The 70,525-nt window shown below is 39.3% G+C and overlaps 4 protein-coding genes and 1 long non-coding RNA gene across 13 annotated transcripts in view; 1 reads left to right on the top strand and 4 right to left on the bottom strand.

Annotated features, from left to right (window-relative positions):
* The window catches only part of rps6kc1 (ribosomal protein S6 kinase polypeptide 1), a 22,955-nt gene extending 6,979 nt beyond the window's left edge, over positions 1 to 15,976 (bottom strand). Inside the window, exons 1-14 of one of the 2 annotated variants that reach the window (XM_067571863.1) lie at positions 15,789 to 15,976; positions 14,688 to 14,723; positions 13,685 to 13,805; positions 12,957 to 13,072; positions 12,780 to 12,873; positions 12,623 to 12,676; positions 12,102 to 12,509; positions 11,186 to 11,310; positions 10,649 to 10,747; positions 8,295 to 8,342; positions 7,535 to 7,667; positions 3,787 to 5,439; positions 2,591 to 2,680; positions 587 to 2,191 (exon numbers count right to left, since the gene is read on the bottom strand). In XM_067571863.1, coding sequence (XP_067427964.1) covers positions 2,181 to 2,191; positions 2,591 to 2,680; positions 3,787 to 5,439; positions 7,535 to 7,667; positions 8,295 to 8,342; positions 10,649 to 10,747; positions 11,186 to 11,310; positions 12,102 to 12,509; positions 12,623 to 12,676; positions 12,780 to 12,873; positions 12,957 to 13,072; positions 13,685 to 13,805; positions 14,688 to 14,723; positions 15,789 to 15,890 — 3,090 coding nt within the window. In that variant the 5' untranslated portion in view covers positions 15,891 to 15,976 and the 3' untranslated portion in view covers positions 587 to 2,180. Of the gene's footprint in view, positions 1 to 586; positions 2,192 to 2,590; positions 2,681 to 3,786; positions 5,440 to 7,534; positions 7,668 to 8,294; positions 8,343 to 10,648; positions 10,748 to 11,185; positions 11,311 to 12,101; positions 12,510 to 12,622; positions 12,677 to 12,779; positions 12,874 to 12,956; positions 13,073 to 13,684; positions 13,806 to 14,687; positions 14,724 to 15,788 lie in introns of those variants that run through there. The other variant, XM_067571862.1, reaches the window with a different exon arrangement.
* A 134-nt stretch (positions 15,977 to 16,110) lies between these two features.
* Positions 16,111 to 22,811, bottom strand: moxd1l (monooxygenase, DBH-like 1, like). Its single transcript, XM_067572124.1, has 13 exons — positions 22,028 to 22,811; positions 21,697 to 21,843; positions 20,766 to 20,918; positions 20,489 to 20,572; positions 20,029 to 20,184; positions 19,775 to 19,877; positions 19,116 to 19,288; positions 18,906 to 18,994; positions 18,672 to 18,768; positions 18,219 to 18,278; positions 17,598 to 17,719; positions 17,418 to 17,481; positions 16,111 to 16,789 (listed from the first exon to the last, which is right to left on the bottom strand). Exons 1-13 carry the CDS (start codon positions 22,295 to 22,297, stop codon positions 16,631 to 16,633), a joined length of 1,677 nt encoding a protein of 558 aa, XP_067428225.1. The 5' UTR covers positions 22,298 to 22,811; the 3' UTR covers positions 16,111 to 16,630.
* A 2,563-nt stretch (positions 22,812 to 25,374) lies between these two features.
* On the top strand, positions 25,375 to 41,243 carry snx9b (sorting nexin 9b). Of its 5 annotated transcripts, XM_067573220.1 has the most exons (21): positions 25,375 to 25,492; positions 25,597 to 25,701; positions 27,462 to 27,548; positions 28,788 to 28,862; positions 29,905 to 30,039; positions 30,726 to 30,803; positions 31,949 to 32,114; positions 33,336 to 33,371; positions 34,697 to 34,835; positions 35,245 to 35,329; positions 35,642 to 35,767; positions 35,981 to 36,098; positions 36,208 to 36,338; positions 36,570 to 36,673; positions 36,821 to 36,924; positions 37,110 to 37,187; positions 37,486 to 37,562; positions 38,735 to 38,824; positions 39,333 to 39,447; positions 39,540 to 39,631; positions 39,804 to 41,243. In XM_067573220.1, exons 2-21 carry the CDS (start codon positions 25,690 to 25,692, stop codon positions 39,849 to 39,851), a joined length of 1,896 nt encoding a protein of 631 aa, XP_067429321.1. In that variant the 5' UTR covers positions 25,375 to 25,492; positions 25,597 to 25,689; the 3' UTR covers positions 39,852 to 41,243. The 5 variants fall into 5 exon arrangements, with proteins under 5 accessions (XP_067429321.1, XP_067429320.1, XP_067429323.1 ...); XM_067573219.1 differs by having other exon boundaries at positions 25,375 to 25,701; XM_067573222.1 differs by lacking the exon at positions 30,726 to 30,803 and having other exon boundaries at positions 25,376 to 25,701.
* Positions 41,244 to 41,713: 470 nt separating this feature from the next.
* si:ch211-203k16.3 (angiopoietin-related protein 7) lies at positions 41,714 to 61,526 on the bottom strand. 3 transcript variants are annotated; one of them, XM_067573224.1, is made up of 12 exons: positions 61,482 to 61,526; positions 49,822 to 50,384; positions 48,302 to 49,649; positions 47,617 to 47,835; positions 46,862 to 47,102; positions 45,462 to 45,677; positions 44,159 to 44,278; positions 43,934 to 44,048; positions 43,684 to 43,821; positions 43,298 to 43,514; positions 42,984 to 43,179; positions 41,714 to 42,910 (listed from the first exon to the last, which is right to left on the bottom strand). In XM_067573224.1, exons 5-12 carry the CDS (start codon positions 47,009 to 47,011, stop codon positions 42,764 to 42,766), a joined length of 1,299 nt encoding a protein of 432 aa, XP_067429325.1. In that variant the 5' UTR covers positions 47,012 to 47,102; positions 47,617 to 47,835; positions 48,302 to 49,649; positions 49,822 to 50,384; positions 61,482 to 61,526; the 3' UTR covers positions 41,714 to 42,763. The 3 variants fall into 3 exon arrangements, with proteins under 3 accessions (XP_067429325.1, XP_067429327.1, XP_067429326.1); XM_067573226.1 differs by having other exon boundaries at positions 49,452 to 49,649; XM_067573225.1 differs by lacking the exon at positions 61,482 to 61,526 and having other exon boundaries at positions 49,822 to 50,599.
* Positions 61,527 to 61,595: 69 nt separating this feature from the next.
* On the bottom strand, positions 61,596 to 70,325 carry LOC137169831 (uncharacterized). Of its 2 annotated transcripts, XR_010924547.1 has the most exons (4): positions 70,226 to 70,325; positions 69,950 to 70,006; positions 64,839 to 64,937; positions 61,596 to 61,798 (listed from the first exon to the last, which is right to left on the bottom strand). It is a non-coding gene; the product is annotated as an uncharacterized lncRNA (long non-coding RNA). The 2 variants fall into 2 exon arrangements; XR_010924548.1 differs by lacking the exon at positions 64,839 to 64,937.
* Positions 70,326 to 70,525: the final 200 nt, after the last annotated feature.

Below are 70,525 nucleotides of genomic sequence, written 5' to 3'. Positions count from 1 at the left end.
TGTGGGCGCTTTGAAAACATGTTTCCCTCCTTCTCACACACACACACACACACACACATATATATACACACACACACATGCACATACGGTCACAGCAGGCCCCCCGCTAGCTTTCTGGCAAACAGTCATAAATCTGTCATCGGGAATGAAGCTATCGCTAGAGCTGACCCTGTCTGGATAAACAGCAATACATAAAAAGGGCAGAAGAGACACACATTCACTAACCTCTGTTTGTGTGTGTTAACAGGCACATACATCAGATATACGCATGTACCAACTGTAGGGGTCTGCAGGTATGGAATAAATATAAGCAAGCAAAATAGATAACAGCCGTTCCTTTGTAATATGCTTATACCCAAATTTAACAATAACAACGAAAAGATGGCCCGTAAAAGACGGATGAGAAAAAAGAGAGAAAGTTGCATGTGTTTGAGTAGGACAATCAATAGATGTGGAAGTGGTCTTTATGCTCAACAGCAGCATAACACACCCCCTGCTGGCTAGTGATATGTATTTCATTCATTGATCCACATGAGATCAACACTCGTTTAACTAACAAGACCTTTCACACCTGGGCTGAGGTCACTTTCATTCCACTTCAGTTCACTGAAGAGCTGACATTCATATTTTTTACTGGGCATCTTTGGTTGTAAAAATATTCTCAAATCAGTTCTGTTCATAATAAGATTTGAGTGAGCTGAATGTGGACACAAACTACATGTGATTCAAACAGTACCGATGACATGACATTTAATGTGTCAAGAGCAGGATGTTGGTGCATTCGCATTCATTTGATTACACCAAAGTTTCTTTTTTCCAACCATACTCCCCATCCCCCAGACACTGTGACCAACTTGGATTTTTCCCATGTTAGTCATCGTACTAAAAACGGCATCAAAATTTATAGTCATTATAAATAAATTGTGAATTAACCAATGTATAATTAATTACTCAAAGACAATTTTGACCATTGATTAAATGTTGAAGTCTGGTATCAAGTGAAAACACCAAATGTTGAAAAAATGCTCATGGCTTCTTAAACATTATGATTTGACCAATTTTCTTTTTTTTACCCCCACATCATTTCACAGTAATTTGAATGCCTTTGGTAAGAAGAAAAAAAAGGTAATCTGAACACATACATTTGAATTGACTCATGAAAAATAAATTTATAGATTATCTGATGATGAAAATAGTCATTAGTTGCAAGTTACTTCAGTTGATTTGCAACTAATGACTAAAACATAAAATATATGGATAATAAACTAAAAGTTAATTGTATATTTTGTCAAAATCCAGCTATTCATTAATATATTTGATCACCTATTCCAATATTTTTACCGAGGTACCTGCCAAACTACCACCCCCACATTTTCACTTGTGTAAAAATCACTCTTTGCTAATATTGATAATAACAGGAACATTAATTACACAATGACTTAAATGGAAATATGTCTCGGTGTAGCACTTAGATTTTAAGCTGCATTATGCATACAGGTTCTTGTGCTGAGCTTTACTCCTGTATCTTTAGGTCATCTACTGCTGGCCACTGGAACATATGTCTATGTGCTTTTATTTCCATTAGTAGGCTTTTAAACACACTGTTGCTAAGGGAATAAAAATGCACACTTTGGATATTAAATAGAGCATTTTTTTGCTTTCAGATTTATTACAACAGTGGCATACTGTACATTCTAGACACAAGGAGGATTTAAATCTGAAGTGACCTTCCTGGCTTGAGAGAGAGAGAGGATGAATAGCTTAATACAAGTGCGTGGGAGGGTGAATGCGTGTGAGGGTCATTGTATACGTCTCAGAGTGCGTCTAGTGTTTTCAGCTAATGTTTTTCTTTTAATCCTGCATAGTTAAGAAAGACGTAATTAAACACATCACACATTAGCTACCCAACAGCCCGAGTGTGAAGCCATACACTTAAAGCAGGAGCATATTGCAAAAGGTATCCACCCATAGATGTCAAATGTGTGTGTGTGTGTGTGTTTATGTGTGCACACACACACACCCTCCACACACAGAAGTGCTAAGTAGGGACATGGTGTTGTAGTCTAGCAGCAGTTTGTTTTAGGCAGCTTTTAAACAGCATGCCAGAGCTGCCACAAGCCTGCTGGGGGCAACACACAGGGTTACCATACCACTGGCTCACTGTTGCGCAGCAGCACACTCTACAGGACAACTAGAGAACAACAACAAGATCCAGCTTCACAAAACTGACTGCAAGACACTGAAAAAAACAGTTAGTCCCAGTTTATCCTGCAGATATTAACCAATCCATGTGTTAATCAAAATGTAAAATAACACTATCATGGTTTATACTGTGTGTGTCCTTTATATATGGTTCCTTTAATCTAAAAACAGCAACAGAACTGAAGAACAGAAAGGAAAGAGCACCTGTGCATGCAGACTTTTGTCATTCTATGAGTAAAAATCAATCACAGTGTTCATGTGTTTCTATTCTCAAGAGTAGTGTATGTTCACTTGGATAGTTTATTCATGTCTGGCTACTAACTGACAAACACACACAAAATGAGGAAGTGTAGCAGGAGTAGATAGAGGAAAGGTATGTATGTCTCACCTGGTGCACAGTACATGTTGGCAAAGGCCTCTTTGTCACAGGACTCCTCCACGTCACTCCAGCTACAGAAGTAAGTAAGTTGAACATGACCTGAGGAGAAAGAAATAGAAAGTGTTCAGCTCGGAGTTGAAGTGTGAGACACTCTTCTAACGTTCAGCCTCTAATCACTCACACAGTCGAGTGTCACTCTGACTTTCTACTTTTCAAACTGTTTGCTCACCTTTAGAGCACTTCCTTCCTCCGTTCCTTTCTGCATCCCTCCGCGAGCTTTTCAAGCACACAGCCTCAGCGATTACTCCTGTTTAGCGGCTACCCGTTAACGCTATCATTAGAACTAATGGTGTCATTAGGTAGCCGTGGCCATTAGCCTGGGCTAGCCAGACTGATGCACCACACTACTCCGTTGATGGGCCCTTTAGAACAATAATTACCACCAGGGAGACGAAAACAGCCACTCAGCTAATTAGACGCTTGTTGATAACGAGGTGCAGAGAGATGATTGTAGGACCACAAAAGAAGAAGTTGAGGGGGAATCTGTGACCTCCTGGTAAAACAACATTTTCTCTTCAGGAAGAGCCTTCATTTTGGTAAACAGATTAGATCATGGTTTGACGGAAACAGTCCTGCTCTAAGACCGGAACCGGCTTTAAGACTGGAATAAGCGGGGATGTTAACCTTCTTGAAAAAGATATTTGGTCAACAAATTTGACATAAACATGGTACAGCAGCTTCAGAGGAAAGTGATTTTATGCTTACTGTGGGAGAAATATGAGTAGATGTCAACAAGTAACTATAGGGTTTTCATTAAGTCCTTTTTGAACTATTTATGTCTGAAATACCTCCGGTTAAAATTGCGAAAGACAACCTAACAATCAGTATGTTATTGTTTCTGCCACAGCCTCCGTTCAGTGCAACTAAATTCATCATTCTTGTGTTTTTTTCAGGAGTTGAAAGTTCAATTTTTTTTCACTAGCAATGAGAAGATTAACCTCAAGTTTCCTGGTTTCTTGCTAAGTAAAGTGCAACTGTTTAATATTTAGATCTCAAGCCAATAATCATGGTCCAGCTTTAAAGAAGCTCAGTAGCTGTTAGCAGAGGTTTGCATTTTCTCAGTCCAATCAACTTTTACAGAAATCCTTGTCTATAACACTGAGAAAACATGAGAAAAGAGGCTTTGGTGAAAATGGATGTCTAACCTTGGTGGTCGAGCAGGATGTTGTTGGGGTTTAGGTCTCGACAGATGATGCCCTCTTGGTGCAGTGAATCCAGGGCTGTCACCATCTCTACAGCCCAGCACCGTACAAACGCCTCCGGGATACGTGCTTGGGATGCAGCCAACGACAGCTCGTCCAGCTCTGCAAACAGCCGCGATACTTCTTTATCAAATGCACTGCCACCTGTATTACTAATAATTCTTGATGATTCACCATCAAGATCTAATAAACTCTGAACCACTGCACAGGCCTCAGTGCCGTTTGTCGCTGGGATTGAGCCTTCACTGTTCCCACTAGAGTTTGGAACCACATCTGTGTTTATGCCTATGCTGGGCTCTAGTTTCTCAGTAACTGAGTCAGTAACTGGAATGGGGGCATCAAGCAAGAGATCGTTATTTTGGCATGAAGGATCAACCCCCATTTCCTCTGAGGCCTTTTGTCCATAAGCCAAGCTGTAGTCACCCCATAGTGAGGTCAAGGGAGAGGAAGATGCAACATTAGTGTCACAAGTTGCAGAGGCTGTGCACAAAGATGAAAGCTCCTGCTCTAGTGGCTGCTCCTCTTCTTCCTCAGGCTGGCTGTGAAGCTGTAAAACATCAGGCTGGATGAACTTTTGAGGAGAGGCTGTGGCCTCCAGGCCCACACTCACCCCTGAAGTCTCTAATTCCTCCTGTAAAGAGTCTACAGTCCCGCTCATTGCAGGCAGGTTGACCAAAAGGTCTGGTGGTTGACCCTCATCTTCCACTACTGCCTCTTTAAATGAAATGACTGGCACTGACTCATTGGAACCTTTATCACTACAGTCTAACCCCCAAAGCTCCGAGCTGTGGCTCTTGACCTCCTGAGCCAGCTCTGGAAGATCCTCAGTGACATCTGAGCCCAGGTCAGATGTAGAAAAGATGGGGACCTGTTTATGTGAGGTGCGCTGCTCTCCCAAGTCGAGGCAGGTCACCTCGCTTGCACTGTCTTTGCTGTCAATACGAAAAAACTCCATTGGTGTGTGCTTGGACTGATCCAAAGACAGAGGCACAGCAGGCGAGGACAATGGACTAAAGACGTCGCCGTGGTCCTGTTCTGTGCCATGGTATTGCTCATTGTCATGGTTGGGTCCGCTTTTGTCTGACGATTCGGTGAAAAAGCCAAGTTCCTGAGAGCTGATAGGTGAAGAGAGGCTGTCGTTGCTGAGTAGTGAGCGGCTACGTGAGGAAGTAATTGGCACTTCCAGTGACAACATTTCTTGTTCACTCTTCTCTTCCTCCTCCTCTAGTGTATCTGGTTCTACTTTCTCTTGTTCGTACTCATTGCACAGTGTTAAATAACTGTTGGTGCACTCTTCCTCAGAGGTGGCTCCAGAGTCTGATTGGGCTCCAATTTGTTTGATAATTTTGGGAGGGAGAACGCTTTTATGAGGGGACGTGATGAGGTCCTTCCCTTCATTCTGCAGCCCTGAGACAGGATCAGAATCAGTAAGAGGCCCTGAGCCAGAACTGGCTGAATCTACACCCAGCTGTGGTACAGCATGTTGTGGAGAGTGTACAGCTGCTGTGTGGCTCTTTTGGATGAAAGGAATGTCAAAGCTCTCCTCTGGGCTGGAATTGCGCAGATACTTTCCAATGTGAGACCACAGCTTTCCACCTGAGGATGAAGGAACAGGGCATTAGAAAAAATAAAGAAGGGTGTCTCCAATAACATGGATAAACAGAGAAGGAAAGGAAGGAGAAGGAATGCGAAATAAGAAAGAAAACCAAGCTATGTCTGGGTAATTACTTTTTTTTTTTTTTTTTTTTTTTTTTTTTACACACATGATCTTTTCCAGGAACAATTTTAGAAACATAGCAACCTGTGTTTCAACTAAACCATGGTGTATATTTGGGTCTCGGGTCCTACTCTCTGTCTCCAAAAAAGTCACTGCTCTGGGGGTAGCAGCACTGGTCAAAGAAAAGCATTCATTCACACAGTAGGCGATCACTGGGTGCAAGCAGTAGCAACATTGGGTTAGGGATGGTTTATTGATGTTTAAACAAAGTTATATAACGAGTAGACGTCTAGACCACTCTTAAAGTAGTTTCAATGTGGTTACATGCTAGCTGTGGGTCCCCACTGAGCCCCCACATACACATCCCCCCCAACCCATTTTGCCCCATAAACCAACCAGTATTTCTAGGCTAGAATACAACCTGTTTACTGTATGTCAGTTAGTTTTTGATTAATTTAATATAATACAAATATGTATAGATTTTAAAAAATATGCAACATGTTAGTATAATACCAACTGAAATATTAAAATTGTTAAATCTAGATTTTGACACAGGGCCCCTCTATAAGACAGGACCTCAAGATTGGAGAAAAGTGAAGGAGCCATCTCATGGCCCTTACCATTTCAAGTTTTAGTGGTTCATTTTTCCAAACTCATTTGTAATTAATCAAAGTACCACAAAGTACTGCCACATAGACAACTCGGGCCCCTCAGAGTCTGGAGATTGCTGCACAGTTGCTTTGCCCAGTTGGTAATCAAGCCTCGAGCAGAAAAATAACCAGACGTTATTCTGGTGGGTTCAGTCTCCTTGCCAATATCTGTAGGTCTCTTCAAGTATCAGAGTTGCAAAGCAGTAAATTACAAATGCACATGAAAAACACTGCGCATAAAAAAGGACAGCTAACAGTCTACCTAATATCTGTTTACCTAATTTTCACAGTTCTTCAGGAAAATGCAAAATATGGCAATGCAAAAGGAAATGCACAATAGAGACTTTTAGTTCCTGACTTTGGTTTCTGGGGCTTCTTAGTTACAGGGACTATTTGGAGAAAATGCTCATTAGTTTCCACTTATGAATGAGTAACCAAGGTAAACAAAAACAATTGCAACTAATTTGGGTATATGGGGTTGGGTGTGTGTGTTTGTGTTTTAGGTTCCCAATGTAAAGTTGACATTCTAACTTGTCTCTCTCTTACATGTGCGTGCACACAGACACGCAAGCATGCACGTACACACACGTACACACACGTACACACACACACAGGGCTGTGAAAGCAAATTGGAAGCCAGCATCTGTTGTGTGTGATGAGAATGGATAGGGAGTTCACAGTGATGATAATGATAGCGGGGCAGCTCGATGGTTTAGAAAGTAAAACCATCCACATGTTGTTTTGTCCAATGTCACTCAGGTCACTGCCTCTCTGTGTCTGCCTGTCTATTCTCATTCAACCCATCAGCTACTATGTTTAAGAACAGCATCCTATAGAAGCATGAAGACCAACCCTCAGTTTTCTGAATCACAGAGCTGGGATGCAACTGTGGTGAATCTGTGTCTTTTCTTGCATTTGATTAGCTTTATTAGATCATGTCGTACAGCCCTGTATGATATTCAATATTGTCCACTAATATTAGCGCATGGTGGTAATGGAGTACACCAGATTGAATAGGTTACAGGGCATCAAAAAATATGGCTGCATTTCATTGTACGCATTCACCCACACACGAGCTACACACACAACCTAGTGTGAGTGGGATTTAAGGAGGCCCAGGTGTTGGCATAGCTAATAAAGCATGGCGCCACCTGGTATTCAGAATAATGACCTGTGACACACACCCATCTCTATCAAACATCTGTCTGGAACAAGGGCAGAGAAAGGGATGGGAGAAGAGAGAAAGAGGGATCAGGTGAAGGAGGGGAAAGGACGGTTGGAGGTAAAAAAGACAAAGGAGGGAAGCATGAGATGTGTGTCTTACCTTCAGCATACTGCAGCAAAAGGAACACAGTGTCTTCAGAGACAATGAACTTCTTCAGCTGCACCATGTGGGGCACAGAGTGAGGCATGATGGTCCTCTTAGCCCTTCCACAGTCACTGCTCTTCCTCAGACCCTGCAGGGATTAAGAGAAGAGGAGAGGCAGTGAGTAATTAAAGTGAGACACAGTGCATTTAAGGACAAGAGGAGAAAAGGAGAATTAACCCAAATGAGGAGGGCATAGATGGGAGGAGGAAGAGGAAGGTGAGCATTTAGGTTATACGAAGAATAAGGTGTATTAAAAAAAAAAAAAAAAAAAAAAAGAAAGAGAGGAAGGGAGTGTGGCAAAGGAGAAACCTCCCATTAACGAGTTGCCAGCTATGCCCCATGGCAACCCAAAGTCACTGGATTCATCAAGCCACATACAGCGCGTGACTTTAAAAGAGCCACACAAATCTATCAGTGCTGCACGTAAAGTTCACATTGGCAGCGAGCGTGTGTAGATATGCTTGTATGTGTGTGCACACGTTGTGTGTAGTCATCTGTGCCTGTGCTGTGCGTTGGCGTCTGGCACACGTCTCACACCTGAGAGCAGAGGAGCTGACAGGGACAGGCCCATTAGAATCAATTACACCGGTCACACACAGGGGCTTCTGGCACATTTCACACTAACACTTACAGTTAGGACGATGAGGATGCGGGATTTACACACACATACCCACACACACACACACACACACACACACACACATATTACACTTACTTTGAGGATGAACGTCTCTTGTGTTCTCTTGTCCATGACCAAAAGAACCTGTGATGGAAGAGTGCCATTAATTGCCAGGCATGATGAGACATACACAGTCTAAGATGATATAGTGGTTATGTCCTCCAGAGCAGTGTTTTTCAGTTACTGGGTCAGGGCCCCCTCAAGGGTCACTGCAAGATAAATGTAGGTCCCTAAATGATACTGGAAAAACTGGCATTAACACATCAGACCCTGCTGTGTTAACCAAAGTCCCATCCACAAAACACAAATGGAATTTATAGATGTCCATATACTATATCAGCCAAAAGTAGAGCTGAAATGATCAGTTGAAGGATAGAAACTTAATCAACAAAAATTTTAATAATCATTTAATTCTTAAAGTCATTTATTAAGCAAAGATAGCAAACTTTTAAAATTGGTAATACTGCAATATTGCAGTGTAAACTTAATTTTTTTTCCTTCATTTTCATTTTATTTAATTTTTCACAAACTACCACACTGAGATACACCTATATCAATTTTCTACAATGTGACAATAGTTGCTTTTCCAGTCACGTCACTGTAAATGAAATATCTTTGGTAATATATTTGGCAATAAAATTGGTATATCACCATTTTCATTTTGATTAAATCAAATTATTTCAAAGAATAAATGACAATTAATTGATGATGAAAATAATACTTAATTGCAGCCCTAGCCAAATAGCCTATGATATCAAAAGTAGCAAAAAAAAGGAACAGCAAAAAAAGAAAAAGAAAAAGAAATCAAAAGCACATATCTTTAGAAATGCATTTAAAAAGGACATAGAAGCAATCAGCAAGACAAAGGGCTAGTCATTCAAATTTATGTTCATATTTTCAGACGCACACCTTTCTTTTCTGCATGGAAAAAAATTTTCAATTTGGGAGCAGATGTTTTACTTGAAAAATATGTCACAGTAATGGCTGCCAGTGCCGTCTCTAAATCCAGACTTTCCTTCCATCTGTACCAATATTCCGACAAAAAAAAAGGAGCTCCATCTCTCACGTCACTTCCCTTTACTTTCTCCCTCTCTCTTCTCTTCTTCCTAACATTTTCATTTCCTCCCTCCTTTAGCCCTCCTTTTCTCTCTGACATCTCCATTGCTCTTGTGCTCCATCACCGTCTCAGGGGAGAGCTTGAGCGTATGTGTGTGACCCAGTGTGTGTGTGTGTGTGTATGTGTGTTTGTGTATAGTGTGGTGCATGCGTATGTTTTGTGGGTGCGTTCTCTGCATGTGACCCTGGCTGGGACCAAACAGGTGCAGGCTAAATGGATATGAATGGAGCTGTGAGTAAACAGAGTGGCTGTGCTAGCCAGGGCGCTAATATAATTAAGACACAAACATCAGGGAAGGGGGGAGGTGGAGAGGAGGGGCGCGCGTGGGGGGGGGTAGTAGGGTGAGGAGCTCTCTCCATCTGTCCCCTCTGTCCCCATTAAAAGTGAAAGGAGGAGGAGGAGCAGGAGAAAGAGGAGAGGGAAGCTGGGCCATTTCTGGATAGCTTAGTTTCCACTTATGGTGTTTTTCTTGTTGTTTTTTTTTTTGTTGTCTGTCCACTTTGTTTCTGACATATTGTGGATTTTCCATGCACCTCTGCAGAGCAACACATGTTGGTATTGTGTCAACATTTTCCTTAGGGTTTTGTGTGTGTGTGCAGGATGAGCATCATTGATTCAATGTTGTGTGCCGCTCTCTGAGCTGCTTGCCAAGTCATTTCATGGCTGAGTGGTGAAGTTGCTTCGCCGGCAGCTGGTTGAGAGGACCAGCAACCTGAACTGACCTTGTGGTAGTCATAACTGGCGCTAAACATACACACGCTCAGCCCTTACTATACCATCCAGTAAATCTATTACGTTTTATTGCTTCAGATAAAAGAGATGGTCGAAGAAGGACACAAGGAGGAGAAATTTCAAGATGGATACCATCCACATATATTCAGGAGGGGCAATGAATAAATAAATAAATCTTTGCAATCACAGGACCCAAGTGTAATTGGGCCTAATTCTGTTAGGCCACAATTATTGTTTTGTTTTCACCGTAAGAATTATCTCCTTCCATATTACCAGTAATATGAAAGAAGATAATTCTGATCAAGTTTTTCATTCCTTCCAACATTATCGTTGCAGTGCAGCACACTGAGCAACAAGGATGTCATTACAAAGACACATACAACACTGATCACTGATCTTAACATTGTGATCCATTTATTTGTCTTTTCATGTCCCTTACTCGCTGTCTTGGGGGACAAACTGTTGATTGTGATTATGGCTGGAACAAGTCAAATCACAAAGTTTGGCTGAAAGTTCAAAGACTTGTCAATATCAAACTGACCTTATCTATGACCCCCAACACTCTGTAAGTTCTCAGCTCCTCAGATGGATTCTGCTGGCCTCCTCTGCTAGTGGAAGGGCAGCACTGTGCCCCCATCGCCTTGAGAAAAAACAACAATAACAAAAAAAAAACTTTATGGTATGCAGTTATGTCATATTGATTAGGTACCTTGACCCTCTCTTGCAAAGACTGATTTATTTCAAGTACAGCATTCTTGAGAGCAAGTTTGTTAAGAGCAAGAAGTAGATTTAATCCAAACTATTAGAGACAACAAATGTAAGATGGTAGGTTAGATAACAAAGTTGTGCACAGGAACAAAAGGCAAAGATATCCTCTGTATCTTCAGTAAGGTCAAGCAATCTCCTGATATTGTCTCCTGATACAGGGGACACTGATGTTGCCCCCTGTCATAAACCCAACCACTCTCTGATACACTGCTTCAAGAGGCGTAAGGACACTAGTGAATGCATGCATATAAAACACATTGGCATAATCTCACAGATGCACACGGGTCAGTGATATTTCCCTCCCACTCACCACTGTCTGCGTTGACCCTTGACCCATGTTGCTTCTCAGATACTGACTGGATATCTGCTCTGCACGCATCAGATACTCTGCAGTCTTCTTCTTCACTGCCTCTCGCCGCGTGGGACTGGGCTCACCTGAAAAAGGGGTGAGTGAGATCAACAGTTTTTGTTTATGAAGCAGTTTTTATAGGGCTGGGTTGAACATTTCTGTACTAGATTTATATTAACTGACAAAATGGTAGGTTATTTTTGTAACAAGCTCATGAAACCCCCCCAAAAAGTGGTGTCTTTTAGGTTTTCCTCTCCACACTTTTCGAGGTCAAGGTTGGAAGATTTCCTAGTTTCCTAGTGTTTCCTAGTTATGGAGAGTATTACTCTGTGAAAACAGTTGTATGATGTCATCATTGGCTCTGGGGGGAGCTTCATCATGTTTGAATCTGGGCTTGGAGACTACTTAACTTTTTAATAGAAACCCTACATAATAAAATGGAGACATGAAGTTTGAAAGAAGTGGGTGTTCACCAGGCAGGGAGGTTCCACTTTATTAGTTTACTCAGTAAAATAGCTGCTGCCCATAAATTTAAGTGCTGCTCTAGAGACTTTTCATCAACCTCTGGTCTCCAGTGACAGAAACTGTCATCTTCTTACACAAAAGTTGTGGCACTGCTGCACATTTATGGTAAAGTAATTAAAATTCCATATGAAGATATGGATAAAAAAACCTCCTGTATTGCTTTTAACAATAATACATCTGCACGTGAATATCTGTCCCTTCTTTCTTTGAACTTTGGATAACCAGAGTAAAGGCTTTACAAAACATGGGTCAGCTAAAAAAAAAAAAAAAAAAAAATGTTTTTATTTTTTATTCTTTGTCTTAAATGACACCCTTGTGAACACCCTAATGAACACCACTTGACCAAACTGACCTTGCACTCCTTGCAGTAGCAGGTCCACTCCACTGCGGTAGCAAGAAAAAGCTGCCTGGTAGTCCTGCACCTTCTCCTTCTCTACAGCCAAACAGATCAGCTCGCTGGCTTTGTCTAAGTAATCTGACTTCACTTCCTTGGCTTTCCTCAGACTGCCAGAGAAGAGTGGTGTTCGGCCAGGCCAGCTGACCTCTGGGTTAGGGGCTGAGGAGGCAGGAGCTGGGGCGGGAGACGGGGTGCGGCGGTCGTGCAGGGAGGGCAAGCGAGGGCTGCAGCTGCTGCTAATGTTGGTGGCTCCCCCCTGTGGCTGGTTTGGGGAGGTGCGGCCTGAGGCCATGCCATCATCCAGCTCAGCCAAAGAGTCTGTGTCCACAGCCAGGGAGGTCAGGTCGCTGTCACTGGACGGGCCTGGGAAGGTAGAGGATGTCAGAGTTAATAGACAGATACTTACATGCACACGTCATAGCAGCTCTATATATGAGCAAAAATTTGGGAAATCTAATTGATTCAAACTCCTCTACCTCCATACTCTGATGTGATGGTCAAATCCTCTGCACCGCTGATGTCTCTTTGAACTGAAAAACATGTCCACACATATCTGAGCACGTCTGAATTAAAAGTGATAGTAAATTAAGAGGAATATTGGTTTTGAGGAGGAGTTATTGTATGTAACTCTACCATCAGAGCTGCAGTCAGACAAACTGTCTGCCAGGAAGTCAGAAAAGGGCTCGGCAGGTCCAATGAGCTCTGAGCCGTCGTGGACCTCGCCTCCCTGGGAAACAATTTAAAAAAACTTTCCAGTCATAGTCTGTCTACAGTTTATGTTTGTGTTTATGCGTTTGTGTGTTCGGCTACCTTGAAGAAATCTTGGATGTGCTGACTACTGTAGAGAGCAGGGATGTTAGCAGAGAACTGTAGCAGATCCTCAGAGCACTGTCGCCTTTCCTCAATCACTGAGTCATCAAAACGACCTACACATGCATACATGGATACAAAGATACACATGAGCACACATGCAGTAATATAGCCCTTAAACAAATGATCATATCAAATAGAGTAGTGCATGCTGGCTGAGCACTAACACTAAGCTGCCTCAAGGGGGCAGAGTAATCACTACTTCCCTATTCTTCTCTGGGATTTATTGTCCTATAGCAAAGTCTGTAACTATTACAGTTTCACTTTCACCACTTTGGAGGAAATCACCATACTGAGAGGATTTTAAAAGATCTAATAAGAGAGGAAAGCTCTGCATGCTTACATCCAAGTCATACATATTAAAAAAAAGTCTTTTGGTCTTCAAACATTTACATAAACCAGTGGAAATGTTTGAGAAAAGTCACCAAAATCATTAAATGCCACCAAACAGAGCACATCTGTGTCATGTTGTGAAAGTACACATAGAAAAATGCAGGTGAACAAATCTGTAGTTTCCAAGATCCAAAACCAAAATCCCAATATTACTTAATATTATACAATAAAATCAGCTGTATACAAGTGCAGCACACAAGACACAGATTAAAATTATCTTCCTGTTGTACTGCAATGTGCTCTTACATATGACTTGATAAAATTAAATTTCTTACCGAAGACTTTGGCCTTGGCAAAGGGAGGAAACAGCTCCGACTGGCTACATACATTCCTGTGCAGCTGCCAGAGGTTTTGATGAAGTTTCCGGAAATCACTGTATCTTTTCCACACTGTTATCTACAAAAAGAGGGATAGGAGAGATATACAAGACAATCTTTATATCATGTTAAACAAGACTGAAAACATTTAAAAACATCATTTAAACCACTCTATGTTGTAAGAATAACATGAATCAGCTAAAACTTAAAATATAAAATCACAACATTCTCACACAAACCTGGTAAAAGAAAAAGGTCTTAACGCTGTAGGGTAAAGCAAAGGTTAAATGCCTAAAGTTGAAGTTCAAGTCCGGTGTGCTTAAGTTTTGGCTGGGCGGCTGGTGTGAGGCAAACTGGACTGAGCACCACTCGCAAACAGGAGCCCTGTTCAGCAGTGGAGGTATGTCCCTCTCTTGTCTTTCTCAGACTCACATGCAGTAATTGACATCATGCCTGCTGCATTAGCGCTGGTTCCAAGCTAGACTGCATTCCTCTGTGTGTGTGTTAAATAAAGATAGTATGTACCATATATGTGTCTTTTTAGTCACACCATAAGGAAGGGGAATACTTTAAAGCATCTGGAGTGTATAGATGTATAGACAGTGAGCTTGGAAGTGCACTACCATTGAATAGAAACACTGCATTTAATTATAGATACATGCAAATGAGCATTGCAATAATTCTCCTGATGTAGGCTGAAATCTTCGCTTAAATTAAACTTTGCATTATAAATTCTAATCTGCGAGGAACTGAGCCACACATGTCTAACATGTTACTACTAAGCACCTAACTCAAGTTCAACTAATATATGATGAAATTACTTGAATAAATACTAAATGATATTAACTATATATATTCTTATAAATTATATAATAAATAAATAAAACTGCAAACAGTGAAACGTGACATTATACTGGTCTTTGAAAGTCTCACATATAAAAATAATGGCTTTGTGTCTTACCTCTTGGACATCCTCTGGGTTCTTCCTGGAGATTATCTGTGTGAAAGGGGGAGAAGAGAACTTTACAAACTTCCATTTCGGTGGCTCCTAGCTAAAAGTACAGTACCAAGCTGTGAGTGCTGCTGGTTTTGCTGCAAAGACTTTCTTGTGGGGCTGCTGAAAGCATGAGCAGGGACACAGCTCTGAGTGTGACAATGGAGTGCATTATAAAGCCAGTGATGGTAGTCTTGAGTGTAAGAGGGAGACATCACCAGCATTCATAACAAGCAGAGTGGCAGGCAAGCAGAGACAAAGAAACTCAGCCATATATCAGTAAAATCATAGCACACACAGCCGAAGCCAATGATGCAAGTGCAGATAAATTAAGGGACATGTCTCTCCATTGTATCATCAGGAAACAACTTCTCCAATTACCAGCACATGACCTGTGAGTTGCTGCAGGCTGTGCACGGGCATGGGTGGGCTGTGCTTACAAATTACAGCCCGGATGCCCAAAACTGGAGTTGAATTTTTTTTCCCTAGGATCTTAAAATAATTTATACAGCAGCACCCAAAACTAGGGGACGGATATAGAGCAGCCATGGGTTAGGTTAGGTTAATAATGCTGAGACTTTCACATCTCTCCTGCCCAGCTTTAACAGTGGGACTGACTTTCTATTAAGGATACCACACAACGACAATCACTTATTTCAATGCATTTAACCTTGCCTTTAAAAATAATGACAATATGAACCAGCTATCTTATTACTGTTATGTGTTTTGAACAAAAATCCCCCTGCTTTAATGCTCGTCTACCGTAAACTAGTTAGCTATCAAGCAGTTAACACCGTTTAGGTCGGATTCAGTCATTCTGGCTAATGTTGCTAATGTAACGTTAGCAGCTATAGACAACCCACAAGGAGTAGAAACCCATATTTTAAAACATAAGCAAATCTGAATGTGTCTGTGAGTTACATCTGTGGTGTTCATAAAAGCTGTTACCACTGTCAGCTAATCACTAAGAGGTTACCACTGTTAGCTTAGCTCAAGCTAGACGGCTAACAACAGCTAGCATTTAGCCTAGCTGTCAAGAGTCCCCATCCTCTCTCTCTCTCTCCTTACCCTTGCGGTGACTTTGTACACAGTATAGCCTTTCTGGTGCTTCTTGGGGTCTGTGACAGTATAAAACCGAGCAAGTTCTCCGCTGTCCCGCTGCGATATCATTCTGATAATAACAACATTGCCAAAGCTACCAGCCGGCTAGCTGTACACATTCATTCCCTGACAGCCAAATGACAAGCAGGCAAATTAAGTGAGAGCTCCACCCCGAGGAAAGCCTATGAAACTACAGGTAGAAGTGCATAATGCACATTTTTCTAGACTGTTACACGGCAATAAAGTTTTATATATTGTTTGGGAGATTTCCTTTATTGAAAGAGTGATTAATAGTCTCTATTATATAACTAATTTACACATAAAAACATGTGGATGTGTGACAGTGCATACAGTGCATACAGTGCATATAGGCTAGTGAACACAATTACAGTGCAAGTACACACACAGCAATAAATGCAAATGTATTAGTGCTATATAATCTTTCTAATACATACATTTGGTCAAAGCGTTAATCATAGCCTTAATGAGTAATATGTAATTATGAATTCCTTTATAATTATCATCGTCGTACATAGTGAAATTAAACTACTTTTTAGTATGAATTGTCTCGAGGTGTACATGGCAAAGAATTTTGTGCTTACATTAAGACAGCAAAGAAAATCAGTCAAATCAAATCAATGATAATTAATTAAAAAAATGCTGAAGAAGATATAAACAGAGCAGACAGACAAAACATAGGAAACGATCCACACGCTGTCTTGTAAACATGATTATTCTTAATAGAAATAGGGTTGTTTAAAAGATTTAAAAGATTACGATGGATTGGATCTGTTGCTTCTTCAGTCACTTCACATTAGTGCAATCCAGACAAGTAAAAATATGATTCCTGCTGCTGGGTTCAAAATCCAGAAAGTGCCTCCGCTTGACACGTTGGTATTCTGACAAGTGACAGTCGGTGTTTTCATCATCTCCCTGACAGTGCCATTTGGGTAACTTGAGAATGTGATCTGTGAAAAAGAGAAGTTGAAAAAAAAATTAAAATATCTCTTTTATGATACTGCACCTACAAATGCTTTGTTGTCAGTGACTTAAATACCACATATAGGAAGATAATAAAGACTTTAACTTTCTATGCTCTATATGGGACAAAGAATTAAATGTAGTGGACACATTCAAAGCAGCAAAAGTCTTCAGCTGAAAGACTACTTATACAAATAAATTTGATGTGTTATTGAAAGCATAAGATATATAAATAATCAACAAAATGCTTCAAATAAAGTTAGAGGGAACAGAATGAAAGAAAGAGAATGAGAAAAAAAAACTTATAAACAATCATCAGCATTAGACAAATTGAACATTTTAAAGCCACAAAAAGATCTGAGTCATATGTGTAAAAAATAGTCAAATTTGTTAATCTAAAAATACCAGTAATGGTGATGGATTTGTAATTATTAACTATTACTAATGAATCAATTCAAGTTGGAGCCAGTTTACAAATATTTGACCACTTATGAGTGATAAAATATTAAGAGAAACTGTTTAGTTGTATTAAACATGATGAAAAACATTTCTTTCTTTATTAGAGTGGGTTTAACAAAGAAAAGACACAATAATACAATTCTGACTGATACTCACGTTATCATCAAAGACCCCCTGAATTTGTGGCAGGGTCTTCAGCAAACTCTCATACTCAGCAATTCTTAAAAAAGAGTATATCGAGAAACATATCATGAATGTAATCTGCAAAGTGATTGTAAGTCAGCACTGGAGCCAGAGTCACACAGTGAAAGTGTGAAGGACTGCATCAGGTCTTACTGGTAACTGTTGTCCATTGACAGATTTGTCACATCTGGGTGGCTAGTACATCCAGTGACACTGATGGCAGGGTAGAAGAGCAGGAAGGCCAGGCACATCTCATCGGTAGTTGCTAACCCAATCTGAAGGAAGAAAGAATTAAACGGGGCAGTCATTACAGACTTGAGATTGATTTTGTTTGTTCTTTTTATATGTGGGAATGAATTCAACACAAAGTGTAAGACAGCAGAGGTTTATGAGAGGCATGTGCTTTAATATTGTAGTATTATGTGTGTTGTATATTAATTTAATTCTCTTAATTAGTCTTCAAATTATGCTGTATTATTTTGTATTCAATATTCATTACAGCATTATTTAATCCAATTGCACTAAATGATGCAGATGCAGGTTAATGTGTGCGATTCCCAGCTTTGGAGATATAAAAGTTTTAAATGTCATTTCAATAACCAAAATTTGACTTGTACATATTTCATCATAAAATCATCATAATCTGCTAATTTGTAACCTCAAAGTGAACACAAAAGTCTTCGTGTTGGTTCTGTGATTTTATTTGGACAGCACTGACTTCATTTAAAGCACACAGTGTGTCACATTAGGTCATACAGTATTTACTCTACCCACCTTTGTGTATCCTGCACGACCTGTAGTATTGTAGGTGCACTCAACGACAATATCATCCCCCTGTAGTGTAAGACAAGTAATGTGTAAACACTGTTAATACTGTATAGTTTTCAATGGTTTAAACAACTAATAACTTACTAAAAAATACCTTTTAACATATCAATATATGGGCACAAATGCAATAGCCCTTGCACTGGCAAGGTGTGGATATCGCACCTCAGTGTAGCAGCATGTTATACCAGGATAGGTGATCTGGTATTTTTATTCCTCTACTCCTCCTTGAAAAGTACCTAAGTCAAGCACTTGTGCACATACCACTCCAAAGCCAACTAAGGAAGTTCTTATAGATTGTTCATACAACAGAACCATCATTAATGTAATTTGTTGCATCTGTGCATTCTTTACAATATCAAGTCAAAATGCTTGTTGTAAAATAGGTTTATGGAGGCTCACCGGCTTGATGGTCTTGATGTTCCCCAAACTGATAGTCTCTTGTATCTCAAAGTTGTAGTTCTCGTCCAAGGCTAAGAAATCTATCTGCTTTCCATTTCTACATAGACCAAGAAGTAATTACCAACAATTTGTTACTGAGTTTTTACATAAAGAGGCTGTTTCTAAGTTTTATTTCAAACGTATATGTCATTCTGGTATTTAATTTTTCAGTTTAGATATTGACTGACTTCTTACCTGAAATGGCCAAGTCTGACCTTCCTCCCAGCCAAGTGAGTGTGCAACAACACAGCAAACACTTGGAGGTCAGGCACAGGATTCATGAGCTAGGGTTGGAAAGCAGTAACTATCAGGAACATAGTTGTAAACAACGAAACAATCTTCCTTCTATCTTGTCTCTTAAAAACCACCCCTGCCTTTTGAAATCCACATTGAGCCACTACATACCTGAGAGAAGAGAGTGGTATTACACACACCATAGCTGTGGAATTTAGTGGCTCCGGGAGGGATGTTGTACTTAATATCTCCAAATGGCTCCAACCCTGTGGTAAGGATGCCCACATCATGCTGCCGGAGTTGGTCTGTATAATGTAGTCTCAATCCTGAGCTGTCTGTCCTGCCTGTACGGAGAGAAACGAGAAAGAGTTTTGTATGTTGTACCATAGTCATGTAATAAAGATTCATCAGAATAAAGAAATTAAGACACACCAGCACTATACTGTATGTAATATAGTATGTGTTAGTGTACACAATGCATATTCTGTAATTATGTAGACAGCAGCCAGAGCACAAGTTTTTTTGTTTTGTTTTGTTTTTAATGAAGAAGACACTATTGGCTTGACCTACTTACACTTGACCTATACTAGTGACTAAAAATCTCTGCCTCTGTCCCCTAACTTTATGAAAATGCAATATTAAATTGCTTGAATACATGAACTGTGTCGGTGGCATTTAGTGCACAGAGCAAAAAAATACCTTAAATCCTTCACAGAATGAATAAATGTCTCATCTGTAACCAAAATTTGACATATATTGTAATATCACAATTCAAGAAACAGAGTTAAAGTTAAAGTTATATATTAGACAGTAGAAAAAGGAGTATGTACCTGTTTCCTCGGTTGGGTTATTGTAATGGATTTCCAGCCTATAGAACTTATCACTGCCCTCACCTCCAGTAGGAATACCAGCATGTTCTGGGAACTCAAATGCCTGAGGTTTCAGGGATAAATTGGAGATTTATTCACACAAACACAACAATGACATGACTGACATGGATATACATTGCAGACACATAACAAAATTAATCTAAGTATTCAGAGATGGACCAGAACTAGAGAACGGATGCTTCATTCTCACTTACTCCTCCTCCCACTCCCCAGGCAGCCACCACCCCGTAGCAGTAGTCCCCTAAGTCGCCCATGAAACATGGGTTGTCAGAGGGTTGTGTCACATAGTAGGGGCAGCTGTAGAGCAGCATGTGATGAACAATGTCAGGGTTGTCAATCACTGGTTCAATCTGAGGTAAAAGTACAGTTTGGTTCAGAAGGTTTAAAGAATGATGAATAAAGGTAGAAAGGGAGATTGAATATGGAAAATCATGGTGCTTCCAGTTCATTTCTATATTTACCTTTTCACTTAATGGACTAGTTTTATATTAGGTTATGTCTGCTATACCTTGCGTGTCACTTACTGATAACATATTAAAGTTGTTTTTTTTTCTTAACTGTAACTATTATTCTGTCCAGACTGGCATTTGAAATCTCAAATCAACCAAAAACATTTGAGTGAGGTCAAAAATCTCATGTATGGAATCACATTACCTGATATATATGATGTTTTTTGTTTAAGTATGGAAACTTCATGACCTTGCAGTGGTAATAGGTATGAAAGGGAGGGATAGTGACCTGCAAAAAATAAATATAAATGTGAATGAAACACATGTTTATGTCTTTGTTTGGACGACTACTTGTATCAGAATAGTTTTGTAATATTTCTACACGTTCATTCAAACTGATTGTAAATTGTACTGTTTTCCACCTCTTCTGTTGGACAATGAGGGAATTAAGTAGTCATGTGTCAATAAAGGAAAAATCTTACATTTTCCACTGTGGCAGTGATGTACTTGAGGCTGGGTAAGGTTGTCTTGGACTTGTAATTCAGCAGGTTGACCTCCTTGGTTCCTCTGCGGGCCCTGTGGTAAGCAATCTCATCTGTTGTTCCATAGGCATATATCAGCTTAATGGGTTTAGCCTGTAAAAAAGATGGCAATCGTAGTCAGCAGATATCATACAATACAAAAGCGACAACATGAAAGAGAATGCATTCACTAAGGGGGATAGCATGTTTCTCTGTCCCAAAAATGGAGAAATTAAGTTTTTATTTACCTTATGAAACTTTTTTATATTCAAGACAATAGACAGTGACAGTTTAATGCTCTGACATTGCAGTTCACTGTGTGTAACCACAAACATTAACATGTACATCCAGGTTTTATAACCTAAAACTGTATAGCATTTCACGTGTTCAATGAAAAGCAAAATCTCCATTGTCTCCATATTTGAAAACACTGTAAAGGAACCTTGAGGTGAGTGTAACCAAAGCATTCCCACAACAGAGTATACATGGACACAAACATGAAATTTAAGATGTAGGAGAATTAGATCAACAATACAAAAGACTATAGTATTACAAATAATGAGTCCCAACAGTGAAGAAAGGTACACAAAGAGAGTAAACTTGTGATGCAGGTTAAAGCTCCATGGAGGAGGATGGAGATTTCCACTCTTTCACATCAAGCAACAGTTATTTGGAGTAATAATTTTGCAATGAAATTTGACCTGAGGAAGCTCTTAAACCAAATAAATCATTTTTGGAGTAACTATAACTCATACTGCTCTTTAACAATATTTTTTTTACTTAAAATGGTGTTTGTGTGGTACGTGCTTTGCATGCTTGTCAACCTTGCGTCTCATTCTACACAAATATAATAGGAAGGGAGGTAGGGAGAAAGAATAACTGGATGTCTTACAGTGATGTGGAAGTCTTGGTCATCACATGACTGAATGGACCTCCAAAAGGTCATGATGGTTTGTCCGTCACTCTCAGTTAGAGACAGGAGAGTGTAGCTCTGCTCCTTGTCCACTACAGGCATGGAGTCCCCTGTGGCATAACGATCCTAATGGACAAAAGACAACACTTTGAGAGAGTAGAGAGCCCAGTACTGGCTAAACATTCGTTATGTTTGCTGTTTAACACAGAAAAATTTGACTTTAAAATGTGTCCATAACATTGGGGAAAGAATCAAGCATGGAAGAACACATAAAACAAATTCCTACACTTAACATCTGGTAATGGCTTACTGTGAAGTAGGGTCCACTGGGTCCAAGTCCCCCCATGACGATATCTGACCCCTTCATGCCTCCATTTGGACTCAAGCCAAAGCCCACCCAGCCAGTTGTGTTGACCACCAGTTTGAATGTAATGTTTCCTTGCAGTTTATCAAAGCCCCACTTCAGGCAGACCAGATGGTCATTGTCCAGGTACTCCATGAAGGGCAGACCAGGATCTGATGCCCCTACTTCATTTGTCCAGACCAGAGACAGGTAGAGGAACGGAAGCAGAGAGAGCATGATGTCTCTGTGAAGTTGGAGTTCCTCTAACTGAGCCGACTGTCTGCAGAGTTGCCAAACACCCTCCCACCCTCCGACACACCTGCACTGCTAGATGAACTCAACTGATACAGGCAAGAAATGCTCAGTCATTTACCATTTGTCCTAGAAGAGGAACAAATACCTGTGGTGGAAACTATGTACATTTACTACAACTACAATTTTTAGGCTCTTTACTCAAGTATTTCCATTTTTAGATTTTACACAGTGGATAATATGACACATTGTTAAAGATGAAACCAGTGGTTTCCAACCTTTTTGTCTTTTGATGTCTTACAAAAAGCAGTGTGTAGTCGGGGTCACATTTCAGATGTCTATGAGTTGTTAACAGTTCCACCAAATAGTGATTTTTCCCTCTAAACTTCTCACATGGTTTAATTTTAATAAATGTTCAAATGATCCAATATTTCAACAAAAATCAAAGATTAGAGAAAAATCATAAAACTGAAAACAGATTTGTTTATCAGAACTTTGTTTTTTCTTCTTCCCTCTCCAATTAATTGTCTCACAACCCCTCAGATTTATCCGGTGAGCCTTTGGAGGGGCCTGACCCCTAGGTTGGGAACCACTGGACTAAACTGGCTAACTGTCTATAAAGTAGTTGAAACTAGCTCCGCCTCCAGCAGCTACAACAGTAACATGCTGCTCTAACACTGATGCTTCAGTATTAATAATCTAATGATGTCATATATAATAAATATGTAAGTCAGAGGGACCAAACCACTACTTTTACTGCAATACTTTAAGTAAAATTTACTGCCAATACTTAAGTACTTATGTAGGATATTTCATGCAGCACTTTTACTTGTAATGAAGTATTTTTATATTGCTGCATAGGTACTTTTCTTCTTCCACCACTGACAAATACTGCATATCAGTTTCGCTATCACACTCAGTCACACTCTGTTTTTTGTGATGAATTTAATGTTAATTTCAAATTCAAGAATTTCCTCAAAAATCGTTGTCTTTGATGACAGAGGTGTCAAAATCTTCAGCTTCCTACTCAGTGCTGCAAAAAGCCTTGTCATACTATAAATACTCTCTTTCTGTAACAAGCTGTGATCAGGAGGGCTGCACACTTCACCTACGTCCAGTGAACTGTATCCCCTGTCAGCTCCCTCCTCATTGATATCAACCTGTTCAACAGGTTCTGTTTTCCATTGACAGACAAATGAGACCACTGCTGGACTCAGGTGTTTGATATATGAGGAGGTGACGAGGAGGGAGCAGGAATGAAAGGTGCACTGTACCTTTCATTTTGGCCAGAGTCAAAGTAGTCAATATATTCACTCTGGCCAAAATCTCTCCCCTTGTCACCTCCTCATATATCAAACACTTGATTCCAGCCAAAATCTTTCATTTTATAGGAATGTGAATAGTGTGATTGTTGTATTCAGATCCTCACACAGTTGAATTTCTGTCAATTTTAGTGGAGGAGCTTACTTTACATGTCATGTTTGTTTTTAGTATTCCCTGTCAAGACTAAGATTATTCTCATGATTTCACCTTTGATAGGTTTTCTGTTAATTGTGCTTGCCTTCAGCACTCCAATCACTCATATTCTTGAATTTAATCTTTTTATTATTATTTACTGTGCATAAAGAGGCTTCAACTTACAGAAATGTTTAATTACATCCATTTACATCCATTTTCTACACCTCAATTGATACTTCAACTAACTTTTACTTTAAACCAACAGCTCAAATACTGACATCTAAACTGTTGTCTCCATTCATACTTCTCATACTTATCAGACTCTTTGAAACTATCTCTGGTGCCTCAACCTCAGCATCAACTTTACAGTTCAACTGACATCTCAACTGCTGTCATCCCTCACTTTTTTAAATGACAGTTCATCTACTTTCAGTGCTTACATACACACTGACAATTCGACTGCCTGCAGGACTTAAAGTTGGCTTGTAAAATTTCAACTGCTTTCAGCTATTACACTTCAAAAGACACTTCAAACCCTTTCAGTGCATCTACCTCTACTGACACTTTGACTGCTTTAATTGCTTAATTTTAACATTCATTCAACTCATTCAACATCTCAGATGCAAGAAATTAACATTTTAATCTGTCTAACAGTATTTAACACCTGCAATTTTCAGCAAAAAGGGTGCACAGTTAATTTCTCTTCTGAAAACTTTGCTTTCTAGTTTTGTAGTATACAGCAGAGAGAAATAGGAAAGGTGTGAGTTGGACAGAATAAACAGACAACACTTTTATTATGGCTGTTTTTTTTTTTTTTTTAAATTGTCTTTTTGTTTAGATTTGATGATTGGAAAGACCAGTAAGAATGCGATCCTGACCACTAGATCTTGAAGGATAGACCCATAGCTTGTAATGTCATGTAATAGCACATGTAGTCCAGCAGAGGCCAACTTCAGTATAAGAAATGAGTTCAGGGTCACTCCCTTAGAGCCGTTGAGCCAGCTGTGAGTTGTCAACAACGTTGACAGTGAACACACCACAGCAGTTACTTTGAGATTAGAATAAAACAGCCAAACTTTGACCACTGTTTCGACTCAAATTAGAAAAAACTCAAATTAAAAATCAGCTACGGCTAATGTAGTCTGAACCTCTGAGAATATATAGGCCTATATATCTATCTGTATATATTTCTTTTTTAAATAGCCTTTTAACTAATAGGTTCAAAACAAATTAGCAAACAAATTAGAAAGATCTAGAATTTTTTCAAAAAGAAAAAATATTGTTTTACTAACCATGTTTAGCCAACTAGGCAATTTAGCTCACTTGTCTTTTCCTTTCATTTCTGCAAAGTATGTTTCATAGCTTCAAAAAGTATTTCGGTGGTTTATGAATTTATATATATTTTATTATATGTATACTATTAACCTGTTATTGTTGTTGTTTCAGTGAGTTTTTATTAGTCATAATTATTTCGGTTTTACGCATTTCCACGTTTTTTTACTTGTTCCATGTATTTTTCTGTAAGTTAGGTGATTTCTAACTGTAGTATTTTATCTTATTTCATATGAGCAGTCATGTATTGGAGGGCCGTATCGGATCCAGACTAGCTTTCCGGTCTCTGTCGGTGGTGCAGGTCACTCCCTCTGTGCTGTCAGCAGCTCTACGCGGTTCAAACTTGCAGTCGCACTGAGTCGCTCTGTTTCTGTCGTCTCTGTTATTCAGGTTTTTGAATTTCTTAAAGGGCAAACTGTCTTTAGTAATGTGTTAAAGTCTGTGGTGCGGCGGCTCTCTACCGGGAGGAATTACCGTGTTTTCTTCGCTTTTAGTCGGAAAGCAGCGGGAGGAAATGTCCAGCTGAGGATTGGAAATCCTGAAAACCGCAGGGCCTGTGTTTGTAATGATTGATCAATGCTTCGACAATGGCAGTAAAGGTAGGTCTGACAACTTTTCTACGGTGCATTAACGTCAACCCAAGTGTAATGTCTTCTCCAGTTTTCCCTCTCAGTCCTTTTTTTCTGCGAAACTTGCGGACCATGGACTTGGAGAGACGAGTTGTAGTTTCTCCCTTTAGGTTTACAGTGAGTTCTGGACTCAGTAAGTTTCACATTATTTGGGGGTCAAAACATTTTAATAGTCCGATATGGAAGCGTGTAAAGGACGCGTACAACGCTTGTGTATGCTGTAAAAGTGAAACGAATATGTTTACTGTACATGGAAAATGTGTCTCATTAAGAAAGTGTCTTGTGACATTTTACTACCTTCGCAGTGCGGATCACTTGTGCCTCCGCGGAATGCTGGGAAACGTAGTCTTTAGTGTGTGTATTGCTTTGTTCAGTCAGTACAGTATGAATATGAGTGAAAATAATTACTTTAAATCTTTTTCATAGACTTCATTGTATGGTGATCAGTATTGCAGCTAGTTTTAGTATTAATACAATAATAAAGTACTGTTAGTATTGTCAGCCTATGTGTATTTCTGTTGTAATGACTGGAAATAGTTGGGTGGGCCTGAGGCTTATTTTGATTATGATAGTGTATTTGTGTTTCCAGATTAAAGTTAAACAGCAATGTTTAAACATGTTTAAAGATGTACAAATCACCTTTATTGGAATCATAAGTTGTGTCCGTTAAGGTTTTGCCACAAAAAAGTTCAATCTACTCCTTTTCTCATTGAAAAATCCAGAATATTTGAATATGGCCATATTGTTCATTTCAAAAGTTCAACTGCTGGAGACAAGCGGGACTCAGATTTAAGGTGAACACAGAGAAACTGTCTGCCTTCAGCAGATGAATGTCACAAATGTAACTTTCTAGTGTCAAACGCTGCACGTGCATCATTCTGCACAATAAAGGCCAAACAAGTAAATCAACAATAACAGTGGAACAGGGCTTTAATTTTCAATAATATCTGTGCATCTGTGGAGACAGCATGTCACAACTTCTTTTTATCACCCGATCAATCAGATTGTAAAGCGGAACAAAGTGCTTTCATTAGACTCAAATCATATCTGAGTTGAGGTCTTATGTAGTTCCTGTTTTAAAAACATCATCTAGCTTCCTTGACTCCTGGGAGGTGGAACACTAAAATAGACCTCTGTTCAGGAGAAGAGCAAATAGCCTCGCATTCCATCTCACTGGTTAATGAACAAGTAAGCTAGTCGAGCACTGTGAATTTGACACTGTCCTGATAATGGGTGACACGCTGACCTTTTTTAGCTTGGATAAGAACTGCCAATCTAAGTAAATATAAATAGTCAAATTCATGCAAATAAATACGTTGCTAGGCCTAAAATCAGACGTGAAGTGAACTGTGACAGGTGCAGTCATATTTAGAACAGTTTTCAGTTTATTATCTCTCACTGTTGCATGTACAGCATGTGTGTGTGTGCTCCTCTGGGACCCCAGTGAGAGGGACAGATTAGTAGATGTGGGTCAGTGTGAGAAGAACTGCAGGCTCTTGTATGAAACTGAACCAGCTAACATCTTGGTTCTGGCCTTGTTTTTTGTTGATACTTGTGCCTAGTTAAGAGTCAGCATAACAAGTCCAGAATAACTAGTTTGGCCTGTTTCACCCTTCCCTTATTTCACCCCACGAGTGTCAAGACTACTGAAGGTGGTGTTGATAGGGTTGCATGTGTCCATCATTGTGTGTCATTGTGTGTGTGTTTTTTTTCTCCATGATTGTGTACAGGCACAGGTTTTATATGACTTCACTGCTGAGCCTGGAAACAACGAGTTGACGGTGAAAGAAGGCGAGACAATCATAATCACCAATCAGGTACAGACATAATAATGCTCCTCTAATAGCTGTTTTTCAAGTTTGACTTTTATTTGATTTCTTTTGATGTATGCTGGCTATTTATTCAGTTTGTTTGGATGGCATTGTTATGTCTGATTTTGTTGTAGATGTCTGTTTGTGTTCATCCTGAAAAATGTGTAATTTGGTGGATGTCATCTGGGAACTTTCACAGTTTCATAATTTTTTTTAATAGTTAAGTTAGGTTACTTTGAGCTGCCTCAAGTTTTAAAGATGGTTAACTATAATTTTAACTACAGCTTCACCTATTATAGCCTCTCATTTAAATGTACTCTTCATGTGTCTCTTTTAAACCTGCAGTCCTATAAAGGCTCTACTCACATAATCTCAGTCTGTCTGTAAACCAAGTGTCACAAACATATACAGATGAAGGAAGGGAAAAAAACAGAGGGAGCAAACATGATCTCATCACAGCCAGTCGCCAACAGTTCAAAGGTCACTAACTATGTGCTGACCTACATAGTTTTCGAATCAAAGTCTGTCTCAAGCCAGTCGGGACTTACTGTATCAGAACAAAATCTTTTTTCCTACTAAATAAACTGACTGTGCAGGAATTTGTCCTGGGGTCATCCAGTGTGTTTACAGATACTTAAGGTAACCTGGTTTTTGTCAGCTTTCTGCTCTATTCTTAAACAACATGTACGTGGGAAACCTGTTGTCCTTAATTGGCATGAGGCATTAAGAGAAACGTGGTTAACACAGCTAGGTTTTGTTGACACCTGATTTCATGGTTACGTATACACACCAAACAGCGTTTCTGCAAGAGTGCATGTGCATGTCAGACACTTCATACATGGGGAGTATTGCTGTTGCAGCAAAGCAATATGACCAAAGAAAACATTACTCATAGAATTGTGTCATCGCAACAAAATCTAATAATTCAATCCAAAGTGTGACTGAAACTGAAATTAATCTTTAGTAGTTGGTTTCCATAGATAATCAACAAACTTTAAGTAAAAAAAGACATGTATACAGCAGGGAAGACCTTTTTGCTCTCTTATTACACAGCCTGTTTTCTTGTTTTTAAATTTCAGGCTGCATTCAGAAATATTGTGGAAAAAAAAGAGGAGAATTCTAATTACTGACACTTTATGTAAACAGAGCTTTTAGAGTTGTCAGATATTGCAGAACATGTAAACACTCAGAGTTCCTCCTTCAACCTCACTCAGTTATACTGACATGTTGTCCTTTTTATTTCAGCATATTGGAGGTGGCTGGATCGAAGCACAGAACTCCAGAGGGGAGGTTGGATTGGTGCCAGAAGACTACATAGAGGTAAGAGAGGTGGTGATGATTTGACAATGCACGTTTCACACCCCTTACTGTATTTCAAATGGAATTACTTGCAGTGATTCAAGCAACAAAGCCATCTGCTATCATGCTTTGAGGTCACTATGCCCAATATGTACCCTCAGAGTTTTAAACAGTTAACATTTCAACCTCTTCGTCTACTTAATACTGTGGTGCTGTCCCTTCCCTGGAACTAAAATCTCAACAGGATGTGCCTCCTTCAGAGTTTTGCTGATTAGAGTGTTTTTGTGTGTGTGTGTTCATTTTGATCCAGTAACTCAGACTTTATCATGGGGATATGATTCACTCTGAAGACACTCAGGAAGAGTCAGAGAGGGAGTTTGGTTAGAATAAAAGTCAGAGAAGTCTGATTAAAAGTTAAGCCTCACCCTAAACAACACTCATTGCGACATCTAACAATGTAGTGTATGTGTGAAGAAGAAGGAGTTTGTTATTATTATTTGTCTTCTTAAATCCGCCATCAGCGTCATGTGGATATGTGTTTGTCTGACCCTTAGTTACCTCTCCAGCTGCCCCCAGACTGTTTTGGTTCTGTATCCAAATCATAAAAACTTTGTGATGACCAATTGCACTTGCAGCTTATATAACATCTTTTGTTTTTTATATAATGAAAAACATCAGGACACAGCTTCTCAAGCAACCACTTTCTGTATTAGTGCACTCTGTTGGTAAAAAAGAGGAGCTGCAAAAACAATAAGGATGTTGAACCACAAAAACAACCAGCAAGGTTGGGTGTGGTGTTTTCATATTGACAAGTGGTAAAATGGATTCAAATTTATGCATTCATGCTTTGAGGTCACAAGCCAGCGCTGTCACATTTTTGGATAAACTGAGAAAGTGAAAAACCCAGTTTGCAAAGCCAGGGAATGCCAAGGAGACACGATCACATTACCACAGAAGAATGTACCTTTAAAAGTCATTAGATCACACTGGAATATCTGGATGTGTTCCTGTAATGGGGTTTTTTTTCTGTGTCTCCCTCTGTTCCTCATCCCTCCATTTATAGTTCGGTAAGCCGACGCCATCATTCCCAGGAGCAGCAAGCACCACAGCACCTACTCCAAGTGTAGGAAATGTTGCATCTGCGGACCTGTCCTTCTTTGATGCCTACGCTCCCGCATCAGCGCCTGCACAAAACCAGGTAATGGACTCACCTTTTAAAGGCATGGAGTCATTAAATTCATACTGGTATTATATCAAATACTGCTGTTTTTTCTTGTCCTGTTGTCAGAGTATGAAATGAACATAAAGCCCTGACTTCTCTAAACCAGAGGTCTGGAAGTAAGCGTACACACAACAACAACAACAGTGCCGTGCAAAGTGCTACCTGCCACAATCCCACACTCCCATTTTCAAAAGTATGTCTTATGGTGTGATTTTTAAGAAACAACAAAAAGCAGAAGTGAGCGAAGAGTTTTACTGACATTCTTGCAGCATGTGTGAACCCCAGAGATAGATGTGGAAGTGAGAGCAGCTGCTGTGAGAGATATTTCACCGTGGTCGTGTCATTTATGAATAGCGCAGGTTTCTCTAGTAAAATAGAATTGGGAGGAAATGAGCTCTCTGAAATCTTTTGTCGTTTGCAGACAGGAAGTTCCACAAAAATGAGCGTACTGCTGGATCAGTAGAAATTTGTGCACAGTAAGAGGTTGAGTCAAGGCAGGAAATGTGTCAGACATTAACCCTCATGCTCACTCACTCTCAAACACACACACACACACACACACAAGCACGTTTATTTCCAGCATCATTTGAACCCATCCCCTGCTGAGTGTAAACCTTCACTGCTGGTGCTTTGTGATGATGTCACCTTCTCTTCCCCTCAAGGTGGATGCTGGGGGCTTGAGTCCCCAGCCGGACACCCCTGACACCCCAGTTTCCCCCTACCTTTCGTCCCCTGATGAGGTAACAGCCACTTGGGGGTGGTGGGCTGGGGCTGTGAAACTGAGACCCCCCCCCCCCCTTCCACCCCACCCCCAGTCATTTATTACCCCAAGTCCCCTCCTCTCTTGATTGGTCTGCTTTTGGCAAATTCCCCCTCCTACTCCCAATGCCTGCAAAAAGCATGATCTCACCCTCTCCATTCACCTCGCACGACAGTACACGGGCACACATAAACACCATCATGTCAACAATCAACTCCCACACCTTTAACCTCGATTGTATAAATCAGTTCCACTGTGAAACTTTAAAGACTTTTAAAGATCAGAGTCAATGATCCTTGTATCTCACGTATATTTGACTGATCACACTGACAAATCATTAGACCTCATCACATGCATTTACTCAAGATGATTATGATTAAGATAATTATCTAATGAATGTAAGTAATCCTTAAAAATGCTACCATGACTGTTGTCTTACAGTAAAGGTGCTGCTACATCTAGAAAACACCGCCGGATGGTTGCTCCTTATTGAGCTGCTGTGCTCATTTGTTAATGTCTCTGCAGCAATTTTCCGTGAAACTCTGGTTTATGTGTTTTTCTGTATGTTTATCATGCGGTGTGTTTACTGACCCTGCACTAGTTCTGTGCTCAGAATGTCAGCTAATTGGCAACCTAGGAAAGGCACATGTGCACTCTGTTGCATGTCTAGGCCCACATGCTTTTATAGTGGTCTATGAATGCCTTGCAAGCTTTGGATGCAGTGGCTTTTTCGGCCTGCAAGCACTATAAAAAATGTATGCGTGCACTGGAAATTGGTTGTTTGCGAGTATGTATTATTATAAGCATGTGCACTTGTTCAAATGTGCAATATTATGAGTTCATTTGTAGTTATTGCATGTGTTCAGAGGCTTTTATTTTATAGCACAGAGCAGTCATTATCAAACTTATCTATCTGACTTAAACGATATCCTGTTTGCGGTCAGATTTGCATCATGTGTTTGAAAAAGCATGTTTGTTTGTTTTTTTCAGACTGCTGTCGGATTCTCTTTTCACAGACTCCAAACTCCGTCCACACTGCTCTCTCACTCTTTCTCCAACTCCATCTTTGATCTGACATTTCACTCCATTTTTCTTTTCTCACTTTCTCCCTGTCTTTCTTTCCAGGCTAGTAATGGTAATGATCCCTGGTCGGTGTGGAACGCAGACCCTTCGGGGGGCTCCTCTAACAATTGGGCATCCAATCCAGAGGGCACCCAGACTGGGAAGACTGCTGCCGCTGACCCCTGGGGCTCCGTATCACAGGGTCACCCTCAGGCTTACCAGGGCCCAGGTAAGAAGAGATGTTGTGTTTTGAATAATATGTGTCAGTACATTAAAATTACTGCCTATAATTTTGTGTCATTCATAAATTCACTCACTTTTGGGTGACACTGCCTGGTATTCTGTGCCAACATCCGGTAGCTTCCTGTTGACTTTTGGTTCGCTGATATTTTGGTCGATTTTGAAGTCATCCTATTAGCAGTTTGAGAATAGTTGTGAACAAGTGTGGGTTCAGTTTCCTGACTGTATTGGATGATGTGGTTCTGGGATCCCAAGACTTACAGCCAAATCCAACAAATAATCAAATAAAGAAAGCCGTCTTATATACTGAGACACTGCAACACAGATATGGTGAGTAAATGTTGTATATTCATGACAGCATATCCTGATGTCATTTTCACGATCAACAATTGTGGATTAGTACATCATTTCTTTAACATCTCACTCAGCTATCTCTTGGGATGCTGGTTTTGGATCATCGTAGGAGAGGTTCATCCCACAACATCCTGTGTTTTAGTACACATCTTGTATAAATGTTTTAGTGCTTTTTTTCCCCCCAACAATCCATTTCTCCAGGCATTTGGAAAAGGTTTCTGTTTTAGATGTCATGTTGATCTGTTTTATGCTTTTACCTTGTTTTTTAATCTTGATTGATTTGTGATTGTTTGTGTTCACCAGCAAGCAGTATATCACTTTAGAGTAAAACATGGGTCAAGTAGTCTTTGCAAATAATCTTCAAAACCTATGTCTTCAGAGTACCAGATTGCATTGGCATCGTACTATAATATGATGAGGAATATTCTTCATACTCAGGAAAGAAAACTGTTTCCTGACCTTCAATTTAACCTGATACTTACTTACTGAAATGTCTTGATAATATACAGTAAACTCCTCTAATCCGGAATTCCAAGAAGTTTGATTTAACAATTATTATTTGCAAACACTACTTCACACAGGTTTTAAGAGATTTGGTTACTTTAACTGCCAGATGTGGTTCTGCTCAGTCGTCTCTGTCTGGCAGCTCTCTCTGCAGAGATTCGCCACAGGACAATCAAGTCATGATTCTGTTTTTGCCAGACTGGAAAAGTTAGCCTCACGCATGACTCAGAAGGACAAATTACTTGACCTGTTTTCTTAAATTCTTCAGTTGTTATTGTAAAAAGAGAACAGAGGGAATACTTAATAGTGAGAAGATTTAATAAACTTTTCCTTTGTTTCTCTCTTGCCAAAGACATCTACCCATACCCTTACCTTATCGATTACACAGGTATCCCGTGCATCGCCTAGTGGAAGCTTTTTCCTCATTTTTGTGTGTGGACTTGCAATACATTGAGAGTTTCCAGCAAATATTTTTAGGGCATGATCTACATTCTTAAAAGCATGTGTGTGAGGCATTCAATTTGTACCATGATATTAACACTATCTTAACTATATTGTGATGTGAGAAAGTGCAAGTTGTGACTGTTCTCTGGAATTTAAGAGATATAAATGTTATTGTATTTGTCTCAAGTCAAAACCAGCGTGAAAAGGTTGACATCTCTCAGACTTATTGGGTGTGTTTAATGCTGAGTTTTATGATGTGTTTTGTCTCACAGCATGTCTGCCCTACAAAGACACAGAGCAGTGACTAAAGAAGGGATGAAGTTGAGAAAAAGAGGTTACATGGTTACAGTACTGCTAAGCTAGGCTAGTAATCTTTTAGCTGGACTAGTTCAGCTGCTGTTGTTTCTCCATCTTGGTTAAAATTGAATACTGTCTCATTTATATGGTATAACAAACTTTATTACTAAGATTTGGGTCATTAAAATTGATTATTTTTTCTCTGAAATGATAGATTTATATGACATCTTTTATTGTTTTGTTGTAAAAGAAACGTCAGAAAGTCAGACTCTGGTCTTAACTCAATTTTGACTGAATATTTAGTTATTGGCTTTTGGCTTTGTAGAGCAGATGTGACACAGCAATGCAATAATGATTTGCTAACTTGCCTGTCGTGTCAGTGTGGAAATATTTGCTCTGATTGCCTGGGGCCAAATTCAGACATTAAGATCTGCTTCACGCCACAGAGTTTGAATTATGCTCTTAGTTCATTTACAGACTGCATACTGTATCTATGTGCTCATTTGTCAGACCTCATGTGGAAAGTGCAACGCTCCAGGGATAATCATGCTATACAGATCTTGCCTCTTTTTCTTTTTTTTTAGTAGCATTTAGTAGCATTTTTTGATATTTTATGGGTGAGTGCTGCATGCCCTCAAGTTAATGCAAGTGCATTTATAACTCTTTCCGATCCAACCAAAATATAACCACAGAGGCAACCTATATAGACATCTTTGAATCACATTTAAATATTCCTCCATTGTATCTTTAGATATTATAATGCAGCAGTCAATAAAAGGTGATAATAGCTAGAAGCTGCTCAGTGAAGTTTCACACATCAGAGGTGGTTTTTCTCACACCTCTTGTTGTTTGCTTCTTGTGGTAGGAAAGACCATGACACGATGTAGTGTAGGTTGCTGGGCACAGAACATGTGCTTTCTGTTTGTGATTTAAAAAAAAAAAACAACCATGCATGCTTTCGTCTGACCTCAGGAGCAGAGGATGATGAGTGGGATGATGAGTGGGATGACATGAAGTCTACTGGAGGTTACAATGAATCAGAATCTGGAGAAAGTGGCGCCATGCAGAGAGGCGGAGCTCATGCATCTTCAATGAAAATCTCCCTCAACAAGTAAGAATCCATAAAGCAGTAATACATACAGGTTTGAAGTATAGATTATAGTGTATTTATGAAAAATTCAGCAGCAGAAATGAATTCTTCTGAATTCTGCTTGGACCAAGCCATACTTTTACAAGCATTTCTCCTGGAATCAACCGTAACATACAGTTTTTGCTGTCAAAACCAGAAACACTAAAAATGATCACATTATAGAAATATCTATTATTAATGATGGTAGTAATTTTGTAATTGTGATTAACATAATGATGTCTGCAAGCACAAACCTGTTTAGGCCCACAGAAAGCTGCCTCTAGCAATATCAAAAAAAGTGTTGGACTATGGTTGGATGAATTAAAGAGTCTGATTAAGAATAAAGAACATCTAAATATCACTTTTTAAACTTCTTTTTCTCTTTGAACAGGTTTCCTGGGTTCTCCAAGTCTGGGCCAGAGCTCTACCTTCTATGCAAGCAGATTGCTAAGGGCAAAGACAAGCTAACGATTTATGTAAGTTATCTCTAAATATTTAAACAATATACATACAATATATCATCATATGTCTTAACTTGTCATATCAGAAGTGGTAGAATGTAATCTACCTGATTTAAGTAAATACAATATGCTGTATCATAGCACAACAAACTAAAAGAATATTGAAATTGTCTTTCATTTTGTGGTTGAAAAAGACGTTATACGTTCAGCGTGTATTGCAAAGTTTTACAGCATTGACATGATTTCCTCTTTTTTGCCACCTGTAGTTCATGTTTGTAGGTCATAAAAGCCACAGTAGGTTTCTAAACCTTTTTCTTTTCTTCTCAGTTAGGAGAAGTTGGTCCGGTGTGGTCATACCCAGAAACCCAGCTAGACTGTGTGGTGGCTGATCCCAAAAAAGGCTCAAAGATGTACGGTCTCAAGAGCTACATCGAGTACCAAATCACTGCCAGCGTAAGTATCCAAATAAGCATTTATTAGACTATGAATGTGAATCTGCATGAATCTGTTGAGTAAAAATGAACGATTCCATTTTGTACTGTTTTGTTATACCCCATCAAACAAGTATTACATGATTGGGTAAGACAATGATATGGTGTTTGATCCCAGATTACAAAGATATAGTATCCATAAGTCATAACAAAATTCATTGTTGTTGGTTTGCAGACCACAAACCGACCAGTCAATCACAGATACAAACACTTTGATTGGCTGTATGAGAGGCTCTTGGACAAATTTGGGTCAGCCATCCCCATCCCCTCTTTACCAGACAAGCAGGTAACAGGTAAGTGTCTCACTCTCTAACCACTAACAAATGTGACACTACTTTACAGTTTGGAAAATATGAACATGTTGAAGACAACATATTTTCTTTTATATCCCTCTCATTCTAGGACGGTTTGAGGAAGAGTTTATTAAGATGCGTATGGAGAGGTTGCAGGGCTGGATGAGCAGGATGTGCAGGCACCCGGTGATTTCCGGCAGTGAAGTATTCCAGCTTTTCCTCACCTATAAGGATGAGAAGGTATGCTATGCCTCCTCCACTTGTTCTCCCTCAAGATGTTAAATTATGTGTGCTTAGAGATTGTATTACTTAAGAATTGAAAGTGCTTTGCTTGAATATTTAAACAACTATTTCATGGAAAATCTTTATAATGAGATTTAATTGATTAGATTTCAAGCAGCTGCATATACTGTACTATAGACCATTTATTCAAGACTGCAGAACTAAGATGCTGATAATTGACTGGTGTAGGACTGGAAGATGGGAAAGAGAAAAGCAGAGAAAGACGAGACAGTAGGAGTGATGATCTTCACCACGATAGAGCCTGAAGCTCAGGACTTGGATCCTGTAGAAGTGTGAGTTATATCAAAATTTTCTTTAAACCTCTACAAAAAGCAAAGCATAGCTCAAAAAGCATCAATGTTAACTTTGTACATTACTGTATGTTTACCTGCATATGCTTATGTAATTCATTGTATGTAAAATGTGTCCCTCGTCCACAGTGAACAGAAATGTGAGCAGTTCAGCAGGTTTACAAAAGCCATGGATGACGGGGTGAAAGAAATCCTCACAGTGGGCAATGAGCACTGGAAGAGATGCACAGGCCGTACGTAGACACTACACTCAAGTTAAATAAATGCTTTACCCCACACAGGCCACACCTTCACTTTGTGCTGTAAATTACTGTTTATATTTAAGAATGAATCATTATGTTGAATATTTTGCCAACTTAATAAAATGTATTCACACTGTGTGTGTGTGTTTTCATGGTTTATCTCTTTCCCTCACCAGCTCTGCCAAAAGAGTACCAGAGAATCGGCAAAGCCTTCCAAAACCTCTCCTCTGTGTTCACCAGCAGCGGATACCAAGGTACAACAACGAATACAAATATGACATCAGATGTTGTTTTAGTGCCTTAGGTGTTTTCCCAGATGTAAGCTATTTGTGTCTTCTCACAGGCTCTTTCACTAACATTGCTGTCTGTTGTCACACTTATGAAAGATTACCGTAATCAACATGTGTAATGATCGTAATAGTGGCAGCTGAAGTGCTGTGGATGTAATTTCCTGTGCAGTCATCATGTGGAAATCTGTTTGGAAACAAACTGGCTCACAGACGCTCTTAAGAAACACAGTGATGATGTATTCTAAACACATTTCTGCTGTAGGTGAGTCAACCTTGACTGATGCAATGACAGCAGCGGGGAAGACATATGAGGAGATTGCTCAGATGGTGGCAGAGCAGGTACGTACATAATGGAATATTACTGCTATTGCAAAAATTACAGAACTACTTCTTCCTGTTGGTATTGCAGTCACAATCCAGTCCGGTGAAAATTGATTTAGACCCTAAGAAATTGTTTTATTTTTACCCAAACAGCCTTTACTGTCTTGAATTTAAACACAGATCCTGTCAGGGGTGTTCTTGTTTTCCTGCAGTAACAAGACATTAGAGCAGGACTTTAAGGTCTCTGGTGTCTCAAAGGTCTTAAAGTTTATTTTAGGCTCCTTTATCAACCATTTGTGTTCACTCTCAATTCACAATATTTCATGTGTCTATGAACATTTCCTGCTTGTAGTGTTTACATCCTAGCCGTGGCTTATTTTATGACCCTTTTAACCCAGCGTCCTGCTGGTGAAGACTATATCTGGAAAGGAAGAGACCAAGGGCAAACCTGGTTTCCAGTATTTCATAAATCCTGTTCTGACCTATGACTTGAATGTATCTTTTTTGACCGTTCTGTGTAGTTTTATCAGTGTGGTGGTGTGTAATAAAAATCAAATTCGGGCCTTTTTTTAAATGTCCCAGCTGCATCCAGAGGGAGGAATCATCTGGTAAGCCTTTGCTGCTCCAGACACTTTTTGTAGAATTGTTGGCTTTAGTTTAGCATTTCCTGCAATACAGTTTAGTGCTGGAGAAAGGAATTGACTCGACATGGATTCATCTCAGAAGCCAAAAGTCTAAAACAAGGCAGTGTATCTGTTGCATTGAACCATGTAGGCTGCATGCAGCTTTCCCTTGATAAATTCAACAATAAGGGAAGAATGTAGGTGAATATATAAATAGCCGGATTTACTGCAGGATAAATTAATAAATCAGACAAATATCTTTTCCTTTTCTATTATTCCTGTAGTGACTCCCTGTCCAGTGTCTGTCTACAGGATGTTCAGCTGAATCCATGGTCTCTTACTGAGAATCTCTATTATTTTAACTACACTGAGTTTTCCTATTTTAGTGTTTCAGTGACTCCTGTGACATATTTTTTTCCTGTGTTCTGTCTTATCAGTTTCAGATCCATGTGTTATTTCTGTTTTAGATTAACGTCATCACTAGACTAATTTCAACATCCTTACTGTCCCAGTTTCAGGTTGTTTTACATTTCTTACATTTATCTTCCTATCTGTGTTGCTTTCCAGCCCAGGAAAGACCTCCACTTCCTCATGGAGACCAACAATGAATATAAGGGTCTGCTTGGATGCTTCCCGGACACCATTGGAGTCCATAAGGTACAGCAGCTCTCATTCCAAGAGAAAAGGAGGGAAAGCGCTATCAATACCAATGTTCAATATTATTTACCTATCATTAGGAGTACTGTTTGGGCGGGGTTTGATGACTATCTGAAGTCTTGATGATGTCAGTTGCATTTTGGGCAATGTGGGATCCAGTGTTTTTAGAGCTTTACTATCACTAGGGACTTAAAATGAGAATATCTCTACCACTGTTGGTTTGATTTTGACCTTTCTTTTCTTTACATCTGTCTCTTGTGAGTCCCTCAACTTTATAGAAGTGTAATACTAAATTGCTGGAGTAGCCCTATGAGTTTTACAAGGGGCAACTAATTCTGCTGCAATATGTAGTGAAAATGTAGTTGTAATAGTAGTTTTTTTTACTAAGATCAGGTTTTCATTTAAATTCCTTCGTCACATCTGGATGCAGATGTGAGAAATGATTGTCTGTCTGAGAATATAACTAAAGACTCCTGTGTTGTTGTTTGCTTATTTAAAATACTTGCAGGCAGCCATAGACAAGGTGAAGGAGGCTGACAAGTTGGTGGCCACCAGTAAAATTACCCCTCAGGACAAAGTCACGATGGCTAAACGAGTCAGCACCATGTCTTACGCATTGCAAGGTACCATGACTTGCCCGGGCACGTTAAAGTGGTGGAGTTTATCATGATCATCTTGTCTGATTTAAGTGTTTACCCCTTTTTTTCTGCCTCAGCTGAGATGAACCACTTCCATAGCAACCGGATCTATGACTACAACAGGGTCATGCAGTTGTACCTGGAGGAGCAAGTCAAGTTTTACGAGACGGTAAAGGCATTTTTATCGACCATCTATCAGAGTAAATTGGAGTCTGTAACAGTCTGTCCCTTTTGTTGCCTTATTACCTGTGGAGAAACTACATAGTGCTTACATATTAAACCATCACATGGCACCTTCTGCTCTTGTATTTATGTTAGTTTTTCTTCTTCTGAACCCACAGATTGCTGCAAAGCTGAGACAAGCACACAGTCAGTTCACTACAATGTGAAAGCAACGGCCGGCGGTCTCGCACTACAAGACAAGAAGAGTTTAACCAGCTCAACATCCAAATTATTCTCGCTTATACTGCATTCTTTTCCCTCCCTTTAATTTAAATTTCACTTCTCTCTTTCTCTCGCTCTTACCTCATCTCTTCCTTTCTGCTCATGCCAGCAGTCCCAGCTTGTAGTTTTACTTTTGTCCGCTGCTCTCGGAGGTTTATGAACTCTCATGAACATGTGCGACAGCTGAAAAAACAGTGATGGCAGAATAAAACACATTATTTACAGACAAGCCTTCCTCTGTCTGAGGTCCTCAGCTTGTGTCACAGGAAGTAAACAGTTTGTATCCACAAAATTGCCTCATTGCATGAGTCAAAGCCCAGATATCTCTAATGTGATACACATTTTTGTACAGCTATGAGCACGAACATGCCTGTAGCCACATTATATCTACCTATTTTGAAGCAATACTCCACAATTCTTCAAACATCATTCCAAAGGATATACACATCTACACAAAGCCATTTGCCCCTCTGTCATTAAAGACAGATGGGGGTTTGATTTCTGAGCAGCATGGACAGCGAATCAGAGCTTTACTGTCGTTGTCTTGGCCAATATTGAGTGTATTTTAATTTTTTCTACCATCAAGAGAGTCCTAACATTGTCAGTAATGGCAGTGGAGCATCCCTTTTAAGAAAGCAAGTCTTAGATGAGTTTTCAAAGGCATAGTGTGTGTCCTCTGTATGTCAACTGCTGGCTGTGCCTAGCCCTTCATCCTGCACTTCCTCAAAAGCTAACAGGAAGCCCCACCCCTGTCCTATCTTTCCCACGTGCCTTGCCCCTTTGAGGAAAAAAAAAAAAAAAGCTCAACGTAGTTGCCCCCAGGCCTGCATACCATGACATTTCAGTTTACATTTCAGGAGAGAAGGGCTTATTATTTTACACATTGTATGTTAAAGCCAAAAGTCAGCGACTTAATATCAAGTTTAGTCTGTTCCAAACATAATTTCTCTCTCCCAGTACTCCTGAAGAATGTTTGTCCATTTTTTGACCAGATTATGGTGTTTTTATATGAAGGTGTCAACTTTAAGAATCTGTACTATATAAGAAGTGTTTGGGAAAGAGCCATGGATTATGTCATGTATGCAGTTTTGCTTTTGCTTTTCACCGCTCATTTTTCAATCAATCTCTAATCTTGTTCACCCTTTGTTTTCTTATCACTTGATACATATATATATATATATATATATATATACATATATATATATTCTATTGAACCTATCAGGTGCTTCTTGTCATTGAGATACTATTTTATGTATAGAAGTATTTGCAATACCGTGTAACTCAGAAAGAGGAGCAAAAATTCTGTTTTGATTTATTAAACAATGATTTGTACTCATCGAGAGTTTATTTGTTTCCATGCGTGTGTGTTTGAAAGAAACCTTGTCTTGTTCTCTGTGTGGTTCAGACTGTACAGCACACTACGCACTCTCTGATTCACTCACAGTAAAGCCCTTATTCGCTTAAGCAGATTCTTGCGTAGAGATGGATAGGAATGAGAATGAGTCGGCAGCCTGTGCGAAGGGTCAAAGAGTGTGTTTGTGCAGTCTTGTAGTGGAGGAAGTGAAAGAGCCCTTTTACCCCACATTCAGCTCTCGCTTGCATCAGGTGCAGCTGGATGTGTAGCCCACATAAAGTAGTTAGGCGGAGAGAACTTAAACACTAGACAGACCAAACACTATAATGTCTTTCAGTTTTTGTACTGTTGTGTTCAGGGTTAGTTGCGCTACTTTCAATCAAATCATGATGTGGATTGCACTGTTTAAATTTTCTTTTGCAATAAAAACAACTCATACCATCTATAAAAATCTTGTAAAACAATGGTAATTTTATTTTCCGGTTGTGTAAGAGTTAAAAGTCAACCAATTGCAATGCTGTGGTCTGTTTTCTGTATCATTTGGCCTATTGACTTCACCTCTGGTCAACATCTGCCAGTTAAAGGTTTGTATGAGCCCCTGTGTGAAGAATGTAAATAACAACTTTGCAACAAATATCCTTTTGTTGAAGTTTGTGCATTCTCTCCGTATGAAATGGTGTCCTATGTGATACATGGTATATATAGTGTTTATTGTACAGCACATATGTATGTATACACAGTCCTCACACAACACTTTGGGGTCATATCGAATACAGTTCAGTGTTCTTGTATCATGACTTACTTCAGTAACAGCATTAATACACTTTATATTTTAATATGAATTTACAGAAGGAATTCAATTTAGAGTGGGCTGAAATTCAAAATGATGAAAATAGGGTAATGAAGTAATATTAAATAGTACATGCAGTTAGTATACATCATATGCAGAGCATTCATTAAGCAGTCTCACCTCTCAGTGGCTGGTAGAAACCACAAGCCCCTTCACTCTGTCAACATATCACACAAATGTGACCTTTTATTTTTGGCTAAGTTGCTAATAGTGTGTGAAGTGTCAAAGTATCAAACTAAAGGTACAAAATAGAAGTACAAAATAAGGAAGAACTCACTTCCCATGACACAGACATGAAAAATGTCCAGAGCTAACGTCTCACAAATGAGTGAAAAATGTCCATGTCCCAATTGGAACTCTGCAGTTCTGCAGTAAGTTTGTGTTTCCAAAAATACGCAGAAAATAGTTGGAATATTGAGCATATCAGCCACATTTTCACATGCACAGTTCAAAAATAGCAGGAGAGGTGCCATTTCCAGAGGTTACGTTGTACTGTAGGTGTACTCACTACAAAAAAAGCTGTTGTTGACAGCTATACATTCACTTCCTCCTGACAACAAAAAGATCACTGGACGTCACTATCACTATGGTGTCCCAGTGAGATGCTCATGATACAGTTCCTGTGTCCTAACCATTGTCATGGTGACAATGGTTCAGGGGGACAAACGAGTTCGGAAGGTGCGTGGGCGGATCATCATGGTGACTTTGCGTAAGGAGTAATAGTCAGAATCTCTCCAGGAGTACCAAACAATCCCGTCAGGACCCAGCGGCCCCCGGCCTTTAGGGGTGTAATGGCCTCCCTGCAGGATAAAGAAGTAGTAAAGACTCATGTCTTGAATAGTATAAAGTGATGGGTAATATGTGCACCCTTACCCTATAGTAGACACCGTTAAGGTTGGCGTAGAAACACTGGTTGTACCACCACCCGCCGTGTGAGATCTCGGCACAGATGTTGCCACTGTCAGGCGTACTGAAGCCCAGCTTGTCATGGTACCAGCTAAAAGAGTCCTGAACTGTGCCACTGAAGCCTGACACATGGAGACGGTACTGATGCTCCTCATCTTCCAAACTGCACACACGCACAGAGAAGCAGTGAGAAATGATGCAAGAGATACAGATGGTTGTGTGTGTTTTGTTCTAATATTCAAGTTGGTGTTGTGTGTTTGTCACTTGTACATGGCACCGACCTGAAGCTCTGGTAGAGGGCAAATTTGTGCTTGTTGCTCCAGTCCTCCAGGTCGATGCGGAGGTTGTAGTCTCCCTGGGTGGTCAGCTCATGTATGTGGTCATTGCCCAGCCAGAACTCTGAATGCAGGTCACCAAAGCCATCCCTGTAGTCCCTCCAGGTGCGGTCAAAGCTCACTGAGCCGTCAACTCGCCGCTGGATCACAGTCCAGCCACCACCTGAGGCAAAAAGAAGGCATCACACTGGAAGGAAAGCATATACAACGTCTGATGTATTTGTTTCCTTCTGCTCAGGTCAGCTACAGAGCAGGTGCTTGAAACTTGTGAATGCTTGAATCCTTGTGTGATGTGTCAAAGTTCCTATATATGTATAGTATATGTGACTCACCATCTGTGTCCATATCACAATAGACCTCCACAGGCATGCCTGCGAGCGAAGGCACCACTGTGTAGAGGCCTGATCTCCTCACTCCATTGTAGTAGATGGATGCACAGTCTATGGGACAGTTCCTCATATGTTGACTCTCTGAGGGAGGAAAAAGTGAGACAGGACTGGGTGGGAGGAAATCAACAAGGGGGGTTGGCACCCTCTGCTGGACAATCATGACACTTGCGATTGCATTTTTGAGAGTGTGTACCTGGGTGGAGGGCCTCTTGAGCACTCATTAGAGGATTGGGACGGACAATGTTGATCAAGCACCCAGGACTTCTTTTTACTTTGTCCACCAAAAGCGTCAGATTATGGACTTGGTTCTAAAGATAGTCAAACAGTCAACATATCAAGAACCATCCAGTTTTGTTTAAGAGCATGTCCTGGAAACAAAGTGAAACAGATTCAATTGTGATGGGACAATGCAGCATACCTGGAGGTCTAGGATCAGAGTGCCCTGTAGGTGCAGCAGGGTCGTGGCTTCAGTGTAGTGCACCTCCAACTCATGAAAACGATGTTCCAAGGAGATGTTCAAATGGGTCCTCTCCTCACTCTGACACCATGCACATTAAAACACAGACATGGAAACACCCATAAGACACTGTGTAGGCCGTAACTGAGATGTATGCCAGAAAATCAATCAATTGAAAATCCTTTTTTTTTCAAGGTTGATATCATTTTCTGTCCTGTATTTAAACTAGGTTGTATCTTGAATAAGTTTGTAAATTTCCTCTCAATTTCTTCTTACATTATTTAAGAAAATAGGCAAAAAGAATCATGCAAAAGGTCTTGATTTTTTCTTTGTCAACTTTACCTTAGAAAAAATCTCTAAGCCTAATTGACCACTCAACTTTTCTAGCTTCTTTCTGTGCACACGTTAAAGCTCAAACATGCAACGTCTGCCAGTGTTGCCAGGGCAAAAAGGCAGAGCCCTCTCTTAAAACTTAAAGCCAAACACATCAGTATGTGGTCTATTCCTAGCCAGGACAGGGAGGATAACACTAACTCCCATTACCACAAACCCTGAAGCCCGCTCCTCTGCCGTGCTCTCATGTACATCACACACACAACACATTAGCCTTGGCCACCATCCATCCACCTGTGGCCGCTGACAGCTGAGACTCTCTGTTTGTATAGGCTCATTGGCTGAGACGCATGAGGCAACACGTGGAAGAGTAGGAGGCTAATCCTGTTAGTGACTAAGGTCAAGGACATGCTGGGAGGGAAGCCGAGTTCATGACCAAGCACCACGTTACAGTGCAGAACACCACAAATGCAATGTGTTCCCTGTACTAAAACACACTATAGGAGAGTATTTTTCCAACAAAGTGCACACTTCCACCTTTAACAGCAAGATAAGGTATACAGAACTCCTTTATCTCAGACAAATAAGTACATATAAAACAAATCACATTCAGGCTTATTTTGTAAATTATTTATGTCTAGTCTGAACTGCCTCTCAACCAAAAGGTTGTTAATATTTAACCAAACTTCTGCATTTTAAAGGGCATATTCAACACCACACCCAGTATACATAGAGGAACAGAATAACCTTACTTTCCAAATGAGCTAAAAAGTTTTGTTGCATGTCTTTCCTAAGAAAAAGGATCCTTTCACATTGTCACAACATCCAGTTAGTATCCAGGTGGACAGGTGTAAAGCAAGCGCTCAAAGCAGTTGAAAGGATTGTTGCTGATAGTTGACCCAGGTCTGCTAAGTCGGTATGGAAGTGTCACCTGCAGCTCGAGGACTTTGATGCGATGCCGGTGGTTCCTCAGCTCCTCCTGCAGCTCAGAGATGGTCTCCTTCAAAGCTGCAATCTGCTGTTTTCTTTCCTCGTTCTCCTGCAGCCAGTAGGACACTTCATCTGTGCAGCGAAACATATCAGGGCATCTCTGCTCGTCCAGCTGAGGCAGCGTTGCCACCAGTCGACACATCCCATCATCCATCACCTGTTTGATGGATAAGATTTGATTAAGAGCAGCCTCAGACTGCTTAACAGACTGACAAAATATAACCACAGCTTTCAAATAGCCCAGTGGGGACTGGGAATTTTTTTCTTGCAAATGAATAAATTCAACTTTCCAGTTATTTTCTTCACTGCAGCATCTGCCAGATCAAGTTTTGCAATAGATACATTTAAAACTGCCCACCCTTCCTTACACCAGCAGAAACAGAAAAGTTGATGGTCAAAAACTTAATTTTTCACCTAAATTAGTGACCAGTCACCTAAATTCTGATTATCACTCATTTTAGATCATCATCATTTAAACTGAAAGTAAAAATACCAAATCTTTTTTCCACTTAGGGCTTATTAAATGCAAACAGTAGCTTGATTTTCTTCCTTTACAAATAGGGTTTGGCGATCATGAGACAATATAGGATTTTGCCATACTGTTCAGTTTATAGCTATGCTGTAGCTATAGCTATCACTTTAATTTCCCCTGATTTATGACATTGTGGGCAAAGTTGCAAATCAGTATTGCAATATTGCATTTTTTCATCACTGTGATGAAATATAGTGATTTTTCAGGCCAAAAAAAAAAATACACCCCTGTCTTGTTTTTCACCCATAAACTGTTTCACAATTGATTTTCCAGGAAGTTTATCCAATCAGTTATATATTGTTACTGTGGTATAAAGTTACATACTATATGATAGAGGATATATTATGTTACATGATGGAGGACTGTATTCATATTACCCACAACTATCAACTGCACAATAATTATGTGAATACTTCTGGTTTTAAAGCAGCTGGTCATACTTATACAGCTACAGAGTTTAAAGACATCGGTTGATGGTCATTTGTCCTCATTCTTAACATTTTCTAGACTGTATGCCTTGATTAATTAAATATGTAAGTTATGCATTAATTAGTTGCAGTCCTAAACATAATTCTATTCTTTTCCCCTCTTGTGTAATGTCTCTGCACACTTGAGGAAGTTCATATTTTTTTCTAAATTCACTTGAAGTGATATAAATGTTTCAGTGCCATAAATGGACTTGAGAATGAAACTTTATTATGATGCTCTTTCAGAGAGCTGACACATCTCTCGAGTAAAATGAGAAAGTTGAAAGGCAGAAGGCAGAGAGCATCACTTTGTTGTATAGCCAGAATGTTTACAGTAATTACCTGGTTACTGTACTCCCCACACTGGGAACCCCCACCATTGCGCTGATTGGTAGTGGTGTCTACTTTGGCCTCTGGGAGCAACACAATGAGGATACAGAGAGCAGAGCACACGCTCCAGCCGGGAGGGTTGGTTAAGGACAGGAGAGACATTGCTGCCACTGTGTTAGTCTGTCCCTGCCTTGTCAGTGAGAGCGGGGGTGGGACTCAGGTGCTTCACCATGAGAGGCTCTGCTGGCTCTCCCTTCAAGCAGGAAAACAAAGAAAATGTCTCTATTATGTTCATAAAATAGAGTGCTGTCTAACAATAAAGTCCTGTTTCATTCTGTCTATCTCTCAAGCACACACACACAGACACGCATCTCTTTGCTTTTGTCTCAGTACAACTAATAGGACACGAACTTAAAAAAGCGAGATTAATTAAGAGGAAGGCGATCCCTCAGTCACATCACATTACTGTAGTTTGTCCTCAGGTAACTGAATAAACACACACACACAAACAAGCTCAGACACGTCATGCTGCTCATGCAGCCAAACTGAGGTTCAGACTTCAACTAAGCTTAATTAGGAAGTACAGTAGGTGATAGTCTCCAAGTTCCCGAACAGTTTATTTCTCTTATTCAATAACATACATGCACAGATAAATTTAAACAAAATGTTGTTTTGCTCTTTGCAGCAAATAGCATTATCAAGTTCCAACAAAGACACAAAACTTTACTATGCACCTGTAGCACATGTGGAAAATGTGGTGTACTTACCCCAGTCACAGACAATCTTTGACCCCATTCCTGGCCCATTTCGGGCCGAGGGGTTCTCTCCATTTTCTTCTCCTTCCCTGTAGCTCTACCTGTATCGCTTTCTTTCTCACTCTGTGTGCCTCATGCTCATCTTCTGTCTCTCTCCTTCCGTCACTCTCTCTCTCTTTCTCTTGGTGTAGACATCTTAGTCCCATAATCCACCTCTAAGAGGATTCACGACTGAGGGATGGAGGGAGGCAGGCAAATAGGGAAGTGATAATAAATTTGTGGGAAAAAGTGAGACATTAGAGAACATGGTGTAAATGTTATTTCTTATTCTATAGAAATATTTCTTTCTTTCTTGATATTAGGCTAAAATTGAATTATGGCTGTGTCCTAACTGTTTTTATTAGTCAAATGACAATATATACTAACTACTACTACTACTAACTACTATTTCTCACAATATATATTAACTGTACCTGATGGATATAGAGAATTTTACTAATATTGGGATGAATAAAGTGATTCTGATATATGAATAGAGAGGGCACGGTTTCATTTAAGAGAGTCAGATTATAAAACTAGAACAGAGAAAAGGGGGAATGTGGTCAGTGCATTACTGGAGAACATGCAGCACATATATTACATGTGTCAGCAAAACGCCTACATACATCAGCACATACATTAAATAAGCATCACCTACAGGCACAATAATCCAGCTCAAAGCTAGTGGTAATGAAGACTGAAGTGAGTGGGAGCATGAGGGGTGCTGATCCTATTACAGTGGTAAAGCTGCTCTTTCCATCTTTATGCCCTCCACTTTGACTCTTCAACATACACAGTCTCCTTGTTATGAAGAAATCAAATTGCCAATCACAGCCCCATACTATCCAATACACTGTTATAAATTGCAAACATTTCTCAAATCTGCTATTTGCAATTACACTGTATACTATACTATTTATTGTCTTTAAAACACAAAATAGAAAAAAAGGATCTTCACTAAACTGCATCTCTACATACATCAATCAACAGAGAATGATTCTTTTTTTCAGATTTAAACGATTTATTAATTAAGAAATGTTACAAATGTGATAGTTTTCTTACTCTAACATTCCTCATTTGAAGAATAAGGGGAGGGGGTAATACTCGAAAAATGGGTAAAATGAATAAGGTGGTCGTATTACCCGCAAATTTGGTAAAATGAATATTTACTCATTTTATCCATTTTTTGTGTTACACACCCTCTTCTTAGAAACAGGGACCCTCTGACGTTTGGCAACCCTGGCCATTCAGCTTCAAGTGAAAAAACGATCCCAAAATGACAAAGTCCTTCCCGCCCTAGCAGGGCCCCAAAAAATCTGGGAGACTCACGGTTTTCATGTATTCTAAGTGTCAGAATATAAGAATTTGACCCTTATATTCTGACAATTGGCACACTTTTGGGTGGGGTGGTCTGGGCTCCCATTTGGACAGCCACTTCACATACCATTCAAATGGACAAAGTTCTATTAAATTTCCACTTAAGATTTTATGACAGTATTTGCTTTTATGGTTAGCACATATGTCTGCTTTGGTACAATGTAGTTGTTGGTTGGGGGGATCTAATCAAACATTGTATATTATTCAAATCTTCCTGTGATCTCTCCCTTCTCTACCTCTCTGTGTCATAATAGATAAGTGACCACAAGACAAACAAGTCTTTTGGCGAGGCTGAACTGTTTCTGGACGCCTTGGAGTTCTCTTGGCTCCAGATATGGCTGGCAATTAAGCATGCAGTCAAGGAGAAGGAACAAAACAAGTTTATACTCTTCACCAAAGGCAAGGTCCCCTCAAAAAACCTGAACAAGTACCTGAAAGTGGCGTGGAAGAACACAAGGCGGTGCATGTTTTTTTTTTCTTTTTTGGGCAAAGCCGGCATGCCCGACCCTGCCTCCTCACTCCCACCCTCCACCTCTGCTGCCACTTCAATCTCGGCTACCTGCACCATCCTTGCTCAGACCCACCTCCTCTCCAGCCCCAGTGTCCTCTGCCCTAGCATGCAGTGTAGACTGGCAAAAAAACACAAAAATAGAGAAAGAATAATTATTTTGACCCATGCTGTCAATATATTCCTTGCTCCGTCTCAAATTCATTTCAATAAAACAACTCAGGATTCTCTCAGTCCTTTTCTCTGTGCTTGTGTTATAATAAAAGACTCAGGCCTAGGGCTAGCCAGCTCACCATTCCAGCTGCCCTTATCAGGCAGCAGTTTCTTTTGGCCAGTTGCTTATATCTTCCCTGCAGGATGGCAAGCTCCTTCTCCAGCCTCTTGTTTTTTGGCATCAATTTTTTATTGGCCCAAACCCGGTTTTCCAGCTGCCTCCGGCACTCAGGGTCGGTACACATGGGCTCTTCCTCCAGCGGGGTCCCACCCATGTGCACTGCATCCCCCTCCAGGGCTATTGTGGTGACCATTGAGGCAGACGGATTAGTCAGCCTCAGAGCAGCCAGGAGAGAAATAGTTCTCTCCTTCCTAACCGTGTCCATATAGTTCTCCTTCTCTGGCTTGCTCAGCTCAGGGTGGCTTTTGATCATGTGCCTGTCCAGTGTCGTGCTCTTGTACGAGCAGCCCAAGACTGGACAGGCTGCATCCTTGATGTTGACCCGCTTTGTGGCAAGGTTCAGGAGGAGCTTCCTCTCCTGGACGTTCGCCACCCTGTGCAACCTGTGAATGTGATTTGACATAGCAGAATACATCTTGCAGCACACAGGGCAGCAACTTGACTTCTTTGGAAGAGTCATTCCTGAAGGAAAAATCAAAGAAAAACATATTTAGTTGATTCAAAAACAACTCTAGATTTAATACTTTGATTTAATATGTCAGCATTAAGGCATTAAATGTAATTTATTTCCCCTAACTGGACACGCACGCTGCAGTGAGGGGGCAGAGAGGAGAGAAATGAGACACTGCACATGAGAAAGAGGAAAAAACTTTATACAGTAATAAAGCATAATAAAGCAGGGTGGAGCATGGAAGCAGAGAGACAGAGAGAGAGAGAGAGAGAGAGAGAGAGAGAGAGAGAGAGAGAGTGGGGACATGCAATTAAACCCAGGTGACTGTAAGATGTTATTTGATGCCAAACACCGATTAAACTCGAGAAATACCACATATTTCACACTTCAAGCATTGTATGTCATGTATTTAAACTTTTGAACATTCAAACAGGGAGATAGGTGAGTAAAAAAAGTGCGCATAAGAAAGAGGAAAAAATCATCCAGTTGGTTGCAGTCTGAAACCTCACCAGTAGATGCCACTAAATCCTACACACTGGACACTAAATATATAAACTATTTATAAATGGGTGCTTTGTGTGTCTGAGTGTGTGTGTGTTTGGCACACTTTTGAATGGGGTGGTCGGGATTTCCATATTATAAAATATATGCATTTTAATAGGCTGGGACTGGTTCTGCATACATTTGGGATGCTGGAACCAGTTCAGTCTTGTATTTTAGCCTATTTCAGCCTATTGAAATTTCATTATTTGGTGTTTGACATTTGGTTCCCCCGAACACCCCATTCAAAAGTGTGCCTAATGTCAGAATTTAAGAAGTTTACCCTTATATCCTGACATTTGAGACTCCAGTGAACTCCTATGTCAAGTCAAAACTATAAAAACTAACTAACTATATACACTAAATACATAGAATATATGCAGAAAACAAACAACACTTACATACAATACATAATAATAATTCATCTATTTGAAATTCATGACAATACATAAGAAAAGTTAACAAATAAAAGACATACATGAAATGGAACTATTTACAAAGCCTTGTGATGAACAAGGTGAACTATATACAGTGGGAGCTGCCTCATCATCAGCTCCTCCTGGAGGGGCCTTGAGAGTGTAGACGGCTGGGTAAAGAAGACCTGTCTGCAATCAGCAGGCCTTTTCCTTGCTGAGGCCGTCTTTGCAGCTTGCATCTTTTTTTCCCAGTGGGTTGATTCTGACCAGCAATAACTGATATTTCTCCATGCCAAACCGCATACTTTTTTTGCAGGTGTCTATTAGGAAGTACATAGGCTGGCAAGTCCCATAGTGACTTGCCAGCGTAATGTTTGACATTTGGGAACTCCAACCACCCCATTCAAAAGTGTGTCATATGTGAGAATGTAAGAAATTTGACACTCATACTCTGACATTTGGCACACTTTACAATGGGATGGTTGGGGTTCCCAAATGTCACAGTGACAAACGTTTTAAAGAGGCCCTGCAGAAAAGAACTGTCAAATAGGTTTAGGGTTCATTGCACCACACAGAAACAGTGCAGCGTTTAACTTTGCAATTACAATGTAAAGTTAGTACATATTAACTGAGATTTACATATAATCTCTCAGAAATGTAAAAAAAAAAAATCTTAATTGGCCCATGTTGTTGTGCCGGCTGGTATTTCTGCTGTAGGCAGGAAAAGAGAAACCATGTGTGTAAGGCCACATGGTGGCACCATGTAACAACTTAATTACCTAATAGCCTTGACTTTAGTGATGGTAAGCTTCCCTGCTGAGGTGCCTCAGAGTAACTATATGAACTACAAATAAGCAAGCAGAATTATAAGAGAAGGGAAAGAATTTTCTGCAGGAAAATAGTTGGGGGCTGTACATAAAGAGCAGAATTAATTCAGAAAGGTCTTCAAACCTGAAAATAAACTAAAATTTAGCCAGTTCAGGTATATTTTGCATATAAAGATGACGTTATTTTAGTAATATTTAACTTGTCATTCATTATCAGGTTGATGAGTAAAGTTATATTCTTTCTTCCTTGTTTCAGCAGTTTACATCATTAATTAAATTCTCACTGAGCATCAATAGAAAACTACATATACAAAGTATAGTGCTAGTGTGTGGAGGACCACAAGTGTCATGGAAATAATTAATTGGACAATATGGGCTTTCAGTCATTTTCTGAATAAGACATAATGACCAATTTGACTTCATATTACAGCTTTTCACCATAAAGCATAAAGCACTTAATTCATTATTTAGGTATACTCACTGATTTTCAGGATGTAGTGTTTCATAGACTGCTTTTACTTTTGACAGTGTACTTTCTCTCCAGCAACAAATTCAGACGCAGAAACAAAAAGACCAACAGACATTTGCTGCAGGATCAATAACTGCTCAGGTGCCCATATCAACACAGAAACAGTTTTGCTTGACATAATCATTCTGTTGCCAGCCGAAAAGAGATCCCTTCCTAATGCACCTCCATTGTAAGTGATGGGGGACAAAATCCACAGTCCTTGTTCTGTGTAAAAATACATTCCAAAGTTTATCTGAAGCCAATATGTGGCCTTAGTAGACTGAGTTAGTCAAATCAAGTGGACATTTTAGCATGAAATTCACTATTTTTGTTTCAATCTCTCCACCACAGTTCAAAAAGTAAACACTGTCTAGCGAAACACAAACATTTTTGGAACATCTTCACTTAATATGAACAACTCAGACTGCTGAAGCCTCACATTATATTTAGATAAAGGTTTAGGTATACTTTTGCACACAAAGAAGACTGTGGATTTTGTCCCCCATCACCTCCATAGCAGGGGATCTTTAAATGGCCAGTATGAACAGAAGGACTTATTACAGCAAGCAAAACCTGTTTCAATGTTCATATGTACATACAGAGTACTATTGTTTTAAGAAAAACTTGAAACATTGTGAACTTATCCTTTAAAGTAAAACTACATAACTTTTGCTGGAAAGCAGCCACTGTGGCCACAACTGGCAATTATAGGATAATACCACATTTACGGTAATTTGCCTTCAATTCAACAGATTATCTGGATTCTGTTGCTTTAAATACATCATCATGTTTATCTGTAACATGCTAAAATACAATAGGAGCACATGTAGACAAGAGCCATGAAGTCAGCAAACTTAATCATTAATTTTACTTACCTAGCATCTACATAATGCTAACATTAGCTCACATTAGCCAGCATAAACTACTGGTCATACCCATGGATACAGCGTCGGATGCAGGGCCCAGTTTATTCATATGAAAGTTGCTGAGTGGCACATGAAACCAAAAAAGCCATTTCCTGCTGTAAAGAAATTACCCAGATGAAAACATACTGCGTATTCTCAATGGGCCCAATGCATCCATGGAGCATGCTCAGTAGAGACTGCTGCCGGCCGAGACCACTAACTTCTGGTTTAGCCCTCCGGTTAACTTGAATGGGGATAAATCGTGTGGCTCTTCTAGACTTTAGAAATGTGATCAGACCGAATGGATCAAATTCTGATAGTGAGATGAATCATTTTGCTTGGGTTGTGACGCTCAAAAAAATGTATCCCCTGAATAACAGATGTCTCTTTCACGATGTAAGTCTATGGGAAAAAAGTCTTTTTCAGCCCAATAGTGTCACGTGACATTGTAATGACACAGTTTGGCCACTATGTCAAATTGGCTTCAAAGCCTAGTGCTGTTCCTGGGGGCTTGGTCATACCAAACCAAGGAAACTGTACCAGCAAGAAATAAGTTATAATAATAAGCCAGAAATGAACAAGGGTGCCTTTTACTGCTTATGAATTCAACTTCACATTTGTAAGAGGAAGATTATGTTGTTGTGTGTTGTCTGTCTTGTTTTAGTCCTGTTATTTACAGACATTTTACTTAAATTTTAAGCCCGCTGCTCCAAAGGTAAATTAATCATTTTTATCTTATTTACCACTTCTGATAACCTTTTCAGATGACTACATGTCACCAACAAACACAGTGAAACACTGTTTACTTTGATACTTTGCATTTTAAATGAATCCTCTTGATGAATTATTCATGATACAAAAAAAATCAGGTAAACATTTGTCATGAGAAGTAGTTTTTCTCAGCATGTTGACAGCTGAAAGCTGAGGCTGAGTGATGTGGCAGTTTGACAGGATGGAGGAAAGGTGGTGATGGTTAAAGAAGGAAGTGACAGGAGAGGGGCTCAGGGTAGGAGGTATTTCACTTCTTCTGTTGGGAACATGACGTGTGTGTGTGGAGCACAGTGGAAGAGTTCACATACAAAAAATAGAGTTTGAATTGATTTATCCAGCTCTCTTCCTCTGACTAACAATACAAGACCTTTTGTTGAAAGGCTAACCGGCCCACATTGTACTTAGAGATCAATCATGTGTAACTAAGGGCCAAATGTCCATCACTCGGGGTGAAATAACTGTTGCTAAGGGTAAAGCAGCTGTCGCTCCACAGGGATGAGGATTTTGTAGTTAGTGAGACTCAGAAGAGAATATATCTGGTTCCTGGAAAAGACACCAAAGGGAGTGTATGTGTGTGTAGTTGAGATAGAAAGAGAGAGAGAATAACACTGTGTAATAAATTTTTACTTGTTTTTTGTTCCTGGGTAGTAAGTGTTAATTCCCAATTGCTTATGCCTAATAAAGTATGGAAAATGGCTATTATTTCCTTAAAACTTTGCTTTTGTGACCTTGACAATGATATTTTGAAAATTACCTATGTATTTCCAATGGGAACGGGCGAATTTGCACATTTTCATTCACATAAAGTCAGAAAAACCAACATATAAATCAAATTTATGCTAAAGTTTTGTGACCTGGACCTGGACCTGGATTTTCATTCACATAAATTCAAACAAAACAACATGAATCACCGGATATGATGATGGGAGACTATATTTAGGGGCTGATTCGTGAAAGTGATTTACAGTATAATTGTAAATCCGAAAAACTACTAACTTCTAAATCTTTTGTGGTCACTTCTATATAACTTTAGCATAAATTTGATTTATATGTTGTTTTTTCTGACTTTATGTGAATGAAAATGGGCAAATTCGCCCGTTCCCATTGGAAATACATAGGTAATTTTCAAAATATCATTGTCGAGGTCACAAAAACAAAGTTTGAAGGGAATAATTGCCATTTACTATACTTTTTTAGGCATAAGCAATTAGGAAATAACACTTACTACCCAGAGAGAAATATTGTGTTACATAGTGTAATCACACAAACCCCGTGAACTGTCTAAAATCACACATAGCATGTTACTCCTTTGATCTGACACAGCTTGCTTTGTATGTTCTGAGTGAAAAGAGGAGTTACACAAACACTTCTCACTATGTAAAACATGTAGAACTTCAATAACTGCAGTGAACGGAATATTAACTTTATGGAAACAGAACGGCACAGTGAAGAAACGTGTATATGCTGTCAGTAATTGGAATGAGGGGTCATGAGGTGAATGGTTGTGAATGGAGTATGAAAATGATGTGAATCATATCCTATGGCTCTTGCAGTCATCAGATCTCTATCTAACCAAACATGGGAGATGTGGAGCAAAGTGTTAAACATCCTTTTCCACCGCGATCATCAAGGTGGATGAATCTGGAAACTGACAGAATGCATTTCATGCCTTGAGTTTCTGAGACTTGCTACAGCATTGAACCTGCTGTTCACTCTTTGTGGCCTAACATCTTATTAAGGATTCTTATCTTGTTTTTTCTTTTAATTTTTCATTAATCTGCACGTGTAAGTATCTCCACAAAATTCATTTAGTTGCAGTCAGTCTTTACATAGTTCCAATTCATGGTCTATGTTGCTTTCACAAAAGAAGAGTTGACTAGTTTAAAAAGTTCAGTGGTGCTTAAAGCTAAAAAAAAACTAACTTTATGGGTCTATAATTTCACAATAATTCCCAATTAAGTTCTTGGAAAGAACTATGTAATTGGCACACATAAGTAATCATCCACTTACTTTTAGAAGCTTTATTCTCCATGTGTTGAACTGTAAACATATTTCACATTTTTACTTTCTAAGCTGACCTGCTTTACACTGACTAAAGGACTCTTTGGTTACATTAGCAGTTAATAGGAATAAATTGATTGGAAGCATTTTGATTGGATATTGTCTCTATTTTCCTTATAATTAGTACAAAATACATCATTCTTTCCAAGAAATGTCTTAGCAAATAATTAGGAAATACAAACCTGTAAAATGACCAAAAATTCATGTAATTTTGCATGCACCACATGTCCTCTAGATGGAAAGTTCAATTTGCAGGTGCACTAATTCAAGAGCTCATCAAACTATGATACCTGATGTCTAAAATGATAAATTAAGAGTCAAACCCAAGGGAATTCTGCATAAAAATATAAATAAGTCATACAGTATGATTCACACCTCTTCTGGACAGTTTCATTACAGAAATAAACTGCTGGTTTACTCTACACTGACGGATGTGAATAATGCAGTCAGGGTTCAGAGCTTTGGTTAAGAGCAATGTAGAGAGAAGGTGCCTTTGTCAATTATACACCATAGTAATTCAAAAGTACTGAATATACAGGACATATATTTTACAGGGCAGATTTGCTTTTAGCATCAGCACTTGAATGCCGTTAATTTAAAAATGCATCATATCTATTTACAAATACAGAAAACAAGATGAATGTTATGAATTGCTTCAATGACCCATCAGTGCTGTGACCTGCACACTTAACCTACTGATTTCCAATAAGATAATTTAGCCACAGCTCCCCTTCAACACAAATCACAAGTCCTGTCATCGGTTTGTGCTGCTCTGAATGCAATGAGAGTCTCTGAATATCAATCAGTCAATCAATCAATATCAACCAGTATGCATCACTTATTCTCTGGATGGATATTTATCTAGAGTATATGTAGCATATGCCATTACACCAAGCAGTTACTCATCATAATGCAACCATATCCATCAGATTTCAGTCTCTTTTGGTCTCTCTCTTTCTGTACACACACACACACACACACACACACACACACACACACACACACACACACACACACACACACACATACACACAAACAGCCATAGATTTCAAGGTCTAGCTTAAAGCTTATCAGCTGCAATAAATTCGAGGAGACACTGGAATAAATCTGTTCTATTCATCACTATGTACCTCATTTATCATGTCAACTTTATAATCTGAATGCACTACAGGTGCAGGATTTACAGATTACTAAAGTAAAAGGCAGACACAGCCAGAAGAGGTAGTTCAGGATAACACAGCTTGGTTACTGTCTTTGATGATAACAGCTTCAGAGATCATCTCCTTAAACTGAAGTGGGTCACATACACACTAAAAAAAATGGTGCTGAATACCACTAAAAGTGGTTCTTTCGCTCGTAATCATAGGGGAACCGTTTTTGGTGCGATATAGCTCCTATCTTTAAAGGTGCTATAAAGCACTTTAGCCAAATGGTGCTACATAGAATCATTAGCGGTGCCATATAGCACTATATTGCTTCAACAAAAATGGTGCTAAATAGTACCCAAAAGTGGTTCTATGTCTCGTAATCATATGGAAACCTTTTTTGGTGCTATATAGCACCTTTGTCAAATGGTGCTACAAAGAACCATTAGAGGTACCATATCTTTGGCCAAAGCGCAAAACTTCCTATCTGCAGAAGTTTCTGATTGGTGGATTTCACTTCGGATGATGAGAACAAGGAAGGCTGCTCATATTCAGTCTGTCTGCAAGATAATCCCGCCCTTCGTTGTGACAGAAAAGTCACCTGGCGAAAACCTCCTATCAGGTTTGGTGGGAACATGTTGAGGCACAAACCCTCCTATCTGCATCAGCACCAGACCGAGCTGAATTCTGACCCTAGTATACTACAATGTAGTAACTATTACATTTACTACACTGGCCCATCTTTTTACCTGAAAACAAACTTAAATTTATTTTTAATTTAATTTTAATTATTAACTTAATTTAGAGCATCATTTTGTAGAACCTCTTTGAACTTGCACCGAGTGCAAAAGCCCCTATCTGCAAGATGATCCAGTAAGAGTGAGGAAAAAACCTCCTATTTGCACTTTGCAAGACACTAGGACCTAGTCGGTATTGTTAACAAATAATAAATTATGTACTGAGTATCCTTAATGAAGAAAAAAAGTTTTTTTAGTTTTCTCAAAAAAGTGCATATTTCAGATAGGAGATTTTGCTCTTCGGCCATCGATATGGGGTTGGTGTTAACTGAGATGTAAGTAAAATTAGTAAGGTTGGGTGTTAATCGAAAAATGGGTAAAGTAAGTAAGGGGGGAGTGCTACTCGAAAAATGGGTAAAATGAAAAGGGCATCCGATTTTTGCGAAAACTTGATAAAATGAAAATGTGTAGGGTGATAATCAAGAAATTAGTAAAATGAGTAAGATTGGGTGTCATACCAAAAGACCTCCACAGCTTTTATGACAACCTGAAACACAAGGAAACACAACACACACACACTCAGTCACTCACATGCAGTTATCTACACACGCAAACACACAAAGCGAAACACTGTTAATAAATTGTTGATGATTGTTGATATATTTTTAATACATTGTTGTGGATAGAGAAATTGTTGTAGGAAGTTGTAGATAAACTGTTAATGTTCATTATTGTTAGTGCAGCGTCACTTAATTTTATGATGGACTACGTGTTTTTTATATCTATTGAACATGAATTAATGTATTTATTTATTTATTATTATTTATTGTCGGTGTGCTATTGTTATATTAAATGCACATTTTCAAAAAAAAAAGATTGTGTCTGTCTAATGCATGTAATCAACCGTCTAACAAGGCTGTACTACATTACCTGTGAGTACTGTGTTAGAAAATATACTAGTATTATTCATAATAGTCTTGCATTGAGTTAGCCCTATTGCTGTTTTGTCTACCCTCCAGTAACTTCATTCAACTGTAGAAGAATACGCAGCATTAGTTGAAAGTCTCTGGGTGTTTGCTATGCAAGAGCTGCAATGCACGGCTTAATAAAGAACTGGTTAGCCCTAGGTTGTTGTAAACTCAGTTAAAACTATGCAGTGTACCTGTTAATCAAATTTAGCTCTTAACACTTATTAGAAAACTCAGGTAAAACTCTGTCCACTGTTGAAACGGCAATGATAAATGAAGTAAGTTAGCCACTAGCTTGCTGAGTCTACATAGCAAGCTAATATTATATGATTAATGTTACAGCCTATCGTTCATTGATCAATTGCTACTTAAGATTGTCATCAGTAGATGTAACGTTATGTAACATCAACGTTGTATAGTACAGATGACAGATGTGTTGTCTAGTTTGCTAGATAACAAACTTTTTGCTTCAACATGATGCTAATATAACGTGTTATCTGTATGGATCTGCAAGCCCTTCTCGTCTGCCCGAGAATGAAAGCGTCAGCTCTGTACTACAAGACAAAACTCGTCGTCCACAATTTCACAATTTATGACATGTCTACACACAACGCCACTTGCTATGTCTGGCATGAAGGTGAGGGAGCTCTGTCTGCCAGTGAGTTTGCATCCTGCAACCAGGAAATCTATGTCCCAGCTGAATACGCTGCCCTGATGGAGAGCGTGTGGTCCAAGCCCAGCCTGTATCAAGTCAGATATGTGGACCATAAACACCTCCAAGACTTCACCAAACTGAGGCTCTGCAAGTCTATCCGCCCAGGGATCAAACCCGGTGACCCCCTGTCTGTGATGTCCGAGCCATCAGGTATCTATCAAACTAAAACCATGTCTCTCTCACCAGTCCAGGTCAAAAGTCATGATGTTGCACATTTACTTGCTGTTCAATCTGTTATGTGATATTATACATTGTACTGTATATAAACTGATGATGTTGTGCAAATGGTGGTGTTCAAACTCTGTCACTTTTTCTTTTTGTATGTTATTAGGTACAACCTCAATGGGATGATGGACTTCAATATCCAACAACTGGACTCCATTTCCAAAGCACCAGCTCTGACACAGCACCTTAGACACACTTGCAGTCACACCACTCTACACAGAGAGCCAGGAGATCAAGGAGATGAAATACAAACACCTCAAAGACCTCAAGGAGGTCATACCAAAAGACCTCCACAGCTTTTATGACAACCTGAAACACTAGGAAACACAAAACACACACACTCAGTCACTCACATGCAGTTATCTACACACACAAACAAACAAAGCGAAACACTGTTAATAAATTGTTGATGATTGTTGATACATTTTTGATACATTGTCGTGGATGGAGAAATTGTTGTAGGAAGTTGTAGATAAACTGTTAATGTTCATTGTGTGTTTGTTATTGTTAGTGCAGCGTCACTTAATTTTACGATGACTATGTGTTTTTTATATCTATTGACCATGAATTAATGTATTTATTTATTTATTATTATTTATTGTTGGTGTACCATTGTTATATTAAATGCACATTTTCAAAAAAAAAAAAAGATTGTGTCTGTCTAATGCATGTAATCAACCGTCTAACAAGGCTGTACTACATTACCTGTGAGTATTGTGTTAGAAAATATTCTAACTAGTATTATTCATAATAGTCTTGCATTGAGTTAGCCCTATTGCTGTTTTGTACACCCTCCAGTAACTTCATTCAACTGTAGAAGAATACGCAGCATTAGTTGAAAGTCTCTGGGTGTTTGCTATGCAAGAGCTGCAATGCATGGCTTAATAAAGAACTGATTGAGGAAGTACAGTGTTTTCTTTATGCAAGAAACACCAAGTCTGTAGAGGCTAATGTTTTATGTATTTGAGGCTTGAGACGTGGGATCAGAGAAGAACACTGGTAAACCACGGTAGGTTGGAGTTTAGTCTAGCATTTGCTGTCTAGTCATAGCCAATATTGTCTTCAAAAACCTGTTCATAGCACTTAATCTTTTATAACTAGAGATTTTGGCCAACTGTGTTCCACAACAAGAAAAACTGAACGCACACATAGCTACAATTAAGTTTATAACAAGTAAGTTGATGATAACGTAATGTGATGCACTTACTACCTGAGATGCGGCTGTTCTATTCAATGACGGACAAAACACGCATCTCAGGAAATTGTATAAGATTGCTGAAAACCACTCACTTTTTGTTATATATGATCCATCTTGGTCATGTGACGTGGATACTTCTAGGAAGAATCATTATAAATTGATTGGGTGCAGTGCCACAACAATTAATCAAGCCAGCAAGGCGTAAGTAGTAGCAACTTACATTGTTTTATTACTGAGGTGGTCAAAAAGAGTCTGGATCAAAAGGGTTCGTAGTTTTGTTTTGCTTGCACTCTTCAGATCAGGATTTCTTCTTTCTATGGCCATCCTCAGCACTGCTGGAATCATCAAAGAGGTATCTGGACTGGACTGTGCTTGGCTGGAGGGATCGCTGCTTATTGGAGGGGGCTCTCTAGAGAGGAAAAATGGGAAGAAGAAAAGAGAAAGTCAATAGAGAGATGACCATCAAAACTGACCTCAGAATGGCATAAAAATAAAATTGTGCTCTCAGTGGACCATGCTGTTTGATTAATCGAGGATAGTGAACCAGAAAGTGAATCTTCGGAGTGAAATTGTCAGGGAAAAACTTCTGAAAACTCTTCAGAAATTCTGTGATGAGAGCAGACAGTGGACTCAGCCAACTTGTTTTGACCACAGGTGCAAGAACTGTGTAACATATAGATCTAAATGGCAAATAGAGACCCCAGTAAGTGTTTGGGTCAGTTTTTCAACTGCTTTTCCTGGGATGACACCTTGCTGGAGAGCAGATGGCTTCAGCAAAACAGGCCTGTGAGTGACATCGTTTTGTCCAAAGGGGAACTGTTGTAGCTGGTCATTAAACTGTTGCAGTGTTACCAGTCTTTCATGGCTAAGCTTTGGCAAGTAACCTCAAAGTGAGGCTGTTTATCAAAAGGGCAGCGTCCAGTAACACCATACAAAGATCTACCATCTGGCACTTGTAAATGTATATGGTGTGTGTCAGGAGTCCGGTAAATACACTCACTTTCGTCAGTTTTGTTACCAATGTCACTGTGGTGGCACAGACAGTAACGGCAGATCCGTCCCCGACTAAAACGTATAAAAAGTATTGAAGCCGGCCAAAGAATGGACTGATAAATTATCAGCACAAATGGAAATCACAGAGCCTTTGAGAACATGGGATTGGTCTTCAAAGTCAACTGATACACCATGGCACTGAAGTTCACAAAGGTCATGAAGAAGAGGATGCAAAATTGGCTCATAACCATACTTCTGAAGCCATCGGTTTCTGACAAGTACAGCCACATGTATATTTTGAAGACTGGAACGATACTTCAGAGGAATATTTCAACAACAAAGTTGACACTTGACACTTTTTGCTTTTTGGATCCCAAACAATTTACAATTTCAAATTCATCAGTATATAGCCTCAACTGTGTCTCAGAGCCATTAAATAAGGCATGCTGTTTAAAATTAATCCATCTGTGAAGTCTTTAAGTGTTTCTTCGTCAAAAACTGTGTCCTCCACAACATAATGAAAAACATCATCTCTTTTGAGAATATTTTTCAAAACTTCCAAAATGGGAATGTACAGTTAATATATGAATATAATGATAGCCTTTTTATTGAAGTTTGTGACATAATTTTGGGGAGAAGAGCTTGAGTATTCAACTGACTTCCTAAACACCTCCTACTGTCCAGCCTCCTATCAGCTTACATTCATTCATGGACTACAGTCTTACCTTTATCTCATCCTCCAATTGTATTCCTCCTCCCACAGAATTTAAACTGCAACTGACAGTTCTCAGCATCCAAGCTGTCTTGTTGCATCCCACCAAATCCCACCACCAAATAATAAGGGCAGGGGGGTCTCCTTTGATGGCCCTGGAATATTTCCTTAGGCATGAGGGGCCTTGGGGGCTAAAAGGTTGATAACCACTGCTATAATGTGTTATCCTCAGGAAATACTCTGTATTTTAATGTATTTTTTTATTCTTCCCCCAACTAAACTAAACTAAGCTGAAGAACCTCTAAAGAACCTCTAAAGAACCATACAAGGGCTTAACAGGTTCTTTGGACAGCAGTGGAGCTATATAGCACCTCAACCACCCCAAAGAACCACTGAAGAACCGCTGAAGAACCATACTGGGCTTAAAAGGTTCTCTGTACGTCAGTAGTGCCATATAGCACCTCAACCACATCAAAGAACCACTGAAGAACTACTTAAGGACCACCATGTTTTTGTGTGTAGAGCTAGAGCTACAAATCCTAATCTGCCATTTTTCTAACCGACCTTAAATGCAACATCTGTCTTCACCTATGTAGAGATGTCATTTCAATTTTACAGATAATAGAGATAAATTAAATGTAACAGGGAATTCTTTTCAACATTATATTATCCTCCAGTGCCTCTTTGAGCAATTTATTAGATACACCTGAGGGCTTTTCCTTCCTCTGCAGCAGGCACTGATTACAGCTCACTTCAGAAAAATCACCTGATCTCATTTGCGAGTCATCAAACATATCACTTCCTCTGTCACATTACTTTGCCTAAGGGTGGACTTAACCTACTCTTCCACACTGCAGTGTGGATAACTTATGTCTTCTAATTAGTTTCAAACAGGTAGCTTGATCAGAATGGACATGTACATTGGTCAAAATGTCAAAATGATATAATACAATATAGGTCCTGTTTCCTGCCATATTCCTGTGATTATTCATGATAACTTCCATCATCAACCTGTTTTGTGGGTCACATTCTTAAGAATTGTGTCAGCCATTCTGCAAATTCATTTGGCCACTTTGGCTGCAGTGGAAACCAGCTGTAAACACAACATTGACATATTATCACCTTATGGGCAAACTTGCTAGCAAACAGATTCTTATTTCCACCTCCAGCAGATACAAAGCAAAATTAGTATTTATTTGGAGTCATGTTTGTGTGATGAATGTAAATCCAATATTCACTTTTAACTCTGGTTTGGTCTCCACCAACTCCTGAGGAAGATATTTGGCTCTTTAGCAGCTAAATGCTCCACTATGTTCACCAGCTAGTTGCTGACTTAGTCTTTCTGTTGTTTGGTGCTAGACAGGTAGCAGACAGTGAGTTTATCAGAGCTTTTTGCTGATAAAAGGTGCATTCATCTACAGAAAATGACACTGATGAGAGTGAATCCAATCAGTAAAGTTCCAGGCAGCAAAACAATTAGCTTAAAGATGCTACATTCCATTAAGCTGAGGGGAACTTTAGATACAGGTTTTAATTCTTTTTGGGTTTGTTACCATGAGCACCTACTCACACATATATACTGTACATAAAACATATTGAAGAGCAGCTTTGAACATTTGAGTTTCAAAATGAAAAAACTGCCTTTCAAGTGCACATTTCAATGCAAAACCTTACAGTTGTGTGTCAGCCAGACATCTCAGGGTTAAAGTTCATCTGTTGTGTTATACGTCATGCAGACAGATACCTCACAAACCCAGCAGGGCTCCATCCTGCTTCAACCTTCCTTCCACTCATCTCTCCAGTGTGCTGTTTTTATCTCCTGAGTACTCACCAGGCTCGACCTCTGCTTGACAGGACAGAAACACATTTCACACGTACAGAAATGCTTCCCCTGAACTGACAGATCAAGAGGAGTGTGTGTGTGTGTGCGCGTGTGTGTATCTTTGTGTGTGTGCTGCACAAGATAGAGATGTACCAAAGCATGAGTGGGACCATGAAACTGAGAAAAGCAGGCTTGTCCAATTGTGCATTACGCTGGCTTTATGTCATCATATCTATGATTACACTCACCCTTACAGTATCAAAAACACTTTTGCTAAAACATGCCTTATTATAGTGTAGAGATCATGTTTCAGGCCCTCAGAGTGATTGAGAGCACTGATTGCAGAAAAACTTGGGTGAAATTCTGTGCAGACATAATCCGTTGATGAATACTGAATGGAAATAATCTATTTATAAGAGAGAGATACCAGTCAAAGCCAATCCATTCAGCATGTAACGGGAGAATCAAATACAATTAAATAATAATACCCTTAAATAATAAATTGGTCCTCAAGGTTGATGGAGTGTTATCGTTAGCAATGAAGTCAATATTTTTGTGGCTACTTTGAAAAGTCCATTTGAAATTCTCTGTGAGGAGAAAAGAAACAACAAACCCCCCCCACCCCCACCCCCCAAATTCCTGATAAGACAAATTGATTTCAATGGAGACAATGACTATATTAAGTGTCTGATCCTTGTTAATTATTGTTATAATCTATTACAGAAGATTAAGACATTTTCCCTGTGACTTGTTAAGCATACAAATGAGAGAATTTCATTGTGTCTAGTAGATTGCGTTTTGAAAATAAGTTCTACATAGCAAATGAAGATGGAAATTTATTAAGAACGGGGAGTAGTGTGGACTTCTGGAACAATTAAACTTTAATCCATTTTTCCTCATGAAAGCTAATTTTTGTACATGTATTCACTAAAAACCCTTTAATCCTAATGTGCTCAGGGAATCAGAAAGCTTGAGTTTTACAAGATAGGAGCAGTCCTCCAGATGTTTTTTCACTTGTATTCCAGATGTTCATAATGTTGTGTCTGTGCAGCATTGCATTTTGTTCTCTCATGCAATAAAACATTAAAAATATATGACTTTTGAGGCTGATGTATCTTGTTTTGTTCAGTAGTTGCCTCTGCTACAAAAAAATACCCCCAGTAAGTTGTTTTGTTCTTTCTTGGAAGTCCACTGGATGAGGTGTAAATCAAAAGCAAGAGAGGACGAGATATAACACAACACAATAGTAGAAGGCAGCTCAAAGAAGCAAATGGAAAAGCAATACAGCTACAGTATGAGTACAACCACACTTTAATTTCTGATTCTTAGAAATTGACTATTTTTTAACTCTGGCTATTTTTAACATCCAAAATTTGATGAAGGCAACTAACTGAATGAAATGATTGCTGTTTTTGTCCCCAGCTGATGCCCTTGTGTCTATATGCCCTCTGGCCAGCTGTAACATGGGGATCCTCAAAGATCTAATGACAAGAAAAGAGCAACACTACGCACACAAAAACCCACAACATCTGCTACAAGTGACTTAGAAACACAGTTTACACACACTTTATACAGTTTGACCTGGATAACAAAGACATAATAATGTTGATTTAATAATTGTAAAGGTTATGTTAGACCTCAGGCTCCTTAAGGTTGTAACTGGTGACTCACAGCACATAAGTGACCTGTTGCTGTGAAATGCTTTTGCTTTTCAGTGTCATCCACAAGCACTCAAGTTAACTAGAAATGCATGAGAGTGGAGTGCTGCAGATTGAGACCATGATGGAAAATGAATGATAACCCTCATCCCTGAAGTATTTGGTTTATTTCAGTGTCTGTCCATTTGTTAACCTAAATGAACCGAAACCAAAGCCAAGCTCAGTGAGGACACCAGCCTGCAGCTCCCAATGGTATCACTGATATGAATGTAAGCTTTTTTGAATGTTCTTAACCAACTATAAATAAGAAATGCATGTGATGTTATCACATGAATACATCATATTCTTACAAGATAGCTGATTAACATCTGATGTAACTGTATAGTATGTGACATGGTACACATTTTTTGGTTCTTTAGGCTCTGTGCTTCAGTACATTCAGTTTGAAATTGATATAACATTAAAGTGCCAAGTCTCTCTTTTAGCTTTAATTTGAGTAGGTTTGCATCAATATAGAAGGAACTGTGCGATAAACATTGTATTTAAGATGTTGTGGATCCTTTGCAGTCAATGACTGCCCAAAGCGTTCAACCCATAGACATCAGCAGATGCTTTGTATCTTCCCTGCTGGCTAAACTGTATGTGGTCTTATGATGATTAAAAAACTTGTTGACAATCCTGCTGTCTCTGGTTTGTTATCACGCGACTAAATATAAATTCCCCAGTAAGAACTCAGTAGCTCCTGGTTTTATAGGATGATGCTTTATTTTACTGTACTTGAGCACGAAAAGAGTAAGTAATGATGTAATGGACTCATGAAGAAATGAGGGATTACCACTTTACTTGAGGAGCACAAATAGAGTAACTTATGTTTAATTAATCAGTAATGAATGAGCCATTACTAGTTCTGTGCTGCTCAGTGTCTGCTTCAGAGTTAATTAGGAACAAATCATGAAGAAAGTGGTCAGTATATCAATTCACAGATACTTATGAACAAACCATTACCCAAGGGTTCATTATAAAGTATCTCTCTGTCTAGTAATGCACCGTTATCTACGATATAGTGCTCAATTCAGGGTTAAGTGAGGAACTACTTGTTAACAATTAATTTTCAGGTTGTTACTGATTCATTCCTCACTCATTCCTCAATTGTGCATACTGTGTTGTAAAGTATTACGGTAGCATATAGGGTAAAATCCACATTCACAGCAGGTGGCTACTCTCCAGCAGAATGAAATGCTGAATGAATATTTTATGAATGTGGAGTCTCTCCTCTCCTCTGTATGTCCCTCCTCTCTCCCTGCTGATGACGTAAAATGGGACCGTAGTTTTCCATCAGTTGCATTACCCATACTGACTGTTCTTCCTCCTGCTAGTGCTTCTTCTGATTATAGAGAGAAGATAAGGCTGCCTCCATCACAGCAAAGCACATAAAGAGATGCTGATGGTGGAGCAAGAGAGGTGAGATGAAGGGCGTGGAAGTGCTGACTTGTTCACAGACAGCTGCAATGGTAAACCCTGAGAATAGATGTAATTGTCTGTCCAATACTGCATTTTAAACATGAAATTAAGTCCTTCATTGTATTTAAAGGTTTTAATTGAAGTCTTAAAGAGGACTACCTGGTCTGTCATCATGTGCTCTATGTGCTCTGCTCTCCTTCTGATGTCACACTGAACTCACTGATTTTGTTTTGTGTTGCTATTTGGCTTCTTGAGTGAAATCAATTAACTGCACTAGGTTGCTTTGTCCACTTTTTGTTATATTCTTCAGCCGGCCCATGACGATGACTCATACTTGAGGAGTTTTATGTAATCTAGTGTCAAGTAATTGTTTGTATTGTGAATGAAAATGCTGAATCACACACTGAATGTGCTTAATCACACTTCAATGTTTTCCACACTGAATTTGAGCAGCTGTTTCAGTTGCAGTGAATTATCTGAGGAAACCACTGAAAATCCTGGTAATTAACACAACACTGTGGAAAGGTAAAAACCTTGTATCTCCCAGATGTCAGATTTTGTGGCTTAAAAGGGATTCAGATTGACCAGTGTGCATTTGGGCGTTCATCTAACAGGTTTTAAAGTGTTTAATATAAAGCATACTACTACACAAAGCACATAGCACTTACGTGGGTTCACACAATATCCACCAATGCTGTGTTCATGTCATATTGTTCAGACCAAAATCAGTTCAGCTGTCAGTATGGTTCCACTTGCTGTAATGAACCAAACTTAACACTTCAAAAGTAGCTAATTTAGGCTATTAAAATTACATGACTACAAGGCTGTCAGCGGAGGTAACCATCTTAGAATAATTCATGAACACTCCCAAGACGAAATAATGAGAGGTTTTCCAGTTTGTACTGTTCTGCCAACATTGCATCACTTATGTCCTAACCTGCACGTGCGAGTTGCTAGTGCAGCAACAAGTACATGATCTGGCTTTCCATTTGTGTTCTTTGTCGTAGTGGCCAAGAAAGAAACACTATGGGGTTGAGCCCTTAGTTTCTGAATCTGTGTTTTTAACTACAAAACCCAGACACCCCCACCTAAAAGCCTTGAAAAGTAATGATATTGTCATAATTACTGAAAATATACCTGGGACTTACAATGCATTCACTTCTTCTTAAGTGTAACTGTCAAACTGTGTGTAACTGTTAAGGAGCAGTTACTGCGTTTTGCCATCTTTTCCCTTTGAAAAGCAGGGACGCAGTGTGTATGAAAGGTTGCATATGTGTATGCAACTGTAGATGCTTGTCTTGTTGACACAAGTCAGATACCAATGCAGTGAGAAAACAGTGAGTCAATATTATATTCTAACTTGTTACCCAACACCTCAGTGTCAAGTTTATATCTGGCCATTTTAAATATCTGGAAAAGAGATCAGTATATCTTCACAAGTTCACAGAAGTTCAGATAACTTTAGGAGAAACTTTAATTGGACACTGTTTTAGAAGAAGTAGCTGAACTATATATTTTAGGCTTATTGGCCAATTTGGCCTTGAGTGGTCCTGAACACATCAAAAATGTGGATATATACTGACTTAAAACTTGACAGCAATTTAAAAGCAAAAGGCAACACAACACAAAAAACTTTACAAAAGGTACAGATTTTGTATATAATTCCAGCAAACGTGTTTGTCACTGCAGAAACCATAACTCAACACATTACTGTGGACATTCACTGCAAACTGTAGATATTTTCCATTTATGCTCTTCTTCTGCTCCTTCATTAATCGTTCTGTCTTTCTGTTGCTGTTTTCTGTTATTTGTCAAGAAAAGTTATTTGTCTGTACTACACATAGCTTCCCAAATTAACATATATAAGCAAGATAAGCAAGTAACAACATGCATCATTGCACCAGCAATACATACCAGTTTGTCCAAAGTTGTATGTTGTGTCCGTTGTTCTCAGTCCTCCAATAATATTATCTGAGTTGACATGCACAAACAGTATTTATTTATCATGAGCAGTCTCTACATTATTTAAATTAATACATTTTTAAAGGGCATAAAGATGTTATGTTATTAGTGTGTAGAATTTAGTGGCATCTAGCAGAACGGACTTGGCAGAAATGGAATATAACATCATAAGTATGTTTTAATTAGTGTATAATCACCTGAAAATAAGAATCATTGTGTTTTTGTTACCTTAGAATGAGCCCTTTATATCTACATAGCCCGCCATGTTGCACCGCCATGTTTCTACAGTAGCCCAGAATGGACAAACCAAACACTGGCTCTAGAGAGGGCCTTTCGTGTTTTTTGTTGCAATCTGCAACCTCACCACTAGATGCCACTAAATCCTACACATTGGTCCTCTAAGTAAAAAAGTGTGTTAAGTAAAAAAGTGTTACCTTTCTGCATATAAATGTCCTGAAATGTTCCTAAAACACTCCATATTACTTAAGATTTCTGTAGTGCTTCCTGACATACAGAGCAAACAATGGG

This window comes from Thunnus thynnus, chromosome 18 (assembly GCF_963924715.1).
Source record: "Thunnus thynnus chromosome 18, fThuThy2.1, whole genome shotgun sequence".
Lineage (NCBI taxonomy): Eukaryota > Metazoa > Chordata > Actinopteri > Scombriformes > Scombridae > Thunnus > Thunnus thynnus.
The sequence above is the reverse complement of the archived record's forward strand: the minus strand, read 5'-3'. Positions and strand labels throughout refer to the sequence as shown.

Coding starts and splice junctions, on each gene's coding strand:
- moxd1l (XM_067572124.1), bottom strand. CDS start 22,297: ATGCTCTCTCTGCTTCCGTTCCTCTACCTGTCTCTGGTCTGGACAAAT. Junction 20,573..20,765: donor TCACTGCCACAGTGGAAAAT/GTAAGATTTTTC, acceptor TATTTTTTGCAG/GTCACTATCCCTCCCTTTCA. Junction 18,769..18,905: donor GTCAGACTTGGCCATTTCAG/GTAAGAAGTCAG, acceptor TGGTCTATGTAG/AAATGGAAAGCAGATAGATT.
- snx9b (XM_067573220.1), top strand. Junction 35,768..35,980: donor AGTACCAAATCACTGCCAGC/GTAAGTATCCAA, acceptor GTTGGTTTGCAG/ACCACAAACCGACCAGTCAA. Junction 36,339..36,569: donor TCACCTATAAGGATGAGAAG/GTATGCTATGCC, acceptor TGACTGGTGTAG/GACTGGAAGATGGGAAAGAG.
- si:ch211-203k16.3 (XM_067573224.1), bottom strand. CDS start 47,011: ATGTCTCTCCTGTCCTTAACCAACCCTCCCGGCTGGAGCGTGTGCTCT. Junction 45,678..46,861: donor GTGGGGAGTACAGTAACCAG/GTAATTACTGTA, acceptor TCCATCAAACAG/GTGATGGATGATGGGATGTG. Junction 43,180..43,297: donor GCCCTCTACCAGAGCTTCAG/GTCGGTGCCATG, acceptor GCGTGTGTGCAG/TTTGGAAGATGAGGAGCATC.